General features: G+C 45.6%; 4 protein-coding genes and 1 pseudogene across 6 annotated transcripts; 2 read left to right on the top strand and 3 right to left on the bottom strand.

Annotated features, from left to right (window-relative positions):
• Positions 1–25683: 25683 nt before the first annotated feature.
• LOC136467770 (DIS3-like exonuclease 2) lies at positions 25684–31606 on the top strand. 3 transcript variants are annotated; one of them, XR_010761628.1, is made up of 7 exons: positions 25685–26363; positions 26452–26505; positions 26595–26660; positions 28154–30355; positions 30447–30518; positions 30604–31079; positions 31217–31606. XR_010761628.1 is itself a non-coding variant. In XM_066466552.1 (6 exons), exons 1-6 carry the CDS (start codon positions 25956–25958, stop codon positions 31000–31002), a joined length of 3201 nt encoding a protein of 1066 aa, XP_066322649.1. In that variant the 5' UTR covers positions 25685–25955; the 3' UTR covers positions 31003–31603. The 3 variants fall into 3 exon arrangements, 2 of the variants coding, with proteins under 2 accessions (XP_066322650.1, XP_066322649.1); XM_066466552.1 differs by having other exon boundaries at positions 30604–31603; XM_066466553.1 differs by lacking the exon at positions 26452–26505 and having other exon boundaries at positions 25684–26363; positions 30604–31604.
• Positions 31607–33667: 2061 nt separating this feature from the next.
• Positions 33668–37334, bottom strand: LOC136464527 (oxidation resistance protein 1-like). The gene is made up of 8 exons (XM_066463476.1): positions 36967–37334; positions 35639–36150; positions 35480–35552; positions 35132–35212; positions 34991–35054; positions 34508–34595; positions 34335–34419; positions 33668–34095 (listed from the first exon to the last, which is right to left on the bottom strand). The coding sequence occupies exons 1-8, from the start codon at positions 37069–37071 to the stop codon at positions 34012–34014; spliced, it is 1092 nt and encodes a 363-aa protein (XP_066319573.1). The 5' UTR covers positions 37072–37334; the 3' UTR covers positions 33668–34011.
• A 1304-nt stretch (positions 37335–38638) lies between these two features.
• On the bottom strand, positions 38639–41272 carry LOC136464526 (protein LNK1-like; annotated as a pseudogene).
• Positions 41273–56757: 15485 nt separating this feature from the next.
• On the top strand, positions 56758–59610 carry LOC136467768 (annexin Gh1-like). The gene is made up of 5 exons (XM_066466551.1): positions 56758–57025; positions 57127–57272; positions 57359–57577; positions 58582–58794; positions 59156–59610. Exons 1-5 carry the CDS (start codon positions 56950–56952, stop codon positions 59444–59446), a joined length of 945 nt encoding a protein of 314 aa, XP_066322648.1. The 5' UTR covers positions 56758–56949; the 3' UTR covers positions 59447–59610.
• Positions 59611–60413: 803 nt separating this feature from the next.
• On the bottom strand, positions 60414–61338 carry LOC136467767 (uncharacterized). The gene has a single exon (XM_066466550.1). The coding sequence runs from the start codon at positions 61255–61257 to the stop codon at positions 60628–60630; it is 630 nt and encodes a 209-aa protein (XP_066322647.1). The 5' UTR covers positions 61258–61338; the 3' UTR covers positions 60414–60627.
• Between the last annotated feature and the right edge of the window lie 9631 nt (positions 61339–70969).

The raw sequence follows: 70969 nt of genomic DNA, 5'->3' as shown, positions 1-70969 counted from the left end.
TGTCGTTGCCAGCCCTCAACACGCTGCTCTCGGCCTCAGCCAGCCGGCAGGGGTGGTAGTGCACCGAACAGGGGGTGATGGTGCCCCTAGGGCACCACTCTGAGCCCGATTTTGTCTCCTTTTCTTCACCAACTTTTTCACCTTTGCAAATGTGCTAACACCACCAAGTGATCATCACCTTGTGCACGTGTGTTAGCTTTTCACAAACATTTTTCCAAAGGATTAGCACTCAATTCACCACGCCACTCGATCCTAACACGTATGCAAAGTTAGATCGCTCAAGTGACATTAGATGACCGATATGCAAACAAGTTTGTCCCTCTTAATAGTACGGCCATCTATCCTAAACCCGATCAACAACTTCTCTACATGACTATGACCGGTGAAATGAAATGCCCTAGGTTATGCCTTTGCCTCGTGCATCCATTCTATCTCCTCCAATGTCGATGCAACACATGCACCAACATGATCAACAATGATATGATCCACTTCATATCATTACGTGATCATATTGGTTCATCGATCTTGACTTCACTTGCTCTTCACCGCTGCTTTGGTCCATCAGCGCCAAGTCATCACTCAACTTGCCCTTCACACTTGCAATCGATCTGTCGAGCCAAGTCTTGTCTTTATCTTCTCCACCTTGATCACATGACTCCACATCATGTCTCACATGCAATGAGCTCCTTCATCACAAGTGTAAGCTTTTGCAACATCTCCGAGCCACTTCACCTCTATGGCATATGTTGCTCACACAAATATACCTGTGGACTAATCGTTTGTGTATCTCACTCAAACATATATTAGTCCACCTAACATTGTCACCCAATTACCAAAACCAAACAAGGACCTTTCAATCTCCTTTTTTTGGTAATTGATGATAACTCTACAAAGATATGGAAACTAATCTCATTTCAAGCTAGCACTTCACACAAGTGTAAATTGCTAACTTGATTTGGATTTTATGCTACTTATCCAACATTTCAGCTCTATGTCAAGATTTGCATACGCACCATAAAACCCGACTTGGTAGTAATAACTCCTCTTACATATGTGCTCAAATGGTTTGGTTTCAAGTTTGCACAAATGCATAAATATGAAATTTGTGGGAGTGTTACCACTACTAAGTGATGCTAAGGTGTATAGAATAACCTTTGAAGCATGATACCAATCGAAGATACACTTTTAACATCATCCTTAGCATCATGAGTAGCTAGACAACAAAAACACTAGAAACCCCGTGAGATCAACATTATAAGCAAGGTTCTAGTACCACGTATAGAAATACAAGTCTAGCTATCATCCTATGCATGCTAGTTATCATATCATCAATCAAATTCTACAACTAGCATACACCACACAAGCATGCATTTCAAATTTAAATACTTATGCAAGTGCAAGCAAGCACATGAATATGCACATCTCAAATGCAATCAAGCAAAGTTCATGAGCTTGCTTCTCCTACTTGTGTGCTTCTCTTGTCTAAGAATTTTGACCCTTTCACATTCTTCAATGTTGCTCCAGTCCATTGTCCATGTTGATCCTTTCACATTCTTCAATGTTGCTCCCTCTTTGTCCATTGTCCATGTCCAAAACCCCAATTGTAATATCTTTTGTCTCAATCTCTCCCAAAGCTTTCATATCTTTGTATAATCTCTCCCCCTTTGTTATCAATTTCCATAAAAGATGTGATTCTTATTGATGCAAAGGCTTGCATTGGGGTAGATGGTAGAGGCTTGAATCTTGTATTTTTTATGGACACCATTTGTATAGCTCTTTAGACACCATGTGTAGGATATTATGCCCTTGATACGAATTGTAGTGGGGCTCCTCCCCCTATGTCCAAGCATGGGTCATTCTCTTGATAATCTTGAGCTCTTCTAGATGAGGAAAGCATTCTTCATTTGATGATCACTTAAAGTTGAGGATCACCTGTGGAACCACCATCTTGTATGAATGATACCATGTGTAGAGATGTGATACCACGTGTATGATTGATTTGTCAATAAAAACCATTTCTTGAACATTTGCTATCTTTTATGAGTACCACTTGTAGGATATCACTTGTAAGTTGATCTAGACACCACTTGTGAATTCTTGATGAAATACTTGAGTCTAGATGCCACTTGAAATAATCCAAACTAGATATCCATTTGCATTGTTGTCTTATGCTTGTACTCTTGTTACTTATCATTAGCTTCTAAGATGACTTGAACTAAATTGATTTACCTAAGCTTCTAAGTCCGGTTTGAACCAATGACAAGCTTCTTCACACCTCTTACAATGGTTATCTTGCCAATGTTGTAATTGTCAATTGTTAGCAATCCAAAATAGATCAAGTACTTAGGTTCACTAGCTCATGAACAAACTCATACTCATACCACTAGATCAATTAAACATTCAAGCAATAGTGGTAGGCTATGAATTTTAAACTTTCATTTGTCATGCATGATCCTATAGAGCATGTACTATATGCACTAACCGTATACTAGTAAGAGATGAAATGATCATGCACATTACAATGATACCATTGCTATGTTGGTTCATCGATCTTAACTTCACTTGCTCTTCACCGTTGCTTCGGTCCACCGGCGCCAAGTCATCACTCAACTTGCCCTTCACACTTGCAACCGGTCTATCGAGCCAAATCTTGTCTTGATCTTCTCCACCTTGATCACATGACTCCATGTCATGTCTCATATGCAATGAGCTCCTTCATCACAAGTGTGAGCCATTGCAACATCTCCGAGCCACTTCACCTCTACGGCATATGTTGCTCACACATAAGTACCTGTGGACTAATCGTCTGTGTATCTCACTCAAACACATATTAGTCCACCTAAGGTTGTCACTCAATTACCAAAACCAAACAAGGACCTTTTAGCCAAGCATAGCAAGGGTCGCTCCAGACCCTGGCTCTCGGTGTGGCCAGACGCTGTGCGCCGAGTCTGGTCCTAGCGTGAGGGCAGGCAGGCAGCAGGCGCATGGCTTTGGACCCAGGGGTGATGCTACTCTAGACCATCTCGGTCGAGTTTGGATTGATGCGCGGTGCATAGCAGAGAGCAGCTTGGTGAGGCATTGGCTTCAGACTCAACCGCACGGCTGGTTCAGGCCCAGCACGCGGGATCCTGTTGTGGAGCGAGCAGGTAGACACGCGGCGCATCAGTGTTTGTGGGCGTTGGGACTAGACCCTAGGAGTCGGTTCGAAGGTAGGGTCCGGACCGCGTTGAAAGCTCTAGTTTGGTTTTGGTGAATTAATGAAACCCTAAGTGCTAACCTATTGCTCTAGTGATCATGAGATAGGTAGCACATTCCAAGTGATGAAGCAATTGGTGAAGATCATGTTGATGGTGGTGATGACCATGGTGATCAAGTGCTCGGCTTAGAAAAGAAGAAAGAGAAAAACAAAAAGTTCAAGGCAAAGGTAAAACTTGATAGGAGCTTTTTGGTTTAGTGATTGAGGCACTTAGCGAGTATGATCACATTTAGGATAGATAGTCATACTATTAAGAGGGGTGAAACTCATCATGAAATGTGATTATCAAAGTGCCACTCGATGTTCTAACTCATTGCATATGCATTTAGATTCTAGTGAGTGCTAACACCCTTGAAAATGTTTATGAAAATATGTTAACACAATTGCACAAGATGATACACTTGGTGGTTAGCACATTTGATCAAGGGTGGCGAAGTTGGAGAAGTAAAGGTGTTGTTTTGCACTAACCGAACGCTGGTCACATTATGACCGAACTCTGCACTGGGTGCGTCCGGTCATTTTTAGTGAAGCAGGCGCGCTTGTGTTCTATTGGATCATGACCGAATGATGAACAGTGGTTGTGATTGGATGCATAGGGCCTACGTTCGGTCACAAGTGACATATGCTAACGTCGGGCGCGAAACTTGGTGCGCAGAGGAGAAGGGATCGAACACTGGCCTGCATCCGGTTGAGGTGCATCTGATGCGCCCAATCATGGTTTGGGTGCTCTAGAACCTCTCTAGAAGCGACCTGACGTGCAGTGGCTGGAGTGGAGCGGCGCATTCAGTCTACGCCTGGTTGCTTAGGCGCGCGCGGGCTGACTGTTCACCGGTGCGTCCAGTCTTGTTGATTGATGCATCCGGTCGCTACTTAACCGTGCTGGGAAGGCTAGTGATCGTTGGGATCACACAGCTATGGTTGAATCACGAGGACTTGTGGATGGCATCACATGATTGGACGTTGGCTGGGCTATGTCCGATCAATCGAATCTACATGTTCGGTCAGTGTGAGTTGGGCTACCATCACCTAGATGGCTTGGTGCAGCGAGGATCATCGAGTGGAGGAAGATGCTTGTCTCCTACTCCAATCATGGTGATTGTGAGGGGTTCTTGACCTTCCCTGGTGAAGAGCCAAAAGGTACTCTAGTGAATTGCTTGTGGGTTGTGTAATCCTTATCTTGTGTTGGTTGTGCGGCACCCGATTGTGGGTTAGGCGTGCCATGCCTATAAGAGCATGAACCTCCAAGTGAGTGAATCGCCACAATGAAGACTAGCTTGCCGGCAAGCAAGTGAACCTCAGTGAAAAATCATTGTGTCATCTTGTCTCAAGGATTTCTTGGTATGCATTGTGATTGACTGATTTTATCTTGTGATTGGCTCATTCATCGATACGGCGGTATAACTAACTATCCATCTCGTGTATTTATATTCTTAGTGTAGCTAAGCTCTTTAGTGTAGTTAGTTTTAAGAGCTAGCTTGTGTCATGTCTAGTGGTTAGTGAGGCTCTTTAGTTAGTCTTTGAGAGCTCACTAGCTTTGTGTAGTGACTTATCCTTTGTGTGGCTTGTATTTTTAGTAGGCTAGCACAACATTCGTTTCGCCTCATATTTGTCTAACCGCTTTGTTTAGTGTTGTTGTAGAAAATTTTATAGGCTATTCACCCCTCTCTAGCCATTAGGACCTTTCAAGTGGTATCAGAGCCATGGTCACATTGATTTGAGGCTTAACAACCTTCGGTATCAAAATGGCTCAAATCAACAACACTAAGAAGCCACCCCAATTTGATGGCACAAATTATCCTTATTGAAAGGTAAAGATGATAACATACATCAAGTCAATCAATAGAAAGATTTGGAAAGTGGTGAAGACCAAGATTGAGGTTGCCAATACGGAAGCTCTCACCGTCGCCGAAGAAGTATTGCTCCAAAACAATGACATTGCTCTTAGTGTCATTCATGATGCATTGGATGAGAGAACATCTAAGCAAATTAAGAACATTACGATGGCTCATGTGGCATGGAAGAAGTTGAAGGAATCATTTGAGGGCACATAAGTGGTGAAGGGTGCTAAGGCATACATTCTCAAGGAGAAGTTTGCAAGCTTTAAGATGAAGGATGATGAGAGTGTGCCGAAGATGTTTCATAGACTTCAAGTGCTTGTCAATAATCTCAAAGCACTTGGAGAAGAGGTGAAGGACAAGGACTCCTCCCACAAGTTCTTGAGATGCTTGCCATCAAGATTTGGCATGTTGGTCACTTTGCTAGTAAGAAGTGGTTTGGACACAATGACACCAAATCAAGTATTAGGTGATGTGATGACCGATGATATATTTAGAAATAATGATGAGAAGGAAGAAAAGCAGAAGAAGAAGGATGAGAAGAAGAAGTATGTGGCATTCAAAGCCACATCATCCAATGACAAGGCAAAGCAAGAATCATTAAGTGAAGATGAAGACTTGAGCTTTGATGAGATGGATGATGAGAAGATGGCTCTCTTTGTGAAGAGATTTGGCAAGTTCATGGTGAATAAGGGCTACCGTGCTAGAAGGAAGAAGTCTTCATCCAAGAACAAGAAAGAGTCAAGAAGGTGCTTCAAGTGTGAAAGCAAGGATCATCTTGTTGCTCAATACCTATACAATAGCGGCAATGATGATGATGACAAGAAGAGCAAGAAGAAGGACAAGAAGGAAAAGAAGGACAAGATGACCTACAAGAAGAAGAAGGGTGGTTCATATGTGGTCACTTGGGATAGTGATGCTTTCTCAAGTGATGATGATGATAGTGATGATGACAAGACCACCAAAAAGAAGGCTCTTGCAAGCATTACTATCAATGAGAAGCCTTCTCTCTTCGACACTGCATCATGCTTCATGGCTAAGGCCACTAAGGTACAAACTTATGATGATGGATGTGATGAGGAACATGATAATGAAAGCAAAAGTGACAATGATGATGAACTAACTAAGGATGAACTACTTGACATATTAGATGATGCTAAGAAACATTTTGACATTAAGAGAAGGGAATGCAAAGACTTATGTAAGGAACTAAAAGCCCTTATGCAAGCCTTTGATGAGCTCAATGCATCTCATGAGAGGCTAGATGAAGCCCATGAGAAGCTTGGCAAGGCTCACAAGAAGCTTGAAAAAGCTCATTCCTCTCTACTTGTTGAGCAAAATGTGAAAGAGCATGTTGTAGCATGTGGTGTAGGCTTAACTTGTGATATAATTGATGAATCATTCTATAAGCCTATCATTGTTGCTCCCACTAACCCTTCTTGTAGCACTCCTACTTCTATCTCATCTAGTAGTGATGGTTTCACTTGTGATGCCTCACTAATGGTTGAGAATGAGACCCTCAAGTGGGAGGTCAATGAGCTCACTCACGCCTTAGGCAAAGCCTATGGTGGTGAGGACCGCTTGCTTATATGTTTGGGTAGCCAAAGAACTTCTCTCTACAAATATGGATTGGGCTATACCTCCAAGAAAGGCAAGCTAGCCTTTGCTCCTCACCAGACTAGTTTTGTGAAGAACACTGGTCAGTTTTGCACTAGTTGCAAGCAAGTTGGTCATAAAGAGCATGATTGCAAGAACAATAACAAGAATGCTAATGTATCCTCAATTAAGCTTGATTATTTCTATGTACTTACCAAGGGTACTAATGGTGTGAAGGCTAAGTTTATTGGTGCGTCATGGATGGGCTCAAATAAGAAAGCCATTTGGGTACAAAAGAGCTGAGTAACTAACCTTTAAGGACTCAAGTAAGTTTGGGTACCTAAAAAGAATTGATCTTCTTTTGTAGGTCAATTATAAAGCCAGAAGAAGGCATTGGGCTCTTGATAGTGGGTGCACTCAACACATGGCCGGTGATGCAAAATGTTCCACTCAATCAACACCAATGACAGTAATGACTATGATAGTATCACATTCGGTGACAATGGCAAAGGCAAGGTCAAAGAGTTTGGTAAGATTGTAATATCCAATGACATGAGCATTTTCAATGTGTTGCTAGTAGAGAGCTTGAACTTCAATTTGCTATATGTGACTCAATTGTGTGATCTTGGATTTTAGTGCATATTTAGAGTAGATGATGTAGAGATCATAAGTGTAGATAGCTCTAACTTAATCTTCAAAGGCTTTATAGGGGGACCGTGATGCCTAAGAGGAGGGGGTGAATTAGGCAACTTAAAAAAACTACTTCTCAATTATGGCCTCTTTTACTAACCTTAGCAAAACCTATGTAAAAGATAAACTATCTTAATGTGCGTCTATGGTTTTGCCAGTGTGTTGCTATCTCTACCGCAAAAGAAGTATTACAATCAATGTAAATGCGGAAGCTAAAGAGCAAGGTAGAGATATACAAACTCCCATCGATGACTCCGGTATTTTTACCGAGGTATCATAAAGCACACAAGCTTCCCCCCTAGTCCTTGTTGGAGCCCCTCACAAGGAATCCCTCGCAAGGGCTAAGCTCCCAGTTGGATAACTCTGTGAATAGCCTCGGGCCTTCCCCACGCACAAGTGGGTCTCCGACGTGCCTTCTGACAAGCCTCTCCTGGATGCTCCCCGTTGTCTTCACTATCAAGCTTCCGGCCGAAACACCATGGGCCTTGTTCCCTCCGGTACACGGTGGCGGTCACACCACAACCGCGGTTGGTGTGATCTCGCAAGACTACAAGTCCCTCCGATGTACAACAATGGTGCGTGCAAGCACCGAGTGGTAAGAGGTATGCAAACCTCACTAAACACTAGGTCTAAACCTAGAGCAAGTGCATAAGCGATGGTCTAATCAATCTAAGCACTCTGCAAAGCACCTACGCTAATCACCTAATGAATCACTAAGCACTATGCAAGTGGAGATCACTAAAATGGTGTATCAACACCCTTGATATGTTTCCTCAGCTCCACACCCATCAAATGGTCGGTTGGGGGTCTATTTATAAGCCCCACTGAGAAAGTAGCCGTTGGGGACGAAATCCCACTTTTCTGCTACTGACTGGACATTGATCACGTCCTGACCAGACGCGTCTGGTCGTCCCGACCGTTAGAGCCGCGATCAACTAATTGGACGCTGCCAGTGTCCGGTCACATGCCACCGGGCGCGTCCGGTCGCAATTTCGCCACTCTAGAACCTTTCTGTACTCGATTGGACGCTGTTGTTCTATGTTCGGTTGATTTGTCGTCAGCGTCCGATCAATGCCGAATGTGTTGCCGGGATGATAAACAGTGCCATCAGTGCGTCTGGTCATTTTACTTGGTCAGCGTCAGGTCGCTACTGCTGACGCCTGTTGTAGTTGAGTCACTGATTGGAGCGTCCGGTAGATCACCTTCCAACGTCCGGTCTAGCGTTCGATCACCTCTGTGAGCTCGTAACTTCACGATCTTGCGTATGGCTTGGTTCCTATCTTCATGCTTGGACTTTGCTTGATATCTTGAGTCTTCTCTTGTGCTTCTAGGGTCTTGCTTAAGGTGTTGATCATCGGATCATCACGTCGCCTTCGTTCAAGTCATGTCTTGCACCCTATTGAACTATAAAACAATCACTTGCAAACTCATTAGTCCAATTTGGTTGTGTTGGTCATCAAACACCAAAATCCAAAGTAAATGGGCCTAGAGTCTATTTTTCTTACAATCTCTCCCTTTTTGTGATTGATGACAACACGACCAAAGCAAACAAATAATAAAATTTTGAAATTTGAAAACTACCTACTTGCTAGGATACAATGCAAGGGGCAAGGTTATATGATGCTAAAAGATACTACTTGTAAGACTAAAAGATACTATATAAAACTTATCTTGCCCTTGCAAATGTCCCCATATGGTATTATGGATTTAAGCCTTGCTTCCTACAAATTCTCCCCATTGCATAGGCTAATCCATAATCCACTATCCTCCCTTTCTCGGACCATTACCACTTGTAGACCATTACTACTTGTAAATTATTATGATCTAGCTTTTGGTCCTACAAATTAATGCTAGCTTTTGGTCCTCTAAATTCTTTCCCTTTGGAATTAAACATCAAAAAGGAAGACATTAGTAGCACAAGGGAGGGTCAAACTTTGTGATCCTTTGTATGTAGAGTGGAATAGGTCACAAAATTTGACTCTCACATTATATAGACTAAGCTCCCCCTAAATATATGCATACATATGGTACAAGGCAAAGCATATGCATAATTGGCAAATTTTTGCTCAAGGGAATTTAATCTATATAATGCATGGAGAAAGCATATAAATATCAAAATGAAATCAACATGATGATATTGGTTTAGAAATACCACATGTGAAAACCAATTTGATTTCTACCACTTGCAATATGTGGTGGATATTTGAAGTATGATGCTTAACTTCGGGGACTCCATTTTCCTTGCAATGAGACTACTACACACATGATAAGCTTGAAAATGTGTTAGTCTCAGAGCATCCAACTTATAGAGTAACGTCCCCATAAATTTGTGCACACAAGTATGAAAAACTTATAGGAAACTTGCACATTGATTTTTAGAATAAAAAATACCACTTGAAAGATGACATCACATGAATATGAGAGTCATTTTAGAAGGCGATATTCAGAAGAAATTATCTATAATTTGAACTTTGGCATATATTAGATGAACAATCGAAAGACAAGCTATGTGCCATGCTCCTGAATACTTTTAAAACATGTAGGTTTGCTCCAAGGGTTAAGAATAAAATCGAGCAAGCCTACCATAAGATATACCTAGTGTATGCATGGCAAAAAAAAATATAAGCATGCAAATGCAAACCTAGGTATGAAAAGTAACTAGATGCTTAAGGATGCCACTAGTAGGAAATTAAATCTAGTAACACTCGAAGAAAATTGAATCTAGTTACCTAACATGGGAAGGGGAATTTGGGTCCATTGTATTCACTAACCCACTTAGCAATGATCTTGTCCATCATGATGCACCCCATGAAATGCACCCTACTTTGCCAAGTCTTCAAATTCCCCGAAGTCCATCGGACTTCTCACTTCCCTTTCGGGATCTAAACCTTCTTTGTGCTCTTCATGTTGGAAATGATTTCCTTTGGCACCCAAAAGCGTTTGACCCCATTGTTGGCTTGCTTGTTCACCTTGATGGCCACCATCTTGTCATTTTTCTTCTTCTTTAACAAGTATGGTGTGGAGGCCTTCTTGTCCACCTTGTTGGTATAGGTGTTGGAGAGCTTGCTTGTTTGCTTTTTCTCTTTCTTCTTTGCTCCTCCCCCATTCTTCACCTTGCACTCATAGGACTTGTGACATTCCTTGTGGCACACGTAGCAAACCACGGTTTGTCCTTCATCAAGCTTCTTCACTCTCTTGACGGTGTTATCTTGATGAAGTTGGGCTTGCTTCACCTTGCCTTTCACTTGAGTCAAGTCCTTGGTGAGGCGAGCTACTTCTTGCTTGAGTTGCTCATTCTCCTTTGCAACCTCTTGTGTGCATGTATCTACAACAACCTTCTCAACACAAACTTGGCTACACACAGATAAGTCTAAACATAAATTATTATAAGAAGTAGAGGCATCCTTTTTAGACATATTAAAGATAGAACTTTTCTTATTAGATGCCTTAGTGGGGGTTGTACTAATGGCTTCAAGATTAGCAACTTTATTATTTAGCTCATCACAATATTTGCAAATGGTTTCCATTTTAGCAAGCAAACTTTTATAAGCATCTTGTGAGCTAGCTAACTTTTCTTTTAATTTTTCATTTTTCTTTACAAGTTGCTCATCATTGATTGTGCATGCATTTGTTGTTGCACTAGCCTCAAGTTGCTCAATTTTAGTAGATAGTTCAATATTGAGATTAGCAAATGTCGCATATTGTTTAAGCAAAGTTTTATATACTTCTTGTGAACTATCTAGCTTTTCTTTTATTTTTTCGAGCTTCTTTTATTGACTAGTGCAAACTTTAGCATAATTATGATTTTGTTGCACAATTTTATCATAAGAGGGCATTTCATCATCACTATCACTCTCACTAGAGGATGGGATTTCGTTATCTCATGCCATAAGGCACACACGAGAAGAGCTTGATGATGAGTGCTTGCACCCTCGCCTCTTGTGATGGTCTTCTTCTTCACTTGAAGAATCATTCCATGTCCTTATTGATGTGAGGGCTTGGTTTTGCATGCCTTCTTCTTTGTCTTGGGTGTGGGCTTGTTTGGACAAACTTCCACAGCGTGCCCTAACTCGCCGCATCCATAGCATCCTCTCTTTCTTTGCTCATTTCTTTGATTGGTGAAGATGATATCTTGAATTTGGATGGGCACACCCTTGACATTGAGCCTTTGGATCATCTTCTCCACCTTGTTGATAAGTTTGATTGATTCTTTATCAAGGTCGGAGGTGGAGGAGGAAGATTGATCATCATCACTTGAATCTTCATCATCATCATCATCATCATCTTCTTCTTCTTCTTCATCTTCACTTGAGGAGCTTGAACTTGATCTTGTCTCAACTTGCTTGCCCTTCATCTTCTTTTTCTCGCTACATGCGAGAGCTTTGCCTTTGCTTGATGAAGAGGCTTCTTCTTGACCCATCTTGCATGACATTTCAAATGCCACTATCTTGCCAATGACTATGGCGGGGGTCATGGTGCTCAAGACCTCCATGTTGTGAAGGATGGTGATGATGCTTGCATATTTCTTTTGTGGTAGCATGGAGATGATCTTCCTCACGATGTCCGCATCATCTAGCTTTGTTAGTCCTATTGAATGGAGCTCATTGATAATTAGATTCAAACGAGAATACATATCACAAATAAGCTCATCACCATTCATTATAAAGGAATCATAATTTTGTTTAGCTAGACAATATTTTTGCTCACGGACATTAGATGTGCCGTCATGGAGCTCTTGGAGTTTTAACCAAATTTCATGTGCCATATTTAAAGTGAACACTTGGTTAAACACATTCATGCTAAAAGATTCAAACAAGCAATTCTTAGCTCTACCATTGAAATGTATTTCCTTTTCTTCACTCTTTGTGGGTTTATCGAGATTCTTAATGGGTTTCATCCCATCATGAGTGACTCTCCAAACTCCCAAATCAACCGTCTCAAGGTAGCAAGCCATTCTAGCTTTATAATAGGGGAAGTTAGTGCCATCAAACTACGAAGGCCTAGAGGCATCCATCCCAATCACTCTAAATAGCGTCAGCTCAACGACGGTTAAGCCAAAGGTCTAAATTGAGCCAACTGGCTCTGATACTTGTAGGGGACTGTGACGCCTAAGAGGTGGGGCTGAATTAGGCAACTTAAAAAACTACTTCTAAATTATGGCCTCTTTTACTAACCTTAGCAAAACCTATGCAAAGGATAAACTATCTTAATGTGCACCTATGGTTTTGCTAGTGTGTTGCTATCTCTACCGCAAAAGGAGTAATACAATCAATGTAATACGGAAGCTAAAGAGCAAGGTAGAGATATACAAACTCCTATCGATGACTTTGGTATTTTTACCGAGGTATCGTGAAGCACATAAGCTTCCCCCTAGTCCTCGTTGGAGCCCATCGCAAGGAATCCCTCGCAAGGGCCAAGCTCCCGGTCGGGTAACTCCGTGAATAGCCTCGGACCTTCCCCACGCGCAAGTGGGTCTCCGACAAGCCTCTCCTAGATGCTCCCTGCCGTCTTCACTATCAAGCTTCTGGCCAAAACGCTGTGGGCCTTGTTCCCTCCAGTACACGGTAGTGGCCACACCACAACCATGGTTGGTGTGATCTCGCAAGACTACAAGCCCCTCCGATGTACAACAACGGTGTGCGCAAGCACCGAGTGGTAAGAGGTATGCAAACCTCACTAAACACTAGGCCTAAACCTAGAGCAAACGCATAAGCGGTGGTCTAATCAACCTAAGCACTTCGCAAAGCACCTACGCTAATCACCTAATGAATCACTAAGCATTATGCAAGTGGAGATTACTAAAATGGTGTATCAACACCCTTGATATGTTTTCTCAGCTCCACACCCATCAAATGGTCGGTTGGGGGATCTATTTATAAGCCCCACTGAGAAAGTAGCCATTGGGGACGAAATCTCGCTTTTCTGCTACTGATCAGACGCTGATCATATCCTGATCGGACGTGTCCGGTCGTCCTGACTGTTAGATCCACGATCAACTGATCGGACGCTGCCAGCGTCCGGTCACATTCCACCAGACGCGTCCAGTCGCAATTTCGCCGCTCTAGAACCTTTCTATACTCGATTGGACATTGTTGTTCTATGTCTGGTCGATTTGCCGCCAGCGTCCGATCAATGCTGAATGTGTTGCCGGGATGATGAACAGTGCCATCGGTGCATCCAGTCATTTTACTTGTTCAGCGTCTGGTCGCTGCTGCTGACGCCTACTGTAGATGAGTCACTTATCCGAGCGTCCGGACGATCACCTTCCAGCATTCGGTCCAGCGTTTGGTCACCTCTGTGAGCTCGTAACTTCACGATCTTGCATCCGGCTTGGTTCCTATCTTCATGCTTGGACTTTGCTTGATATCTTGAGTCTTCTCTTGTGCTTCTAGGGTCTTTGCTTAAGGTGTTGATCATCGGATCATCACGTCGCCTTCGTCCAAGTCATGTCTTGCACCCTATTGAACTATAAAACAATCACTTGCAAATTTATTAGTCCAATTTAGTTGTGTTGGTCATCAAACACCAAAATCCAAAGTAAATGGACCTAGGGTCTATTTCCTTACATTCTTTAGATATGAGAATCTATACCTGGTTGATTTCAATGCTAGTGAAGCTCAATTGTCAACATGCTTGTTCACTAAGTCTAGTATGGGTTGGTTATGGCATAGAAGGCTTGGTCATGTGAAATGAAACAATTGAATATATTGGTCAAGCATGACTTGGTTAGAGGCGTGAAAGATGTTGTGTTTGAGAAGGATAAGCTTTGTAGCTCTTGTCAAGCTGGCAAACAAGTTGAAAACACCCATCCTAAGAAAAACATCATGAGCACTAGCAAAGCATTTGAGTTATTGCATATGGATTTGTTTAGGCCAACACAATACACTAGCATTGGTGGAAACAAATATGGCTTTGTGATATTGGATGACTATACTAGATACACTTGGGCATTCTTTCTAGTGAATAAGAGTGATGTGTTTGTAACATTCAAATCATTTGTCAATGGCATTGACAATGAGTTTGAAACAACCATCAAGAGAGTTAGAAGTGATAATAGTAGTGAGTTCAAGAACACAAGAATTGATAAGTTGTGTGATGAAATTAGAATTAGACATCAATTCTCGATCAAGTACACTCCACAATCAAATGGCCTTGTTGAGAGAAAGAATTGAACCTTGATTGACATGGCAAGATCAATGTTGAGTGAGTACAATGTGAGTCAATCCTTTTGGGCCAAAGCAATCAACATGGCTTGCTATTGTAGCAACCACTTATATTGTCACCCATTGAAAGAGAAGACACCTTATGAGCTCTTGAATAGTAGAAAGCCCAATATTGCATATTTTTTGGTCTTTGATTGCAAATGCTATATCTTGAACAAAGGCACTAGATTGGGAAATTTTGAGAAGTATGATGAAGGATTCTTACTTGGATACTCAACCACTAGCAAAGCATATAGAGTTTAGAATTTGGCAAGTGGTACTCTTGAAGAGGTTCATGATGTTGAATTTGATGAAACCAAGGGTTTCCAAGATGAGAATGAGAACTTAGAAGATGTTAGAGGCATTCAACTTTCAAATGCCATGAAGAACATGGATGTTGGTGAATTGATGCCTAGATAAGTGATTGATGAAGAAGATGATCAAGTGCAAGTGCTCTGTAACTCAAATGTGCAAGTTGACACTAATCAAGCAAGCACAAATGACTCTCATGACAATGTGCAAGATCAAGTGGCTAGTTCATCATCTCAACTAAATGATCAAGCAAGTGCAAGCAATCAAGTTCCTATACTTCAACGAACTCATATTACAAGAGATCATCCATTGAACACTATAATTGGAGATATTTCAAGAGGTGTGCAAACTAGATCAAGATTGGCTTTATTTTGTGAGCATTTCTCATTTGTGTCATCCATTGAACTAAAGAAGATAGATGAAGTGTTGTTGGATGTTGATTGGGTCAATGCTATGCATGAAGAATTGAACAACTTCACTAGAAATCAAGTTTAGGAATTAGTGGAGAGACCAAAGGGACACAATATGATTGGAACCAAATGAATCTTTAGAAACAAGTAAGATCAAGATGGAATAGTAGCGAGAAACAAAGTAAGATTGGTAGCACAAGGATACACTCAAGTGGAAGGTCTTGACTTTGGAGAAACATATGCCTCTGTTGCTAGATTGGAAGCAATTAGAATCTTGCTAGCCTATGTTTGTGCCCACAACATCAAGCTCTATCAAATAGATGTCAAGAGTGCATTTCTCAATGGCTACATCAATGAAGAAGTATATGTTGAGCAACCTCCTGGTTTTGAAGATGACAAGAAACCTGACCATGTGTACAAGTTTAAGAAGGCATTGTATTGCTTAAAGTAAGCACCTAGAGCATGGTATAAGAGGTTGAGGGACTTCCTATTCTCTAAAGGGTTCATGATGGGCAAGGTTGACACCACTCTTTTCATCAAGAAGATTGGCAAAGACTTGTTTGTGTTGCAAATTTATGTTGATGACATCATATTTGGATCAACCAATCAAGACTTTTGTGAAGAGTTTGGAAAGATAATGGCTAATGAGTTTAAGATGTCCATAATTGGAGAGTTGAGTTACTTTCTTGGTCTTTAAATCAAGCAATTGAAGAATGCTACGTTTGTGAGTCAAGACAAGTATATCAAAGACATGCTCAAGAAGTTTGGCATGAATGAGAGCAAAGCCATTAGTACACCAATAGGAACAAATGACAATTTAGATAGTGATGCAAGTGGCAACGTAGTGGATCAAAAGTTGTATCAGTCTATGATTGGAAGCATACTCTATATGACCGCATCAATGCCGGATGTCATGTTTAGTATGTGCATGTGTGCAAGATTTTAAGCCTCATCAAAAGAAAGTCACTTGAAGGCTACAAAGAGAATATTAAGGTACTTGAAGCATACATAAAATATTGGTTTGTGGTATCCCAAAGGAGTAAACTTTGAGCTTGTTGGATATTCGGACTCCGACTATGCGAGATGCAAGGTTAAAAGGAAGAGCACCTCAGGCACTTGTCAATTGTTGGGAAGATCACTTGTTTTATGGTCATCAAAGAAGTAAAATAGTGTTGCATTATCAACCGCCAAAGCCGAATACATATCCACCAGTAGTTGTTGTGCACAGATACTTTGGATGAAGGCCACCTTGAATGACTTTAGAATCAAGTTCAAGAAAGTGCCATTGCTATGTGATAATGAGAGTGCAATCAAGTTGACAAACAATCCAGTTCAACATGCAAGAACAAAGCACATTGATGTCCGCCATCATTTCATAAGAGATCATCAACAAAAAGGGGACATTTGCATTGAAAGTGTGGGCACCGAAGATCAACTTGCCGACATATTCACCAAGCCACTTGATGAGAAGAGGTTTTGCAAGCTATGAAATGAGTTGAACATATTGGATTTCTCAAATATGTGTTGATGCACCCCCCACTTATATGACATGCCTCTTCTTCGAGCAACAAAGGTAAAACCTAATTTGCATGCATACATACTTTGCTAAGGACATGTTTAGTGCATCCAGTCATTCCTCTTGTCTTATAGGCTCATTCATGAAAATCAAATGAATTTAATGCTTGTATGATACCACTATTGCTTCTATGCTTGACTTGATCTAGTGGTAGCATATGACATGTTTGTGGGCTTCTGAACCTAGTATTTGATCTAGAAAATGAGCTATAAGTGTTTAACTCAACATGGTATAAGATAACCCTTATTAGGAGGTGTGAAGAAGCTTGTCCTTGGATCAAACCGAGTTAATATCTTTGGCAAGTATTCTAGATTGAACCAAATTTGAGAAAATTGTCCTCACCCCATTGATTGATATTGATAATCTTAACCTATCTAAAATCAAACCTTTGTGGTCATTGATGACAAAGGGGGAGAAGTAATGCACAAAGATATGGAAAAGATGACATAGGGGAAAATATAAAAGTAAGGGGATCAATTAAAATTCGAGCATACAAGTAGGGGGAGCAAGCTCATAAACTTGTATGTTGCATTTGAATATGCATTACATATGTTTGTTTGCATGGCACAAGTTTTAAATTAAAATTCCATGCTTGTGTGGTGTATGCTAGTTATAGGCTTGAATGATGAAATGAAGATCTAGCATGCATAGGTGATAGTTAGATATGCCTTGGTTTTGTTTTTCAAGTGGTACTAGAACCTTGCATATAATGTTGATCTCACGAGGTATCTAGTGTTTGTGTTTTGCAACTAATTCTAAGTGGTATCTAACTAGCAATGGTGCTAAGGATAGTATATTTGGTGCACTGCGATTGGTATCACACTTCAAAGGTCCATCTTTATACCTTAGCATCATTTGGTAGACATTGCCCTCCCACTTTTCCTATCTATGCATATGTGCAAGTTCCAATCTAAACTCTTAGCACATATGTAGGGGGAGCTAATGCTACCAATTAGGGTTCATGAAACTTGTCCATATCCTTTGCACATGGTAAAAAGCTTGGGCAAGTCACATGAATTCAAATTGAATTTCAATTCACATCTTTGTGAAAAGGGTTGTCATCAATTTCTAGAAAGGAGGAGATTGAAAGCTCTAGTTTGGTTTTGATGAATTGATGAAACCCTAAGTGCTAACCTATTGCTCTAGTGATTATGAGATGGGTAGCACATTCCAAACAATGGAGCAATTGGTGAAGATCATGTTGATGGTGGTGATGGCCATGGTGATCAAGTGCTCGGCTTGGAAAAGAAGAAAGAGAAAAACAAAAAGCTCAAGGCAAAGGTGAAACTTGATAGGAGCTTTTTGGTTTGGTGATTGAGACACTTAGCGAGTGTGATCACATTTAGGATAGATAGCAGTACTATTAAGAGGGGTGCGTCTGATCATTTTTAGTGAAGCAGGCGCGCTCGGGTTCTGTTGGATCACGACCAGATGATGAACAGTGATTATGACCGGACGTGCAGGGACTACGTCTGGTCATAGGTGACGTACGCTGATGTTGGGAGCGAAACTTGGTGCGCAGAGGGGAAGAAGGGATCGGACGCTGGCCTGTGTCCGATCGAGGTGCATCTGATGTGTCTGATCATGGTTTGGACATTATGGAACCTCTCTAGAAGTGACCTAACGCGTGGTGGCTAGAGTCGAGTGGCGTGTTCGGTCTACGCCTGGTGGCTTAGGCGCACGCATGGGCTGACTGTGCACCAGCGCGTCCGGTCTTGTTGATTGTCGTGTCCGGTCGCTACTTAACTCACGCTGGGAAGGTTGGTGACCGTTGAGATCACACGGCCGAGGTTGAATCACGAGGACAAGTGGACGGCATCACGGGGTCGAACGCTGGCTAGGCTATGTCAGGTCGATTGGATCTGTGCGTCCGGTCAGCGCGAGTTGGGCTGCCTATTGAGCCCAACGACTCTATTTCGATGGAGCCCCTATATAAGTCGTATGGCCGGCTCTAGCTCACTCTCTTAGCCATTTGCATTGATATAACAACCTTGTGAGCTTAGCCAAAGCCCTCACACTCATCTCCATCATTGATTCATCATCTTTGTGAGATTAGGAGTGAATCCAAGTGCATTGCTTGAGTGATTGCATCTAGAGGAACTTGATGATTGTGTTTCGCTGTGGGTTTGGCTTGTTACTCTTGGTGGTTGCCACCATCTAGATAGCTTGGTGCAGCGAGGATCATTGAGCGGAGGAAGGTGCTTGCCTCCTGCTTCGATTGTGGTGATTGTGAGGGGTTCTTGACCTTTCCTCAGTGGAGAGCCAAAAGGTACTCTAGTGGATTGCTCATGGCTTATGTGATCCTTATCTTATATTGGTTGTGCGACACCCAATTACGGGTTAGGCATGTGATGCCTATAAGCACGTGAACCTCTAAGTGAGTGAATCGCCACAACGGGGACTAGCTTGCCGGCAAGCAAGTGAACCTCGATGAAAAATCATCGTGTCATCCTGTCCTAAGGATTTCTTAGTATTCATTGTGATTGTTTGACTTTATCTTATGATTGGCTCATTCCTCGACACGGCGGTATAACTAACTATCTATCTCGTGTATTTGCATTCTTAGTGTAGCTAAGCTCTTTAGTGTAGTTAGTTTTGAGAGCTAGCTTGTGTCGTGTCGAGTGCTTAGTGAGGCTCTTTAGTTAGTCTTTGAGAGCTCACTGACTTAGTATAGTGACTTAGCCCTTGTGTGCCTAGAGACTATAGAGACTAGAATTGTGGTACGTGACTTGCATTTTTAGTAGGATAGTGCAACATTCGCTTCACCTCATATTTATCTAACTATTTTGTTTAGTGTTGTTGTAGAAATTTTTATAGGCTATTTACCCCCCTCTAGCTATTAGGACCTTTTCACGCATCCGGAGGCTTTTCGCCCTATCTATTTCTTTTTGGACTGAGGGAGCATGTTGTGGTCCAGATGGGGCTCGCTGAGTCTGGTCCGAAGCTTCTTGACTGCGTGTGATTTTAACGACCGTTAGAGATGAGCGGGCAACGTTGAACGAGGCAACATGTGGTGACATCCAGGGGTCTAGACCCCCCCCCCCCCGAGGGCATAACGGCTACAACTTTGTTGGGGCTCTATAAATAGAGCTTGGTCAGTTTTGGCTCACTCACTCTCTTGATCATTCTTACATGTGATAGCATCCTTTGAGCTGAGCTAAACCTCTCCTACTCATTCTCTTGCTTGGTTGTGCATCCTAAGTGAGTTGGGAGTGATCTAAAGTGCATTTACTTGAGTGATTGCATCTAGTGGCACTTGGGGATTGATTTGCTACGGTTTTCTTGTTACTCTTGACGTTTGTTGATGCCTAGATGGTTTGGAGCAGCGAGGACCATTGAGCGAAGGGTGGTGTTTGTCTTCAGCTCCGATTGTGAGGGGTTCTTGTGCCTTCCTCGTGGGAGATCACGAAAGGCTACTCTAGTGGGTTGCTCGTGGCTTGTGAATCCCCATCTTGTATTGGTTGTGTGGCACCCGATTGCAGGTTAGGCGTGTGATGCCTATTAGCGCGTGAACCTCCAAGTGGATGAATCATCACAACAGGGACTAGCTTGTCGGCAAGCAAGTGAACCTCGATGAAAAATCATTGTGTCATCTTGTCTCTGAGGAATTCATTGGTATTCATTGTGATTGATCTCTTGCTGACTCAATATATCCATCCCTAGCACTTGTGTAGTGCTAGTTGTAGCTAGTGAGTAGTGTAGTTTAATTAGTTGTAATTACTTTTGCTAGGTTGCTCACTAGTGGTAGAATTAGTGACATAGCCATTGAGTGTAACTAGAGATCATAGCATACTAGACTTGTGGATAGGTGGCTTTCAACACTTGTAGTGCTAGCGCAAAACTCGTATTACGCCATTTAGTGACTAACCATTTGTCTTAGTGCAGTTGTAGAAATTTTTTATAGACTATTCACCTCCCTCTAGCCATTTAGGACCTTTTAGAGAGCCCATGAGGTATATGGGCCAAGTTTCTCCCTAAAAGAGGCCCAACTAGCAGCTAGTGTAGTGTCATTTAAAATCTTACCCCACCAAGGTATCACTTGTGAATAACCATTTGCCTATATAAGTGCCCAAGAGCATGAGGCAAGCACTCATTTCCACTTGTTCAAAACCCTAGCATGTCCCCTCTCCTCCCTCTCTCTTGTTTAGAACCGTCGGTTCCAATATAATAGACTTAAAAACATATTCCCCCAAATATTCTACATGTATTTGAGTATTTATTCATAATTTTTTTGTCTAGCTAAATGTTTTTGTGCATAATTTATTAATAATTTTCATGTTTTCTAAAAAACGAAAAATGAATAGCTTCTGCTACAGGCCGTTATAGCTTTCTATAGCTTTTGAAGGTCACCGCTAAATATCATAGCCCGCTTTTTAAAACATTGCAACTAAGGGACAACCAAAAATGTTGCAGCTATTGAGACATGTGCAATAGGGGTGCTCGCACAGTATCTGACTCTGTTCGCAGCATGTAGGCACATATGCTCTTGAAGCCATTGAGATGGCTCTTAGAGACAAATTGTTAGAGGAAGAGCTGAAGACGAAGGTGTAAAACTAGCCGTCAACAATGTATCAGAAGTTGTGGGTATGTTTGTTGTGTCTATGAGGTCTTGTATGCAGGTCATCGCATCACAAGGGATTCCACCCACTGTTCAATTTGCATTCGATTATTATCGCGAGAAGATGTTCATCATCAAAACTGCCGTAGACTGAGTTTTTGATCAACTGATGTGTGCTCATGAGGCCTCTGATGCTTCTGTGTTCTTTGGTGCTCATGTGGCCTATGGGTTGTCGTTGCTAGTTGGATGGTAGTGTTCTTGACCTGGTTGGAGATCGGTTGCTTTCAACTATTAACTATTAGTAGACTTGTAGTCGATACCTTTTAGGAATCATTCAGCTTATTAGTTGTTCTAATGCACTCTCAATGAACATTTGGTCTAGTTTAAGTTGTAACGCACTCTCAGTTAATCATTTGATTTAGTTTAAGTTGTAACGCACTCTCAGTTGATCTCTTGCGGTGTATTTGACTAGTTGTTTCCTTGTTGATACTGCATCTTTAAGTTATCATCATGTCATGGTCGTGGTTTGAGGCAAGGTGACCCACTATCTGATCCGGAATGTCGTTCCTCCTTGATATGAAGTACATCATTGGCATGATCTAGCTGCCTGACCAGTTGGGACTGTTTGCTCAATTGGGTGGCGTTTGGATCAAGCAGTGGATTTAAAACTATATGCAACTATATGCGAACGACCTTGTAACAAACATTTTTATCCCCGTTAAACAAGACAATGTCCCTATTTAGATCATTCTGTAGTATTATGAAGATGCAACATACCTCGCTACAAATCTGATAAAGTGCCACATGACGCCAATGAGATGCGAAGAGGAGCATATATTCATATCGCTTCAAATTGTCGAATTCCCATGCAAACACTTGAATTCCCTAGACAGTGCACATGCCCTGTAAGACCCACCATTAGTCAGTTCAGTCACATAGATTGACGACAATACTACGATGGTCATCTCCTCCTCATAACTAAGCTTATGCTAGGATCTCAATTTACTTATCCATTACTACTACCTAGCCCCCATCTTGGGTGATTTGTAACACCCTCGGTGTTAAGCCCTAATTAAAATGCCTAATCATGTCATGAGCATCATAATCATCCTTCATTGCTTTTGGTGGTGTGGTTTAAGTTGTAATTGCACCAAAAATGTCACCTAAAAATTTCTAGCAAATGATAGAGTAATGCTCTCTTAATATTGATTAACCTTGGAAAACAATTTTTATAGAGCAAAAATAATATATAACTTGTGTTGAGTGTTTATATAAATTAGAGTACAAGTTGGGTAGATGATAATGCAACTTTTGTTAATGAAGTTATATGCTGCTTGCTAGTGTATTTAGTTGCCCAAAAATTGAATTTAAAACCTCAACTCAGCCTTTTTCTTATAAAAATTCTAAGTCTTGCAAACTGCAGACACTACCATTTTGGCAATCTTGTTCTGCAGATTTTTGCTAAATAAAAGTGGTATGTTCTTGCTCTGTGGTTTGGTCCAAGCTCAGTTCTTTAGCTTAGACTGGTAGTTGGTCCTGTTAGAACTCGTTTTGGGCATTAAAAAATTCGCTAAAGAATGCTAAAAACATCCTTTTTTTCAGCTCTGTTGTTGCTCTGGAACGCAGGCTGACATGGCCAGCTTGGCACCTCCCTATCTCCTTCCCTGGTCAATCTCTAGATGTGATTTTTGTTTCTCTAAGTATCCCTAGACGTCGACTAGAAAATTTTTGTCTTTCGCTTGCTTTAAAAATCATGCGCTAATTCTGTGTCGGCCTGCTGGCCCTGGTGCGTGGTCACCGCATCCCTGCCATCGGGTTGACGCTGGCTGCTCACACGCTGCCTCGGCCGAGCGCCAACCTCACGCCTGCTACTGCGCTTGGCCTCGCTGCCGCCCTGCTGCCCGCCTCACTACCCGCCGCTGCCCGCTCGTCTGCCGCGCGCAGCTCCTGTGCCGCTGGCGCTGCTACCACATGTGCGTGTGGCGCTGCTGCTGGCCGCTTCGCCGACCTTGCTGCCCTGCCGAGCCACTCCTGCGCGCGCCCGCGTCGTCGTCCCTCTCTTCTCTTTGTTGACCTGCCGTGCGCCGCTCGATTTTGCATGGCGCGAATGTAGGATCTCTTAAGCCCCGTTTGGAATTGAGGATCCTCAAAGGAATTTCAAAGGAACTAGAATCCTATGGTTTGATGACGTCACTTACCGTTTGGATCACAGGAAGAGAGTTGGCCGTTCTTATGGAAAGGGTAGCATTCCTCCACAAAATACAGGAAGCAAAACATTCACTTCGACTTGAAGTTTTCACGGAAGCCCAAGACACATGTACGTGTCAGCGTGTGGTAGAGAGAAAATGGAGGTGGGCAAGGGGAACAGCGGGCGATGGGGTTGTTTTAATGTTGTTTTATTAGACAATGATTGTTTTTAAACCTGAATTTTTCTAATTCATTATTTTTCCATTCCTACGTTCCAAATGCTACTTCCTACAACTTTCCTGTGTTTTTGCATTCCTCTGTTTTCTCACTTTATCCTAACTTCATTCCTGTATTTCCTTCTGTTTCTTTGTTTTCTATTCCTTCGTTCCAAACAGGCTCTTAGGCTGGATTGTTTCCTTTGCATGCCGCAATTTTTTTCCCCTTTGGCGCTCGTGTGGGTGTCCTCATTTTTTTGGCCGTTTGCGCTCAATTGTTTCCTTTTGCATGGCGCGTTGGCGCGATTTTTGCGGGATCGCTAGGCATGGCGCGTTGACGCATTTCGTTGCCGTGCGATTTTAGCGCAGATCGCGCGCGATTTTGCATGAGTGGAGGCGAGCGAGCCAGCGGAGGCAAGGATGGAAGCGGCGCGATTTATTGCTCCTCATGAAGCGTCGTGACCGGAACCAAAGCGACAGGGGCATTCACGTCCAAAACCTGGTTAAAATACCTTAAACGACTTGATTTGTGCAAACGATACCACTACTCCCTTCATCTACCGAAGATGTATGTTTAGGCCCCGTTCGTTTCTTCTGGAATGGGGCATTCCATGCCCGGAATAGTTCCCACGCTATACAATTTTGTGAAGCACTAGTTCGGTAGGGAACGGTTCCAAAGAAACCGAACGGGGCCTTAAGTTTTTCTGACTTTTTCCGGTGTTGATCTACGTATTCACAGACGATTCCTCGTTACTCATGACGTCCGTTCGGTTCTCCTGCACCGTCTTGAACCGTGTAGATATCCTTGCGACTACACCTTGCACTCTCTTCGCAAGCCACACCAATATACCAAACCACCCTCGATTATACTAGCGCCACCACCCCAATCTGCTTCGCGAAGCAACATATCCCCTCCCCGACCCAGGCCTCAGCTCCCTCGCCTCCATTCCTCCTCTATTTACTTTCATTTTTTATAACATGGGTGACTGTATTCGAAAAGACAATTGAATGAAGGAGTGCATTCTATAAACTCAATAGCGACAATATGTGATACAAAATACTAGAAAACAATGATAATTAGAGGGAAAAAAACTTGGTTCTCATGAGGGAGGAAAACAATGTGATGCCCCTCCTCCTCTCAGACACACATCTACACGGTATTTTTCTGACAATCAGATCTTAAACTGCTCGCAAAAAGGCTTCAAGTATTCACTTCATTCCTACTATAGAGCTACACAATTACGTGACAACACAATTATCCCTTTTAAGACCGCATCGTTACACTAGTCCACTAAGGTTTGCCGGTGAGTTCCTTTTTTTGTGTGTGTGTCACCAGGCTTGCCAACGACGTCTATGCACTCATAAGACAAGTGTGCCATCCTCTAATTTACTCAAACTTCATTACCGCGTATTAGTTAGCTAATGACTATGGACACTCCAGTGGATCAAGCATGAAGCCTGCCAACTTGTCAAGGCAATGGCAAGCTCAGGTGCAGAGCATACCGGCATACCCCGATGCACCGTACGAAAAGGCAGGATCAACGATCAACGATCAACCGAGAGTCCGGGACAACGGGCACGCAGCCACGCACGCACGCGCGAAGCTCATGGAGGTGAGACGACGTGAAAACGACGGCACCTTGGAAAAGGCGGAAAGCGAGGCAATAGTCGGCGCGCGGGCAGCCCCACCCGCCGCCGACCATCCGTGTCTATTCTCCGTCCCGATGCCGTCCTCGCCCCGCAACGCAACTACGCGAGCGCGAGCGCGAGCGCCGGCCCGGGCGCCAACACGTACTCCCTTCGCAAGCCACACCAATGTACCAAAGCCGCCGCCCTCGATTATACTAGCGCCACCACCCCAATCCGTTCGCAAGCAACACATCCCTCCACGGCCTCGGCTCCTTCGCCTCCCCCCGCCCCCCTCGGCTCCTCCTCCACTCCTCTTTCCCTCCCTCTCTTTCATCCCTTCCTTGCAGTCCCCTTCTCCTCTCCCCGCGCCCCGACACCTCGTTTTTTTTATCCATCGGTGTCGACGAGGGGAGCGACGAAGCGGAGGACGCCCCAGATCTAGGGTTCCCCCGCCGCGTGCCCTTCGAGGAGATAGAGAGGGTCTGCATCATGAGGGCCACCGGGGAGCACACAGCTGCGGTGCCCATCCCCACCCCGCCGCTGCCGCCTGCTGCTGCGGCCTCTGCGACGGAGGAAGCCGAGAAAGAGAGGAGGAAGAACCGCCGCCGCCCCTCGCGGCGCTCCAAGCAGGCGGCCGTCGCCGCGCCGCAGGGCCCGCACGCGGACGCCGCGGGGCCGAGGTCAGTCAGATCGATGCCGCCCATGAACGTGGGCAGCGGCGGCGCCGGTGTCGACGCCGAGGCAGAGGCGTCCGCGGCGGGAACGAGCCAGTCCTGCCCCCTGCTGCCCACGCCGAGACCCGCGGAGGCGCCTGTGTCGAGGGTGGGCGGGGGAGCTACGGCGATGCGGTACTTCCAGCCGCACTGGCCTGAGCGGGCCGTGGAGGACGCCGTCAAGGTATTCGCTGGAGCCATGGGAGGCTTGCGGCTTCGTGGTTGTGATTTCGCGTGAACTGACACACTGATTTGATGCGTTTGCTACACAGAGAGGGTATGCATTCGTGGCGAAGTTCAGGGTGAACGCTCACAACCGAAATGAGGCAAGCACGGCTCGGTGATCTTCTGATTACTAACGTTGTACTGTTTCCTTACAACTGTGTGCTAACGTTTGAATTGTGTGATTTTGCAGGCGTACTGCACGATTGATGGCATCCCGGTGGATGTTCTCATTACAGGATTGGCACAAAACCGAGCGGTATGTACATCTCTGCATGCATGATGTGCTAATTATTGGGTGTTTACGAAGCTGCCCCATAAGGAAGTTTTAGTGGGTACTGGATAGTGCAAAGGCAGGCTATCGCGCTAAAGCTCGTGTGTCTGTTAACTGGTTGGGCATGCCCTGGAATGTGTTTTTTGTTGGACATGCCCTGGAATGTGTTTTTTGTTCGCTAGTTACCCAATCAGGAGGAATGAAAACAGTGTCAGATTTGGCACGAAATGTGACTCAGGACAAAATTCAGCACTATCCTGTTGTGTCTTTCCTTCCAGGGGCGGAGGGCCCGGTAGGGCGCTTGCCGTACCTTGCTCCGCCGCGGATCCCCACCTACGCTTGCACCGATTCGCTGAATGGACGCTGACATGCAATGCAATGCAACGCCCTTGACTCAGGAGTAAAAAACGATTAGATGAGCCATTGTTTAATTGTTAGGCCTTTGGACCTTGTGGAATGTGGGCTGGCTTACCGTGTATGTTTCTGGCCTTCCAGTGCCAGTATAGAATACAATATTGTGACACCATCGATCGGCCCACAGTTCGACGGTTCGTTTAAGTGTCCAAACTCTGGCAGTTGAACCTTTTTTCCATTGTTGTTTGTTCAGTTTTTTGGTTATCAGCTAACTGGGTCGGTTGATTTTGAAGCACAGTAAACTAATAAAAAAATATGGAACAAAAAGCAAAAAGCGATGTCAAAATCAGAGAGATATTACAGCGTCTTGTGTATAAACCATTTTGATAAAAGATATTATTTTATTATCTATATATTATCCATTTCACCATACCTTAACTTTTTTCCGTCCTCCGCCACTGTTTCCTTCCTGTGATATAGCATCACCAACTATCAAGTTTTGTCATGGTAGAAGCGGGCATCTCAATTTGTGCTGAAAACAACTCGTACCTTCTGCACACTAGGCACATAAAGTATGACTAGCTTGTCCCCTGCAGAGCTGGTTGAAGCATGCTATACCTTATATCGGTAATGTGCTTTCATGTTGAACTTAGTCAGTACTGCAACCAGCACCAATTGGCATTTCTCTGGGAATAACATGTGACCATCGGAATTATTACCACAATAGCTTTTACTTTTGGAAATAATTCAAACAAAACTGCATTGCTAGTTTTACCTTATTGACCATTTTATTGGGTTTTAGTGTTCTGCTGCAGGTGCGGTGCTCTCCCTTCATCCTTTCATTCAATAAATTTTATCTTCTTGCATGCAAGAGGCTTTTCTATTTCTGTACCAGTACTCCTAACAAAGATTATGCTTCCTAAACAAACAAGTAGTGCTATTGGTGATATGCATATGTCTATATGCACTTCTTTTTGTCTTGATGTCTTACCATATGGTCTGTTATAAGGGGTCGAGTTCCAATGCTTGCAGTGCCTATACCATTCTGCTCTCTAGCTTTGCCTATTTATGCTACACGGATTTTGAACTCACAGCATCATGTTATGTCATGAATTACATTGCAGGTTGAAGGTGATCTTGTTGCTATCACACTGGACCCTGTTGCTCAATGGACCAGAATGAAAGGTCCGAATGTTGCATGCAACCCTGCGATAGGAGGAGATTCTGTGGTCCGTGAGTTTAGTGAAACAAATGGGAATCATAGTTGGAAGAAAGGACATGCAGATGTCGGCTGCAGGTTTGAAAATTGCAGTAACGACTTACCTGTTTTGGATAGGATGCAACCCCCACACAAGAACAGTGGTTTTAGTCAAGCTGTTAAGTGTGGAAATGGGAATGCTACTGTCCCTGAAAGGAATGAGATAGACTTGAATGATGGAAAGAGTGAGGCTGCAAGAGCATTACAAAGGATCTGTGCCATGATATACTCTCATCCAAGCAGACGTCCTACTGGGAAAGTATTATCAGTCATTAAGAAATCTCCGCGCCGTGATGCCATTGTAGGTTTCCTTGCTCCTTTCTCAGAGTTCCCTGATGGAGAGCAGCAGAGAAATCAGATGGGTCTAAAGAGGATGAACAACAGAGCATCATCAGTTACAGGCTTGTTTCATCTCTTGCCTACTGACCCCAAATTCCCCCCGATGGTTGTGAGTTTTAGCACTTTGCCAGATAGTGTCAGACAGAGCCTAAGGGGTGATGCAGCTATTGAGAAGGAATTAGTTGCTGCACGAATTGATGAATGGAATGACGAAAATCTCTATCCCTATGCCCATGTTATACGGTTCTTGGGGAAGGGTGGTCATGTTAAAACACACATGGATGCTATATTATTTGAGAATGCGATATCTGATGCTGAGTTTTCCCCGGAGTCCTTGGCATGTCTTCCTGACAATTGTTGGAAGATTCCTCAAAAAGAACTTGAAGCAAGAAAAGATTTGAGGGAGGTCTTGTCTTTTACAATAGACCCTCCTACTGCATCAGATCTTGATGATGCTATATCAATTGAAATACTTTCAGGCAGAACTGTCCGTATTGGGGTTCACATCGCAGATGTTTCCTACTTTGTACATCCAGAGACTGCGTTAGATGCTGAAGCTCAAAGCCGATCTACTAGTGTCTACACCCTGAAACGCAAAATCTCAATGTTGCCTTCAAGACTTTCAGAAGTGGTTTCGCTTAATCCAGGTGTAGACAGGCTTGCCTTTTCAATTATTTGGGATATTGATCCTCATGGTAACATAATTAGTCGCTGGATTGGTCGAAGCGTCATCTTTTCGTGCTGCAAGCTGTCGTATGAGCTTGTGCAGGATTTGATTTGTAATGAAGCCAGTCAGACTAGATCTGCTGTTTCTTCTCTTGAAGTACATGGTAAATTTGAGAGAGATGATGTTATCAAGTCACTTAGAGGCCTTTATGAGGCCTCAAAAAATCTGAAGGAAGTTAGGTTCAAGGGTGGAGCTCTTTCTCTTGACACTGCAAAGCTTATGATCTTGTTTGATGAAGATGGGGCTCCATGTGATAGCTATCGCTATGTGAGGAACAATGCATGCTTCATTGTTGAGGAACTAATGTTGTTGGCGAATATGTCAGCTGCAGAAGTCATATCTAATGCATTCCCTGATTGTGCCTTACTTCGTAGGCACCCTGAACCTAATTTGCGGAAGTTCAGAGAGTTCGAGGCATTTTGTGCTAAGAATGGTTTTGAATTGGATGCTTCATCATCTGGTCAACTCCACCTTTCACTCTCTAGAATAAAGGAAAAGTTGCAAGAGGATCCTGTTATGTTTGATATTCTCATGTTTTATGCTTCAAAGCAAATGCAGTCAGCAGAATACTTTTGCACAGGGGACCTGATAAGCAAGAAAGATGATTGGGCACATTATGCGCTCTCTGTCCCTTTGTATACACACTTCACTTCTCCACTTCGAAGATATCCTGATATAATTGTTCACAGGACTCTGAATGCAGTGATTGAGGCTGAACAAGTGTATATGAAGCAAAAGAAATCTTCCACAGGCTGGAATGGAGTCAAAGCCTCTTGTGAATTGATGGATAGATGTTTTACAGGCCTCCAGTTGTGCAAGGATGCTGCTGAATCTGAAGAAGGAAAAAAAGCACTTTCTGCTGCAGCTAAGAAATTTAAGGTTCCTTACTCTGAAAATCTCAGGGAGATTGCTGAACACTGTAATGAAAGAAAGTGGGCTGGTCGCCGTACAGAAGATGCTGGACAGAAGCTCTACATGTGGGCTCTGATAAAGAACAAAGAGGTAATTGGGGCATCACCATTTCCAGCTTTCAAGCAAGTTTTCCCGTGAGCTTTATTTTGAATTCTGCTGTTTTTAACTCTTATCTTTGCAGGTTGTGGTCTGCAATGCTAGAGTTCTGGGGCTTGGACCCAGATTCATGTCAGTTTATGTGCCCAAGCTTGCGGTATGTTTTTTTGCCAACCCTCATATAAAAGGAGCACTTGTTTCATTTTTCTTCTTCCTCACCTCAGTGTGATTTTATGATGCAGATGGAACGAAGGATATATTATGATGAAGTTGAGGGCTTATCAGTTGAATGGTTAGAAGCCACTGCAACGTTAGTGCTTGATGCATGCAGGAACAAGCCTGCTCAAAGGAGGGGAACTCAGATGAAGTGCAGGCCAATTGAGGAAGTCGCAATGGTGGTGAACCCTTCAGAGTTGTCTGAAGAAGATGAGGAATCAGGAGCAACAGAAGCTGGCGGCTGCACTGCCAAGTCTGTTTTGTTGAGTGGCGACGCAGTGAAACCTCAGACCGCTCCAGCTGTTCTGCCCTTGGTGATACATTACCTGAGTGACATCCCTGTGGTTCTCCATGCAATTGGTGGTGAGGATTGTGCGGTGGACATTGGAGTAAGACTGTACATGGCGTCATACTTCGAGTTATAGGAAACCTCCTATCATGATAGGAAATAGTTGGTCAATTTTCAACAGTTTTTCAATCGAACGAAAGTAATAAAATGATGGTAGGCAAATTCCAACTTAGTGCTGTAGATATTTCATTCATGTATAGCTAATTAGCTACCCTTCCAGCGCAGAAAAAGAAACCCCCAACCCCTATCCGTTCTTTACCATCCTGTGACATTTGAGGGTTTGCTCGCAGAGTCAAGTGGCTTCCGTTTTTATTCCCAGGCTGCTTGATGAGGACTGAGGTACCAGAATGGTGGAAGAGGGAGTCTACAATAGTGCCGCACTATTTTAATAGTCTCTTTAATGATTTTCTGCTAGCTTGTGAAACCACATGAAGTATTTTTTTTTTACTGGTGGGTTCACTCAGATGTTGAAGCTGGTGTTTTGTTACTTCGGACAATAAGTCTCTTTGGTGACTGTTGCTGTCGTTTGTGTAATTGTGTTTTCACTTGTTTCGTGAGGACGAGATGTATGGTGCGGTGCTGCAGTGCTCTTTTTGAAGTTGTGGTCGTGTGATTATTCTTTGCAATTGCAGTTTTACCCATGCAGATCATGCGACCAACTCAGAAATGCTGTAGGACTTCCATTCGTTTGTACTAAGTTACTGAGTGATAATCTGAATATCTGATGCTACGTCCCAGCACATTTGGAATGGCTACTAACTGCAGGATTTTGGCGTTGTAGTTTTGCACTTCAATTCTACTAAAATGATGATTATGCAGTGTTCTGACTTCTGAGTGAGGACCATTCATCGGTGGACGTTTTAATGATTGCTTCCGGATCAGATGGCTGGCTTTGAACAGGTTGACGCCTGTTCCGTGAGTCCTGGCAAAAGCCTGATCCACCGGTGACAGTTTACCTCAAAATGCCTAGAGCTTTTCTACGTGCCATTACGAAAGATACTCTTAATCTACATGCCAATAAAAAGTTTAAATACATCTTGATATCATGACATTTTACTTTTTTTTTCTTCCTAGCCATTTCATCCCCTTTTTCATGTAACGGGCTGCTTTGGAAAAGTTTTAAGGCTATCCGTCGTCCACCTCTATTTTCATCTCTAAAAAGGAATATTTTATCTTAGTCATCGAAATTCTCTACTCTATACCTATTTTTCTTGCAACCGTGTTATTTTTATCCCATATTCTATACCTACTATTCCATATTTTATTTCCCTTCCCCTCTCTCTCTCTCTCCCTTTCTCTCTCTCACCAACTCTCTCTCTTTCGCTGCAGTGTTTAGCGCAGATCAACCGGAACGCCGCAGGTAGCGATGCGCTGTGCGGCCGGTACGCTGCAGGTGCGTTTACAGGCGCGCGGTGCGGGCTATCCAGGCGCGCGCGCGTGCTGCCGGTCCGCTTGCAGGCGTGCGGTGCGCCTAAATACCCTCACCTCTCTTCTTCACCATGCACTTCTTCGTTTTCTCCGCCGGTCGTCTTCCTCCCGTCCTTGTGCTCGAAGTCCATGGAGACAGCAGACAAGGGGAGAGGCATGGGATGGGGGCGCCGTCGCCTGGGGCTGGGGCCGCGGCAAGGGGGCTGGAGGCGCCGCCGCCACGGGGCAGGCGCGGCCTGGCCGCTGGCGTCCCTAACGAGGCCGAGGCGAGCGAGTTGGCGGTGTACACATTGGCGCTGAGGACGAGCTTGATCACGGCCGCGTGTGCGGCGCGGCCGTCGCCTAGCGCGCCGGCGCGCGTGCAGCACTTGACGCGGTACGCCGTGAGCGCGTGGAGCGGGAGGCGGACTCGAGGTGGCGTGGCCGCGGGCCCGAACGTCGGCTTGACGAGGTCGCGGACGACGGGGTCGGCTCCCGGCTTGGCATGGCGGCGAGGCTCAGCTGTGCAGGCCGTCGCGGCCAGCAGCAGCGGCGTCCGCTGCAGGCCAGGCTGCTCCCGACCGCGCAGCCCTAGGTGCGGCGAGCGCGCGCAGGGGCGCACGCGGTCGTGCGGCCATGGCGGGCAGGGGGCGCACGCGGCCGTGGCGGCCGGAGCTCGCGGGGCGGGGCGCGCAGGGCCAGGCGGCGCTGGAGGTGTCGCGGCCGACGGCGCGGGACGCGTCCGGCGGCGGGCGCGGACGGGTGCTCGTCGGAGCTCGGCCATCGTAAGTCGCGCCCACCGACTCCATCGACGGCGCGCCCACCGCACAGGCAGCAGCCGGGATGGCCCCGGTCCGCACCATCGACGCGCGCGCGGGGCGCCCGCGGACCTGCACCGCGGCGTCCCTGAGGATCCGCACGAGGTCCCGGAATAGCTCCGGCCTGTCGGCGATGGCGGTCTTGGCGTCCGCGTCGGCCACGGCATCCACGCGCGCGTCGGCGCCCGCCCCGCCCTTGGCAAAGGAGAGGAGCGTCCCGGCCCCGTGCCCCCAGCGACGGTGTCTCCGGCCCCGCGCTCCGGCTCTGCGACCCAAGCGGCGATGTCCCGGCCTCGCGCTTCGGCTTCCCAGTCCGCCAGTTCCCAGCCCAGAGGAACAGAGAGAGAAAGAAGTAGAGAATGGGGTTACGAGAGAAGGGCGTTTTATCGCTGGCCGGACTCACGTGTCAGTGCTAACAAACAGCAAAAACCATACGGTTGTTGGACAGAATGGCATAGGAGAAAAAAAAATAAAATGTCATGTGACATCAGGATGTGTTTAAACTTTTTAGTGGCAAGTCAGAAGCATCTTTCAATTTGACACAGAAAAAAGGCTCAAATGCGCAACACTGGAACAACCAGTAACGTCCATGGGCCTGTTTGCTTAGCTACAGTATTTTTCTCTCGTAGAGAAACAGCTTCAGCTGGCTTACAGGCCTCATGTTTCCCCGTGTGGCAGTAACAAAAGTACATACAGTATTTACAAATCTGAGCAAACTCGCTTGACGCTTGAGAAAAAGCAAGTCTCCAGACTCCAGTACTACCTGGTCCTGCGCACAAAAATGCTGGCAACTCTCAAAGCCTACTAAACTGTACAGACGTGACATGTCTATTTGGATGTTCAACTGGCTATGGGATTGGTCACCATCGACAGATTCCTGGTTTCTCTGTCCGACAGAGTGTTAGCATCTCCTCGTATTTGGAAGGGTAGACGAAGCCCCAAAGCTGCATTAAACGAGAAAAGAACAGTTGAAGTACTTAAATAGATTAAAAGGGCTCATAAAGGCCTTTCTCCCAAACTTGCAGAACATGTGGACGGCCATAAAAGGGCTCTTTATGTCCTTGCAGAATTATTTCCGTTGATAGATTAAAATTGAAAGCTTCTTGATCATATGGATGTAGTTATGTTCACCAGGAAGAAAATCGCAGAACATAAATACACAATGCTCGAATGTTTTAAATACCTCAACATCTTTCACTGAGAAGTCTGGAGAATGCGATAAACACCCGTTGTTAAAAGTCTCTGAATTAGAACTTGAACCAGTCAAACTGCAAAGAGAAATGCAGAAAATACAGGTGAGTTGTGTGGAAATTAACAATGACTTGTATACCAGTCGTAGATGGTGCGAGATATTACAGGTCTGCATCAAGATAAAGTGCAAAATGACCTCCTCCCCCTAGAGCCATATAGTCAGTGGAGCACACCGTAAAATAGTTATTTGCGCCTGCAGCAAGTTTTTTACTTTTAGATAAAGGAAGCTTATTGAAAACAAGACTATTACATCAAGATGATACACCCGGTCTTCACATCACTTCCAACCTCTGCATAATTAAAATTACACGGCCTAAAATATTTTAAATGTTACTCAATCCTCAAACTAGATTGACACCTAAGTGCATGGGTAAAAAAATCCCTAACACCGTAAAATAGTTATTTGTGCCTGCAGTAAGTAGATTTTCAATAGCTTACACAAAGAAAAACAGTTCTCAGAATGCACAACAAAGTCACAGCGGCATTGGTAAATTGTTAAATTAAATGCGCTGAAATAACATGAAATAGAGATTTTGCCATATTTTGATGTTATCACGCAAACCATGAAATGGATAAACTGAAAATTACCTGTCGGTCGATATATGACAGGGTGATTGTGTAAATTAGTGAAAACGAAGGAATTATTGGTCCCCTGCAAGATTAATTTGCAGAATATTCAGCACAAGATTTTTTTTTAACAAACAATTTATCAAAATGTTGAGGCGAAACCTGATACTTCTTTGAACTGGATGGCTGCAATGGGGCCTCAACTAAACCACCAAAAATTGTACCTTCTTTATCCCCAACAACCTGTAATGTAACATAACATCAGAAGATGAAGAATGGAAAAGTAGCAATAAGCAATCTATGGCACTTTTTTTGAAATTATATCAGATGATGCTATGAGTGCCCATAAAATCCACATCATCAACAATATAGTAACTTATGGAGTTAAATAAGATCTATAGCTTAAAAATATGAAACAGTTAGCAACTGTGGAGGTGAAATAGGCTGCCGTTTCTTAAGTAATAGTGAAAAACCATAACATTCGAGCTACTTAGGAAACAGTAACGTTACCAAGAGTGAGAAACCAGGGCAAAGCATGCTCCTTCTATATAAAGTAGATAACGATATACCATGCCTCCATGTACTGCACAGTATGAACATAAACATTAGATAACAGTAGACACACATGATCAAAAGTTAGAACATATCAGAATAGGAGACATCTTAAACCTGTATAGCAAGACCCAGTTCCTTCCCTGGGCAAGAACCGGGAGAGAGGCATAAAGAATTGATTGCATCAGTTCTGACAAAAGAACAGATGGTTCTGACATAGTTGGCAAACTACTGAAGGAAGCAACTTCCTTTGGTTCCTGGCGCTCCAATACAGGTGCATCTGGTTCAGTATGACTTACTACCTCCCTGTCAATTTTAGGCTCTGCAGTTGTTTGTTTGAAACCACCAATCCTTGCCGCCTTGTTAATGATTTTTCCGATGGAATGCTTCCCCCTACTTATCAGACCTGTTCTTCCCTTGCTTCCCTTCCCCATGGGTGTTAAAGTAGGGTAACCCATGTCTCCATTCTGCTCAGGAATTATTTCCATTGAATCGTTATTAGAGCTCGACGATGACAAAAATGAGATCAAGAATGCTCTAAAGGAAGATGTGTCAGGGCCATCAAGGCTATCAGAATTGTGCTCAGAATCTTTATCATCCTCCAAATTTTCTTGCACTTCGTCAACCTCCTGCAAAATTCCAAAGAAATTGAAATATAAACTTTCAGTAACACGAGATGATGAATGAAAATCTGATATGGTTAAGAGTAAGTGCTAGTACAGAAATCATCATCTAGCGACATGCAACAGACTCCAGCATGAAAGAGTAAAAGAGAGAAAAAAGAAATGGAAAGCTACCAAAATACCATCTGATCAACTTTAGCCTTTTTTTTCGAAAGCGTGCATTGGCTGATCAACTTTGGCCTTGCAGCTACATCTATCAGCCACTCAATGACATCATAAAAAGACTTAATTGAAAATTTAACCAAGGGCGGATAGAACTCTGGTTTCCATCAGAACTTTCCCGCATGATAAGTGAAAACGCACAGGAAATGCAAGATACATTGATGGAGTAAACCTATATCAGTGTGCCCTTTGCATACCATAGGCATCTTCTAAACATCTTTAAACCAAAATTATTTCAGGACTGGCCCAGTGAACAGCCCTAACTGCATTGGAGCGCCAATTTCTGAATAAGCTCATACCAGAAGAAAATCCTCCGCGTGAACTAAACAAGAGCGCTTGCCAAGCTAGCAATAGTTCCACCAACCAAAGCATGTTCTAATTAGCATCAATCAACACTAAAACCCCCAGGCATCGCACACCAAACCCTAACGATAGGACGCCCCAGCTGCGAAATCACTCTTTACCCGAGCGGATGTCACAGCCCAAGTCGCCCAACCGCCCGAATCGGGAGCGCGAGCGAGACCCTCAATCCAAAACCGGACTGAATCGCCTACACGAGAGGGGAGGGGAAGGGAAGGGAGCGGGGATCCGGTGTCTCACGGGGAGGTGGGAGGTCTCGCGCTCGGAGACGGGGTTGAGGATGACGGTGGTGAGGTCGGACACGAAGTGCGCCGCCTTGCTGCTCAGGGACGGCAGGTACCCCATCGATCCTCCTTACGGGCACACGCCCACGCGCTCCGCGGCTGCTAAATTTGGGAGGCGCTCGCCCGCCCCTGGCGCTTCCGGAGCTGCGCTTGGACGGGTGGGAGAACCGGAGAACACGGAGCCGGCGAGCGCCGGAGTTACTTCGAGGGGAGACGAGCGGATTTGGACTCGTTCGGTGGTTGGTCTCGATTGGATATTTGGAACCCTTTTCTTTTTCAGTAACGTCGTGGCGTTGTCCGCGGCGGTTAGCGGGTAGCGACGCCGGCAGCAGCACACCGTGCGCGGCGGGGGAGGCGGGTAAGCGACATGTACTGTGCATTTCCAGCATTCAAGAGCATCCACGTTAATCCTTATGAGATGTGGTACTCTATAAATCCTCACAATAATTAGAAATAACTAACCTTTAATCTGGTAAACTATAATCATCATTGCCTATAATAATCATTGCATTCATTATGTCTTATTTTATATATAAAAAAAGTATACACATCTACAATTAAGAATAACATTTAAAATAACATCATAAACTTGTATCTAAATTATCCACATCTATTATTATAAAATATAATATAAAATACATCCCTAATTTTTATCTAAATTATTCACCTTTGCTACTATGAAAGATAATCTAAATACCCCTAAATTTGTATATAAATTACTCGCCTACGCCTTTATAAAAGATAATTTAAAATAATCTTTTAAATTTGCATCTAAATTACCCACATCTACCGTTATGGAAAACAATGCAAAATAACCCCTAAAATTTACATCTAAACTATGCACATATGTCAGCATGAAATACTATTTAAACAAACGTCTTTATCTGTGTCTAAATAATTCACCTATGCCGTTATGAAATAAACTAAAATAGCATTCAAATCTACTTATATATATACTAATATAAGGTATTATACATAAGAATTCAATAGCTATAAAATACGCTATATATACACGACATATATATTTGTAATTTGCGCACTTCACTCGCTGTTAAATTAAAATAAGCATAATGCTACGTGCCATTACATAGACCAAGTAAACACGTACTCCCTCCATCACTTATTATCTGTCGCTATGGGAAGCATGCTGATCAAACTTTTTAACCTTGACTAAGTTTATAGAAATAGTAGCAACATTTGTATCTCCAAATAAGTTTATTATAAAAATAGATTCTGATGATCTATCTAATGATACTAATTATGTACTGTAAATGTTAATATTTTTATATAATTTTGTCAAAAGTTGGCTAAGTTTGACTTCTCAAGAAGTGAGAACGACAGATAAAAAGGAACGAATGTAGTATATATTGGGAGAGTTAATTAATAAATCTAAAAATGATCACAAAAATCAGAAAGATACATGACGATTTATGTTATTGTAGTACTTGAAAATGCAATCTACGACCTAAAATGTTTATTTTCCATAAAATACAAAAAAGTAGAGTTAGATAATGATACAATAAGATAAGAGTTTCAACTTAAAGGATAAAAAATCCATATCAACCAACAAGGTCAAATTTAGGAAAATCAAAATCTAGATTTGTGCCGTCCTAAGATTGACGGACCAGTAGCCAACTAATACACATCGCAAGTATATTACAGAGTTCCCTTCGGTATAACAAACAGGGCACTCAAAAATTGTCAGGACCATACTGCATCATCATCATCATATATTACATGCTTCAGGCTTTCAGAGTAGAAGTACTACAATCCTTGCACTGATGCAAGAGGCGACTAGGGTCTCTAGTGGAGAAAAGGAAAGTATGTTTATGAGCTATGATACAGTGTTTTTTCTCTCACAACAAAACAGCATTAGCCGGCTTATAAGCCACAGAAACGATCAAGCGAACAGGGATGAAGAGGGTTTCTGCAGAAGGAGCTGGGCTACTGTCTGATCCATGGGGTTCGTCCTGCGTCTCGGCCCATCTGCCTGATTCGAACCTGCCATATAACATTATAAACATATTCAAGACCTGAAATCGTGGACAAAGTACAGTGATTCGACGAATTAATGGATCTATATCAGGACATGCATGGTACGGAGTATTCAAGAAAAATCGCAATATGAGTAGTACCTATTTGAACCCGATGATCCCAATCCTCCACTTGCACTAGCAAGACGATGCCTTTGTTCAAGCCTGTTGGCCAACCGGTACAGGGAATCCCTTATGCGTCCTTTGGTCGCCAGATCAAGCTGCATGTGTGGCACATAAAAAGGATATAAAAAGTAAGTATTAACTTCACATGACGAAAAGGGAGACAGCAACAGCATCACGAGAACGGTTAGTTACGAAATGCTGTGGCAGTAACTGTAAATCGCCTACCTTGATTCATGCCATACTGAAGCTTCTGAAAGGAAAGATCCTTCACTGGCACGGCATCCAGAACCACTGCCGAGACAGGCTGCCCATGTAATCCTACAGAACCCATGTCCTCCGAACAGAACTGTAACTGTAACTGTAACTCTGCACAGCTCAGAGCGCAACTGCCTGCAAACTCTTCTGGAAACCGATGTTTCGGCGCTGAAGCGGTGTCGCTCATCAACATCGTCTCAGGCTGCTGCTCATATGTTGCCAGTGGAGGAAAGTACATGTCCAGTGGGTTTTCAGCCATCTCCTCGAGGATTATGTCTGGAGCCCCGTTAAACGGGTCTTTAGTCTTGGCCGCAGAACGAGGAGCACGAGCAGTAACGGTGTCTGGCCCTGAGCAACAAGTAGACGAACCATCGGTGCACATGGTGCTTGATGCCGCTGGGACTGGGACTACTCGCATTGCCGGGCTTGGGCAAAGAATAGCCTCTAGCCCCTCCCAGCCACCCGTTTGGCTGGCGAGCGCTGTATCATCAAACGGGAGGAAGAGTTCGGCATCCGAAAGACCGGAAGAGGAGCTGGCATGTGCATCATAATTCGAGGCTATACCACTACTGCTAGCTCCATTTCTGCTGGACTGTTGCTTGGTTTTTGTCGTATTTACCTGCATATAGGTCAATCAAGAGAGAGAGAAAATCAATTTTTTTCTCAACTGAGTGTATAAGCTTTTCAGGAAAAATATGATCTGGACTCGTGATATTGACGAGGGCAAAGTTCTGGACTCTTGACGTGATAAGAGAAGCTACCCTTAATTGGTAGGAAATCCTTTGCATCATACCAAGGGTAGAGAAAGTAATCAGGAATTAATTAAGTACCTTCAGAGTGTTGCTGTCGTTTCGAACGATTGAGAAATCAATATCGTCAGAGTAGCTGTTCCGTACTAGCTGAGCTTCTGGTGAGCAATTTGAGGACCATAGTATGTCCTCGAAATAATTGCTCCCTATCTCAAACGTAGGGTCGAAATTTCTTCAGAAAAAAATTCAAAAAAAATCTTCAGAAAATGAAAGGAGAAAAAAAATGTCGAGGCATCACAAAACTGTGGCGTTCGCACGTGCTAAACATGGCAAGCGGATTACCTCAGGCTTGCCTCGAGATCGTCGAAGCCAACCAGCTCAGGCCAGTCGGAGAAGAACATATCATCCCCCTTGTTGCGTTCATCTTGGAGTGCTGGGATGGTCTTGCCTCCAGTCGAAAGAACGCCTGAAGAACTTCGGGCACCAAGGCATCCTTCAGCACTGAACATGCCGTGGCCTTGAAATAGCATACTATGGTCACTGATCGTAGAAAAGTCATCCATCGCGTTGATCTTGATGCTTGCAAAAAACTGCGAAGATAAACGAAACTAACATCACAGACATATAAGTAAGAAGAAGAAGAAACGGTGACAGAGAACTTGACAGATGAACTTGTTTATACAGAACACCTTTCTATGTAGTACTACTACTCTACTACTAGTTCGCATGTCTTTCTATGATGCAGAAAACCAAGAAAAAGCAATGATCGGCCATCGCAACATGCAACTACATATGCAGCTGTACTACTCAGTACACAGCACATAACAAAATGGTGGAGTACCAGAGAACCAAAGAACAACCGGAGCGAGCCATACCTCGTCTCGAACTCGTGATGCTCGCAGCAGTCGCAGGCGCGGAATCGAAACAGCCGGGGAACGTGCGTGAAGTTCGGAGACGCAGAGCTTGGAACTTGAAAGAGTACTTGCGAGCCCGACGGCACGCACAGTGAGGCCTAAATAGGAGCAGCGCGGGCGCCGAACGCCGATCGCCCGAGCCATTCATTCGGTGGACGAGAATTAGGCGCGTGCCGAAGTGCCGGAACGCTTGTCTAGATGCATGCTATCGGTGACGACGACGACGACGTACGAGTGGACTCTTGTGTCTTCTCCCCCGGCCCGGACCCCGGTCGTCCGAGAATGACCATTCGGCACAGCTCTGTCGCGCCCCGACGCCGACGGGACGCCAGAAACGGCAAGGGGGTGGGCGCCCCGCGCGCCCGGTTCTGGCATGCGGACAGCGACGCGCGCGACCGTGGTAACATGCACGACGAATCGGCGCCCTCGCGATCACATCAGGATCAGGGTGGTTCCACGTACGGCGGGGGCTATGCCATCCACACATCCACACTCGCCTACGCCGAACGCGGCCGCGTCTTTCGTGAGAAGGGCAACGGCAAGCAAGGTGGCGACAGGCGAGGCGAGGCCGGCAACGATTCCAGTGACCACCTCGCGCCGCGCGCGCGCGATTGTGTTTGTGTTTGTGTGAGGTCCTGGGGGCGGCGTGGTGGCCTTGACGATTGGGGTGTCGCTCGCTGCCGCCTCGTCACCGAGCTTTCGAGGGCGGACTTGTCGTCCTGCTCCGTTCGGGCGCGCGGTTCGGCCACGCCGTGCTTTTGACGTGCGATGACATGACGTTTCACGTGGGGATTGAGCTGTTCGATCGGGTGGCTGTGCGCTACAGCAGAGTTCAGTCGATCGGAGGCTTTGTTTTGCACGCACGCGCATGTCAGCATGTGCGTGTAAATCTGCTCGCCACTAGCTTGCTATTGCTAGAGGGATGTGATCATGTAACTGGCAAGGACCAAGGAAACAAGCACTAGGTCTGTGCAATCTTGTCTCTGAGCCATTGGGACTTGGTGGCAACTAGAAATGACTGCACGCGCTCGTCTTCCCTCGGCCACTCCGTGTGGCCGTGAGAAACGCTGAAACAGCCATGTGCATGCCATGGCAACCAGCTTTGTGTTTTTGTTAATTTTCTGAATTTACTGATCTCCATATTAGCTCAGCGTACGCATAGAAGTTGTACGCGGCAACGTCTGCGTCGATCCAAAGGGAGCGTCTTTATGGTTTTTGTGCCCAACTCTACGTACGTACGCAACATGAACACGAACCAATAAATCTTATATGGTGGCCCTTTTTAAAAAAAAAAGTCATATGGTTGCCATGCATGACGTTGGCACCGTCACGTACATGCTCAAGGGAATGTTGTGCGATGCCATTGGCGTGTCGGGGAGAGTTTTGGGCCGCGTTCGTCCGGTTGGTTTGGGCTTGTTTGGCCGATAAGCCATGGCTGAAAGTATTGTTGTCTGATTTGGTGTGAGAGAAAAATATTATTCGTTGACTGAAAAAATACGACTTATAAGCCAAACAAGCCCAAACGAAAAGGACGCTTGTCTGCACGGGCGCAGTTCGACCCGAAGCAGGAGGCCTCCAAAGAGCCTTAGAGCCAACACCACAGCGGCACACACCATATGTGAGCGTTTGAATTTTCTCTTTGGGTCGCCACACCACAGACCACACGGCATCGGTCACCTGTCTGCCGTGTGCACGCCCGAATTTTTTATTTTTAGTCCATTTTTTGAAAGCTTTTCACAAATACGTCCCTGAAAGAAAGATTTCAGAATCTGAACCCTTAGCTCGGCGTCATTGATGCTGGTGCCAAGCTAACACGTCTCGGCGCTAGCGTCCGTGGCGCCGAGCTCTTGGGCTCGAGACCCGCGTGGGCGCCGAGCCTTAATTACGTATGGGCCTCAATCCTTTCTCTCTTCCTCCCCCTCTCTCTCGCATCTCCCTCGCCCGAGCCGAGCAGAGCACCGCCGCTGCCGTGCCCGGAGCCCGCCACCGGCCGCCCGAGCCCGCGCGGCCTCGCCCTCACTGGCGCACGCCGGAGCCCGCCACCGGCCGCCCCACGCCAGGCCTGCGCCCCGCGCCGCGCCAGACCACGCGCTCGAGCCGCGCGCGCGCCGGCCCCGTGCCACAGCCGGCGGCGCCCGCCTTGCGCGTGCCACGCCGGCGCCATGCCTGCCGTGCAGTGACCGTGCCGTGGCCATGTCGCGCCCGCGTCGTGCCATGCCGCGCCGCCTGCGCCCGGCCTCGCCTAATTGGCTGCTCGTGCCGACGTCCGCGGATTAGTCGTTGCAAAGGTAAAAAATTATGAATATGCAATGTACCTACTTAGTTGGCATTTATTATTTACTAGTTAATGTGATGACTTAGGTAGTTGATTTAGTTAGTGATCTAGTGAGATATATATATATAGATAGGTAGAAACATAGATACATAGGTACATAGATATAGTTAGATGGCTACTTAGATAGGTAGTTACATATTTAGTTAACTAAATAGGACATAGCTATTTAGTTAGTACATTGTATTTATGTATGTAGTTGTTATCTTATTTACTTAGTTTGTAGTTAGAAAGTACTTGTTAGGTACTATCTATCGTCTAATTTGGACTAAAGGACATGTGTTTCGTTATGTGTTTGAACTAGATGGACAACTGTCGGTGTTTTGAATAAACACCAACTAATAAATTTATATTTGATGCGTGTTAGACCCGGATGGTGTGCTAAAGGACACAAGGTTTATACTGGTTCGACCAGAATGTTCCTACGTCCAGTCTGCTGCTGCTCGTGTTATTAGCACCGAAAAGGGTTCATAGTAGGGGGTACAAACAGTCGAGAGAGGGACATGTCCCAAGTCTCTGATAAAAGGGTCAAAAGGATGCCAAGAGCTTGGTTGCTGCTTGGCTGTGTATGCGACGTGTTGTGTGTAATTGATCTGTCCCCTTAGCGGAGTGTCCTACCCTCCTTTTATAGACCAAGGGGGAGCAGGGGTTATAGATGGGAGAAAGAGAAAAAAAACCAGAGGTAGAGAAGGTCCTTTGAAGGTGTCAGGTCCTACTGATATGGTAGACGATGCCAGGGATAGCATGTTTGTTAATCCTGATAGGGTCGTGCTCTGGCTTCGATCAGCTAGTGGTCGCGTCCCATCCTACTCCGGCGAACAATACGGCACGTCGGGGTACCGAGCTATGACCCTACGGGGAGCGGACGGGGAAGTGACCATACGCTCGTTATTGTTGATGATGTGAGTTCCCTCCTGGAGTGTAGTGGTCATCATATGCTTGTGTAATCCACGCCCGAGGGCTGATGGCAGCGCCCACAACACTGTAGGACAAAAGTCGGCGCCTACAACACTATTCGGGCTCTGCCATGCCTGGAAGGGCTTAAAGCGTCTGTCCCGTCGTATCATGATGGTACTTTCCTGTAGGCATGCAGGGCATGGTCCTCGGTACTATGGTTGACCTGAATATCCTGTCTTACCCTGTGCCCATCATTATGAAGGAGCAGGGCACAGTCATCGGGTGAGACGGAGCCTGTCCTGGGACGTCGGGTGGGGCAGAGCCAGCCCTCAGCCATCGAGCAAGGTGGAGCCAGCCCTCAGATGTTGGGCGAGGCAGAGCTAGCCCTTAGCCATCGAGCGAGACCGAGCTAGCCCTCGGGGGTCAGGCGAGTCGAGACCCATCCCCGGTCGTCGGGCGAGGTGGAGCCCATCCTTAGCCATCGGGCGAGGCGAAGCCAGCCTCCAGTCATCGAGCGAGGCAGAGTCTGCCCCTAGACATCGGGCGAGGTGGAGTCCAGCCCTCGGGGGTCGGGTAAGGCGGAACCAACCCTTAGGGGCCGGCGAGGCGTGGCCAACTTTCGGTCGTATGGACGAGAAGTGTAGTTAAGTTCTTGTCTGTTTGAAAGCATCAACATTTGATGTTTTTTAGCTCCACCTCATTGGGTACCCTAGTATTAGGTCCCCAACAACAACCTAGTGACCATATATCATGGAGCACCGTTGAATACGATCACTATAGATATGTTGAGTTTGTTGACATGCAAAGCGTGCCCATGCTATTCAATGATAGGTCTTCATTTAGTGAGATGGTTGTAAGGGCTCGGAAGGAGCTGCATTGCCTTGGAAATAATGGCATTTGCAGTTGAGGGTGTACTGCACCTAGGTTCTCCTCCCAATATCCTCAGGCGAATTATCCTAATTGGTTGTGCGGATCAGTGGGAGAACTATGTGAGATTGGCTATGAAGAGTTAGCTGTAATGTTTAGACATGGTTGTGCATCGGGTGTTAGTCGATCCCATCCCTCATGGGGTTTTCCCACCAATGGGTCAGCAGGCACACATCGACCCTCCCGTCCTAGAACCTAATATGGATATGGAGGTTGCATCTACGGTTCCCGATGCTCAATCTGCCCCCAATGCGGTAGTTGGAGATGCTTGTCAGACTCATGTTGTTGTGGCGGATCCTTCTCATGAGATCCCTTTGACACAGAATCATCTGAGTAAATGTCTTAACCACGTGGTTATTGGGAGCTTACCCCCTTCCTTATATCCATTTCTTTTATTCTTTTCTCATTTCTCTACTTATGTTGTAGGAGACATTCCTGATAATGTGGATGTGCCCCCTGTTGCTGCGCAAGTGCACTTTGGAGATGGATTCCATGGCTCCAATAGTATTGAAATTATGCATGATTCAGAGCCATATGAGATGGCAAGGTCTCTTGATTTTGATGATGATTGCCCTGTTAGAGAGCTGACAGAGGGTGATGTTGAGATGTTGAGGCGTATCTTTCCCGGTCGCTGTGATCCAAGATTTCACGAGTTTAGCGATCTTGCTCATTCTGATCAGGCATGTGCAGAAGGACATGATGAAGAGCTCCTAGAACTTCTAAGGCCAGCCCTAACATGGTAATTGAGAATGGGAGGGTGTTCAATGACCTCCCTGCATTGAAGAGGTGGTTGCAGGCATTTGCAGAGATACGAAAGAGACCTTACAAGGTCTTGCATTCATATGTGGAGCGCCGTTACATAGTTATGTGTGACAAGGAACACTATCCTTGGAGGGTTTGTGCAAGGAAGCAAACGGTCACCGAAAAGTGGAAGATCACAAAAGTTGTTGGGCCACATAATTATGCTGACCATAAGCTGACATTAAGGCATCGGCAGTTGACATCTACCCTTACTGCCAAGCGGTTGATGGGAATATTACAGGGAGAACCCAACATGAAGGTGAGGACAATTATCAGGACCGTTGAGGCGTTGTATGGAGGTTATGTGATAACTTATGGTAAAGCTTGGAGGGCTAGGCAGCGAGCGTGGAAGATGATATATGGGGACTAGGAGGATGGGTACGAGCAGCTGCCAGTACTTTTCAATGCAATCAAAGTGGTGAATCCAGACATACATTATAAGTACATCCTAAAACCAAATGCATGGAAGGATGAGAGGCAGATATTCTTCCGTGCTTTCTAGTGCTTCCCTCAGTGTGTCGAGGCCTTTAGGCATTGTCGTCCTATCTTCTCCATTGATGGTACGTTCCTGATTGGCAAATATTAGGGCACACTTTTTATAGTCATATCCTATGACATGAACAACAAGTTGGTTCCTTTAGCATTTGCTTTGGTTGAGAAGGAGAACAATGACAGTTGGGGGTGGTTCTTGAGGCTTGTCTGGATACACATGGTTGGGTCTAGCAGGGAGGTTGGCGTCATATCTGATAGGCTCCAGGGCATACTTAATGCCATGCAAGAGCAGATAGAGGGGTATGCACCTTTGCACCATCGTTGGTGTACTCGGCACCTTGCCGAGAATCTACTTCGGAAGGACGGTGTGAAGGGTAACTTTGATCTGTTCCAAGAGGCTGCTCGACAGCTTGAGGACAAGTACTTTTAGAAAAAGTTGGAGCAGGTCAGAACCGCATCAAATGCAGAAGGTAGACAATGGCTCACTAGTTTAATGAGGGATTTGGAGAAATGGACGAGAGCTCATGACACTAGTGGATGGAGGTATGAGTTTCAGTGCAGCAACATAGCATAGTCATTAAATAAGTTGCTATTGGGGATATGTGGTATGCCCATGAATGCAATCGTTCAATTCACCTTCTATAAGCTTATGGCCCGGTTCAACGATAGACACGCCCATGCATTGAAGTTACTGAGTGATGGAGAGATATGGGCTCCGAAACCAAAGGCACAACTAGAGATGGCAAATGAAAGGGTTGGCACATATGAGGTTACATGCTTTGATCATGCCATAGGGACTTATCAGGTCGAACATAGGGGCGGTACAATGTTCGACGGTGAGGTACGAGAGTCGAGGATGTATGTGGTTGTCCTCCAAGATTTCAAATGATCTTGTGGTAAACCAAGGCAGTACCACTTTTTTTGTTCCCATTTGGTGGCGGCTAGGCATCGCAACTATAATATTGAGATTAGGATACCTCACGAGTTCAGTGTTGACACACTTGTGCACACATGGACCCCCGCTTCGTGCCTTTCTAGGACCCTAGAGAGTGGCCTCCATATGATAGGCCGAAGTACATTGTGGATCTAGCGTACCGCTGGAACAAGCGTGGATTAAGGAAGAGGACGAGGCACAAGATGGTTATGGATCGGATACCCAGAAGAACGAGGCATGGGAGAAGAACCCCATTTGTTACTGACCCCGAGCAGTATGAGTGCGGCAAGTATGGTAGACTTGGACACAATTCACGAAGTTGCCATTGGCAGATTAGTGAGGTGCGATTATTAGTTGATTATATTACTTAATATTTGTCATATTCATTTAATTAATTATGCATGTAATTGTGTCAATTACTTGTACATTTGTAAGTTCATGTTTCATTTCATATTGAATTTCTAATTCATTGACTTTTTTGTAGGATGGAGCAATTTCACCTGGTCGACCCAACGTACGAGGAGACCCATCGAGGACGTCACATAGCGCAGGGCCAGGTAATAATCTATACATTTTGTTGAAATTTTGGTGAGCATACATATGTTCGTGAAGTAACAAGAGACTATATTTTATTCTATGCAGGATCTTCCGCTCCTTCGTCCTAGAACCCACAGTGGGTTCTTGGACATGCGGTACAACAACAGGTACACTCCTTTCCTACAAGGAGCTGGCCTGGATGTCATCTCTTTTTAGGTTCATCGTGGGCTGTCCAAGTTCAACTCAGCGGCCATAACTGCATTGGTTGATAGGTATTATATTCAATCATTGCCTCTATTCATGACCATTTGTTCATGCACTTGCCTTTTTGACATGTAATCTTGATTTATCTAAAATATAGGTGGCGGCTAGAGACTCACAGCTTCCACCTACCTTTCAGGGAGATAACAGTCACACTCCAGGACTGTCAGAAGATGCTAGGCCTGAGGATTCACGGCAACCCAGTCACCGGGTAGTGCAGGTCATAAGGCTAGAGAGCACGAGTATAGGCCTTCCTTGGGCGTGAGCTTGGCGAGCAAGGGGCTCGCACTTCTCGAGTTCTCATCTCTTGGCTCCCGCAAGAGTTCGCACAGTGCCCTAAGGAGGCAGATGAGGAGACAGTTGGGTACTACAGCAGGGCATGGATCCTACACCTGTTTGCCTGCATTCTCTTCCCCGATGCCATTGGTGACACTGTGTCCTAGATGTGGGTCCACTGCCTCAGTGACTGGGACCAGGCGGGTCACTACAGCTAGGGCTCTACAGTCTTGAGTTTTCTATACCAGCAGTTGTGTGAGGGGTGTCGTCGGACTTTGTCCAACGCGTCACTTGGTGGATGCGTGTACCTATTATAGCTGTGGATGTGGGCTCGTCTTCTAGTTGGCCGTCTAGAGGTTCTGGCTCGTTGTGAGTGGTTCCAAGGTCAGCCTCCAAGTCGGCAGTCGACGTGGGCGTACCTTTGGGACCAGGTCAAGGTTCCATATGTAAGGTTAGAGCGGGCGTACATTGAGTTCACAAACGAGCTAGACATGCTGACGGCGTCTAGTGTAAGTAAATTTTATTTCCCATGCTGGTTTCATGGTTTGGAATGGATTAGTATACTGTCTAACATCTTGTTTGGACATGTTGTAGGTGGAGTGGGAGCCATATGATGGAGAGGGGGCACTTCCTTTTTAGTTGAGCAACGTTTGTGGGTTTGACGATGACTTCTATAGGATGAGGTGCCCTCTAATATGCTTCTATGCTGTTGAATTTCACCTGCTAGATAGAGTTACACACCAATTTGGAGTGAGACAGCTTTGGCCTACGGCTCCGTTCTCGACTGGCGTTAACTTACACAAGTAAGCGTTTTGCTATTTCAAATGTCTTGTGATGGTCCATTTCTATTAATACGGTGACATGTATATGGATTCAAGTAACGATGACATACATGCAGGTTGGATCTTTAGAAGAACAGAAAGATTTTTGACTGGGAGAAGCACCACCAGTCCTACATTGAGCAATGGAGGATATGCACGACAACGTGGACGAGAACAATGAGCCACACACGAATCATGAGTTTAGGCGGTACCAAGCTTGGTACTAGCGTGCGACACGTTGTAGGCTAAGGGTATAGTGGACAGAAGATGACTACGCCGACATCGAGTCCTCCGACGATGAAGACATGATGTACGACCAATCTACTCGTGTAGGAAGGCAGGTGGAGGCAGGACTGATCTTGGACAGAGTGGTAAGTCAATTGCCTTATTTTTCTATGTTAAATTACATACCAATACATTAGGCGTTCTTGGACCGACATTAGGAGTTATCTATTTTAGTTAGTGCCATCTTCGAGCCGTATCACCCTTATAATACGTTAGATTCTTGTACAAAAGAAAATAAAACCTATTGCTATCTGTTCAGAAGTATTATTATTGAGAACTTTGTTGCAGGGCAAATACACTCAAATGCTCCGTTGAAGAGATTGAGCACATTTGGCCGAGAGTCAGGGACGACTACATGCTTAGCTTCCTGGATGTAAGATTCAAAATATTCTTTCAAACATATTATTAATACGTTAGATTCTTTCAGTTAACATAATTTTGTACAACAGAGGCTATTACATCGGCTACACCGTGCGACTGTTCGTTGTGGTTGCAGGACAGACACGACGCAAGATGTATACGTTCCTTCCACAGGTAGAGGAGGCTTGGGTTCCTCTAGCCAAGCAGCTACAGGGGACGAGGACAAGGACGACGACGTGAACTAGAGGCACGAGGAGCTTGGCCCCTCTCAGCTCCTTGACGCTCCCTCGACTCAGCCTACACCACCTCCAGGCACTAGGCGATGCCATCTGCGTGACCCTTACACTCTAGGTATGAGCGCTCTCGGTCACAAGGGTAAGGGCAAGAGTAAGGGCAGTGAGGGTTATGGTAGATGTTAGTATGCACTATTATGGATTTTGTATTTACTTCCCTATAACTATTTTGGACTGTATGGACATTGTGGACTATTTAAACTGTACATGACATGTTATGTTCGTTGTGGTTGCATTTTGCTCCTTGGATGATTAAATGTTTGGAATATATAATGATGTCTCTGTTTGTAACTGTGGATGCTCCTAAAATAAGGGAAACTCTTATGAATTTTTTTGTGAATCATTAATCTTGCTACACTGCTAAAAAGGTACAAATATAGTACACGGATTAAATGTAAATTTATTAGAATATGTATAGTCCAATCATATCGTACAGACGCTTTGTAGATGAATCTAGGGTTACCAAGCAACAGTGAACGAATCTAGGCTTTTCAGACAATAAAAATAGACTTTCCAGATACAAGGACAGCAGCGATTTATCACTTCACTGACATAGTACTGGCATGCAAGGAAGCACAACTCCACTCCATGTCCACCATCCATCTTATGACTGTTTGATCCAAGGGCTGAGGTGAAGAGGCACACGGATCGCTGACATGGTACATTGAGAGACCTCTATTCCTCCTCTTAACCTATAAATGACCCCTCACTCCCTTTCATTCACACACAAAACATGGAAGAAGGTGCAACATAATTTGCTATGTGGCCACACTACTAGGACCACTTTATCTCATTCACATGACACATCTATGTGTTTGTTGTTTAGTTTAATTACCTAAGGCATGTTAGGTTTAGTCGAAGGAATTCTGTACCCTAGTTTGGTACATGATCTCATATGCCATTTCATGTGTTTTGTGTGTTGAAAAGGCTCAAATCTAGTACATAGATTAAATGTAAATTTATTAGAATGTTTATAGTACAATTGAATCGTACAGACTTGGGTCGGGACTCACGACTTGGGTTAGGACTTCCGATGGCCATAATCACTGCGTAGGCTAAGTGACTAGGCGTCAGGACTTCCGGCATGAGTCATGAGTTCTGACTGTCAGGAGTTTTGGCTTACGTCGGGACTTCCGACACCAACAGTCACTGAAAAATATTCTATGTGCTCGTGGAGTGCTAGAGTATCTCTCTTTTGATTTTATTTGGCAGATTTTGCTACAGGACACTATTCTTTCGTGAAATTGCTATGGGACACTGTACTTTTTTTCTTTGCTCTAGGTACACTAGGCGGTGTCCTACAACAAATAAATTAGTGTCCCACAGCAAAGAAAAAATATTCCAGTGTCCCACAACAAATTTCACATAAGTGGAGTGTCCCACAGCAAAATTTTCTATTTTATTTTTATGCTTGAGCACTATATGTTTCTCGGACCAACTAAGTTTGCATCCCTCTTTACAGTGCAGTGGATCCTAAACTCAAAAACAAAAATAAAACTATTGGAGAGCGCATAATGAGTAATAGCTGCGACATATCTCATTAAGATCATATTAGTCCCTAATTTTGATATCATCAATACACCAAAAACCACATAGGGGGTAAATGCACTTTCAAATCCTTAGTCTAAAACATACTAAGTAAGCAACTCATCATCCGAGTACCAGTCCTCTATCACAACCCTATTGCTGTGGCTAGGCTCATCTGTGTTGCTCTGACCTGTCTGTCGCCTATAGTAAACGGCCTCCGCTTCATCTGCGGCCTCTGCTAGAGCGATTAGCTCGCTCAGTTTGCCAGTGTCGTCCGTAGCCTCCTCCGCCTGCAAGCTCGTCTCTGCTATAGCGATGAGCTCGCTCAGTCTGTCAGTATCATCCTCAGCCTCCTACGTCTACAAGCCCGCCTCTGCTAGAGCAATGAGCTCACTCAGTCTGCCAGTGTCGTCCTCATCCTCGTCCCCCTTATCAGACAACACAATCGGTGATTGAATGGTGCGACTAGCTCGCGATCTATGCTCATCTAACCCCTTCTCCTCATACCTTGCACGAGCCACCTCTGCGACATGTTCCTCACTGCAACCAATCCATTCATATATAAAATGCAATCAGTTAGCAACGCGATTATATTACATTTAAAATTAGGCAATGAAAAAAGGCTTTCAAGCACTCACTGGCACATAATGCAACAACATGCTCGTTCAAAACCTGCATCTATACTCTTGTCTTCTCCTCTAATGTCATTCACCTCTTCAATCCCCATTTGTTAAGTCCAATATCAATCGGGTTACAAATACCGCGCTGTCTAGTAAACTCACGCATCTTTTTTTTGTGATGTTTAACGAATAGGTTGACGTAGTCAGGTCCATATCCCCTCTTCCGTGCAATTAGTTATCTCCCCTTCAGTTCATCCAAGAACTTAGCTTGACCATCATAACATTCCCATCTGCATTTCCTAGTGCTCTGTTCAAAAGAAATATTATATTATATATATATCCTAATAAAAGAAATAAAATACGATTTCATGTTTACCACAAAAATAACCAACCTCATCATACTCAACCATATGACCGCAATAATGGTCTATTCCAAGCTCCGAAGGGACTAGATCATAGTTGGATTTAACACCACATTCGTACATGACAGGAGGTGCTTTGTAAATTACCCTTTCTTTCTTCTTTTCCTTAACCTTCTGCGGTTCTTCCAGCCATTGGTTCTTCGGACCATACAACCACTCCTTGAAATGACACTTCGCCATTGAAAACACCTAAATAAGGTGACATTAGTACATGAACACATATAGCTCAACATTTTAACACATACACTTTTGCACTTCATGCTTGTTTGGACACACAAACTCCAACGTATTCTCAGAGTTTATCACAGCTCGATCTCCGCAATCGCACAGAGGAGGTTCCTCGAGTCCTCTAACTGCGGCCAGGTGCTTCTCCTTAGCCATCATTGGCGGAGGGTTAGGGGGGTGGAACCAGCCGATTGAAGTGCTCACGTGGATGTCTTTCTCTAAACCAATCATCGAAAAGGAGGTACCTAGGATCAAACTTGTCTACGCCGTCGATCTACTGAAGGAAAAAGCACCTCTCATGGTCCTACACAACGAGATTCCAACAAAATATTAGTAGCATACTTACACAAATAAAGAAAAAAGACAGTGAAAATAATTTCTTACATTAAAATGACTGCATGTATAGAAGCATCGCGTCACTGTGTCCGGATGTTTCGATTAAAAAACATGGGCCGGGAAACCACAGTCACAGTTAGGGACAGGGAGGTCAGAAGGGACGGGGGCAACGCGTCGGGGTATAATTCTCGAGGACGACCCGGTTTTCGCTAAAACTCCTCCCAAAATATTTCTTGCATCTAACAAAACAGATGTAATTTAACAAACATAAATCAAAACATCACAAATAAATGTCAATGAGAACCATAACCATAATACAATCAATTTCGTTCTAAGAACCAAAAGCAATTAACATTAAACCCTAAACCTAGGGTTTCCCATTTGATGCACAATAATGAACCCATAACATAACTACATGCGCCTAGGTTTGCTTGATTTTTTACACATTAGCATCATCATACGGTTGTATAATACAAATATTGAGGGATAGAATAAAACCCTAAGTAATAACGATTCTTAGATTGAAAAATCCGACTAATATATACTGAATCGATGTGAAAAAACTAGGAGGGGAGCGAGGATACCTTGCTCTCAAAGATCTACGGATCAAATCAAAGTTTTCAAGGTCCAATATACCGATTCGTGAGGTAGGGCGAAGTGGAGAGAGAAAAACCCGAGAGGGAGGAGAAAGAAGAGGAAGAAGGCTCGGGCAGGAAGGTTGGCGCCGGGGTTAAAACACAAGCTCGACGCCATTCACCCTGGCGCCGAGCTCGGCGCCGAGATCTACGGTGTCGAGCTCGGCACCAGAGTGGCTGGCGCCGAGACGTTTTAGCTCGGTGCCAACATCGATGGTGCCGAGCTAAGGGTTCAGATTCTAAAATTTTTCCTCTAGGGGCATATCGAGCTAAGGGTCAAGATTCTAAAATCTTTTCTCCAGGAACGTATTTGTGAAAAAACTTTAAAAAAAGGGTTAAAAAAATAAAAAATTCGGTATGCACGCACGCTCGCAACGACACAGCACGCTATATCGAGGCCGAGAGCGGTGATGTTTGGGTTTGGGCCGGGCTCAGTTTTTCTGGAACCGCGGGCTGGCGCATTTGAGTTGGCAGCAGTTACTGTTGTAGGTCCGTTTATATCCCTGCCAAACTCTTTGCCAAATTGGTACAAAGTAGCTCCTAGGTCGCACAGACGTGCGCGTGCCACTTGTTGAAGAAGCTAATCTGTACACTAGTGGCTGTAGTTGGAGAACTATTGGTACCCTGTCTGAAGCTGCTCTTAAGACCTGCGATGGGTTCAAGCCTTCCAGGTTCCCACAGCAGGTAGTGCGAATAGTCATATTTGGCGATTGAAACGTTTCCACTTTCCAAGCAGAAGTTGTTTGCCGTCCGGGGTCCGGCCGTCCGGCCGAGCAACAGCAGAACAACACTATGAAGACGGAGACCATAGCGTCCTCCACGCGTAATAATAACCTATCTGAAAGCTGGTGCAAGCTGCCGGGCCACAGAAGGTGCGCAGCGTTGCTTGTGTGTTCTTCTTATCGGTACTCGGGGTCCCCTGCATTTTCTGACTTCGTTCAAACAACAAAGTATCAACGACCGACATCTCATCCGGGGCTCACGCCAGCTGTGCCTGCCCGCACGTCTACACCTGCTTCACGTGGAGCCCACGTCGCTCCGTTACCCGCGTATGCGCGCCTTCGCAGCGCCACGTCTCGATTTGCGCCTGATCTGGTTTCCCACGCTTACCGCTCACGTCCCTCCGCTCCCACACGCATACACGTAGGCCCAACAGCTGTATGTATATGGTTGTGACAACTGGGTTCCACCACAACGTTTAAACACCAGATCTACCTTTGCAACATTTAGATGAAACCTTTGCAACATACGTCTAAAAATGATGAAACACTTGGGACATACAGTTGAAACACCATTGCAACATGACACTTGAAACATATGCTTGCAACATGTCTAAAAAACGTCGAGAAACACTTCAAACATAGCATCGCCGCATGGCCATGACATACCTGGTGGGGAACTACGGTGGCGCAGGCATCCCCTTCCTTCGACACAAGGTCGATTGGCGCGGTGCTAGATGGTGGCGCTCTTGATCTCATGCTGGCGCGAGCTGGCGCCGCTCCGGTGGAGGAGGCCGTGGCGGGTCCAGCGCGAGCTATCGCTGCTCTAGTGGAGAAGGCGGCCAACGAGCTAAAGAAGGCCGGTGTGGGCCGGAGGCACGGTGGAGAGGAGGAAGGCGGGCAACCAGGAGGCACGATGGAGAGGTATAAGGCGGGCGAGCACGCTCGGGCACAATGAAGATGCTGGCCATTAGGCCCCCGACCGCCGTGGAGAATGTCGGGGCAGCGCGACGGAGCGTGTTCGCTCGAGCTGCGACGATTTTTTTTTGAGAATGGAGACATGGTTCGAGACTTATGGATAAGAGACTATGACTATTGAGTCATTGGACTAGTGTGGCGGCCTGGGAACGAGAGCGTACAGAGGATCGGACGTCTTTCTCGTAGCATTTTCGTTTTTTAACAACAGTCAGTCTGTTCGGTTGGCTGGTTCGTATCGTTGCTGGTTCGTGAAGAAATACTGTTGGCTGATTTATATGAGAGAAAAAATACTGTTCCGACTAGAAATTTACGATCGTTTACGACAAGCCACACCCAAATGAACACGCTGAGTATGGCACATCCTGACCGGTGACCGCGCCTGTCACGGAACGTTCTACTAGTATTCTACGCAGGCTCATTACTGGCACACATGGTGCTGACTTTTTAGCAACACCTAATCCACGATGTCTATTACGTGCATGTTCCTAAAATTTTACAAAATTTTTTAAGATTCTTCGCCACATCAAATCTTTAGACGCATGCATAAAGCATTAAATATAAATAAAAAATAAAACTAATTACATAGTTTAGATAAAATTCACGAGACGAATCTTTTAAGCCTAATTAGATTATGATTGGACACTAATTACCAAATAACAACAAAAGTGCAGTACTATTTTCCAAAAATTTTAAGTCTAATTAGACTATGATTGAACATCAATTACCAAATAACAACGAAAGTGCGGTACATTTTTTAAAAAGTTTCGCCTAACTAAACAAGGCTCTCCTCATGCTGAGTGCTGAGTACTGAATTCCACACCATCAACATCACTGCGCGTCTGTACCCAGATGTCGTGGCCGGGCCGGCGGTCGTGGCCCCAAATAATAATGGAGAGCCATGGACACGTACGCGAGGCGGGTCCCAAATGCCAACCACTTCGGCATCGAAGACATGTCCCTCGCTGGCTGGCCGGCTGGCCCGCCACCCCGATCGTCAAGGCGAGGCATTCTCCGCAAACCCCTCCACACCCCAGACAGAACCCCTCGCCTCCCGGCGTCTGTTCCCCGCGCGCACCGCGGCCTCCGCTGCTGCCTGCTACACATACCCTCCCCCGGTCCCCCCATCCCATTCCCAGATCCCACCGACGCAGCACAGCGATCGAAACGCGACCCGAACCGACGCAATGGCGACGCTCACCGTTCCCTCCTCCGTCCCAGCCGTCGCCGAGGACTGCGAGCAGCTGCACAAGGCCTTCGAAGGTCCCACTCCGACCCCCGACCGCATTCCTCACTCGCACCGGCGCGCGCTCTCGCTGCACGCGCCGACGACTGACGCGCTCCGCGTTTCCGATCGATCGCAGGTTGGGGCACCAACGAGAAGCTGATCATCTCCATCCTGGCCCACCGCAACGCCGCGCAGCGCCGCGCGATCCGCCGCGCCTACGCCGATGTGTACGGGAAGGAGCTGCTCCGCGCCCTCGGCGACGAGATCCACGGCAAGTTCGAGGTAGGTAGCAGCAGATCGAGGGATCGAAAGCACGCGCGCGATTTGATTGACTCATCGGTTGAATTGTTCGTCCCTGAATGACCCAGAGGGCGGTGATCCTGTGGACGCTGGACCCCGCGGAGAGGGACGCGGTGCTGGCGAACGAGGAGGCGAAGAAGTGGCACCCCGGCGGCCGCGCGCTGGTGGAGATCGCGTGCGCGCGCACGCCCGCGCAGCTCTTCGCGGCCAAGCAGGCGTACCACGACCGCTTCAAGCGCTCGCTCGAGGAGGACGTTGCCGCGCACGTCACCGGCGACTTCCGCAAGGTGAAGGCCTCGGATTTTATGGCGATCTGACGTTTGCTTGCATATATAGATAGATCGCTTTTGTCGATAGGTGATCTTGATCTGTTTTTTCCGACCTGCAGTCCAATCAGTTCGTTGCTTGCTACTATGTCTTGTATCAGTTATCACCTAACTGAGTCTTCATGCTCTCGTCTGTGGCATTACTGTGCATTCTGATTCTCTAGGTGAAAGTCATTTCTCACACTGAGATGTCATGGATCTGATAGTCCTGCTAGAGTGCTGGTGGTAACCCGTCTTGGACTAGACAGGTCCATTACTAGCCATACGGTTCATTTTTCGGTATCAAGGGGCAAGGTTCTGCTATAGTGCTATGTGCGGCCGAAATCAGATACTGATTTCCTCCATTGTGCGAGCTTACTGATACATGATTGCAAATTTAATTAGGTTCAACGGACTAGACAATGATTGGCAACATGTTAATCTTGAATTAAGCTGGATGTGCTTTTTATTGCATTTGGATATGTCTACTGATGCAGAACCCAAATTTTGTAACTGCATCATGACATGCTTGTAGATATTCTACAGTGATACCTCTGTCCAACAATATTAGAATGTGATACTATTTTAGTTTTTGTTGAAACTCTTTATGTTTTTTGGTTCCGTACGCTAGTGTTTACTGTGCAGCATAAAGATAAGATGTTACAGATCTGATGGTACTGCTGATACATATAACTAGTCTTCTCAACCTTGATACGGCTGATTTGGTTAGCATAGCCGCTGTAATAGATGATCCATCTGAGAAATTTTGTGGCCGCTATCTGTCAAGATAAGATACTGATTTCCTTTCTCTTTCTTTCACTAAAATTAGGCCATCTGGTGGCTGTCGGCATGCTACTCTTCATTAAGTTGGATGCTGTTTTTGTTTTTTTGGATTGATAGAGGCTGCTGAATAACACCTTTTTTATTAGTAGAGTAGAACTGAAAGTTGGTAAAGTAAATTCTGAATGATCATTTCTTCGTTTCAGCTGTTAGTGCCTCTTGTAAGTGCATATCGCTATGATGGCCCAGAGGTGAACACATCTTTGGCCCATTCTGAAGCCAAAATTCTTCATGAGAAGATCAATAAGAAGGCTTACAGTGACGAGGAGATCATCAGGATTCTCACCACACGGAGCAAAGCTCAGCTACTTGCAACATTCAATAGCTACAAGGATCAGTTCGGTCATGCAATCAACAAGGTAAATAGCGATAAGCAAGCTCTTGTTGGTAACCTCTGTGACTCGCATTATTCTTATGAACCCACCTCCCTTCAAAAACGTCTGTATATTTTACCTATGCTCCTATTTTCGGGGTTGATTTCTTTACTACCCCTCCTTTGGGCTACATATATGGCATTAAAATGATCAGTCAACCAGGTGAAAATGAATTGTCGCTTGTAAAGCTCTGGTTTACTCATCAACATTGTCTCTGTTATTGTTTGCCATGCACGTTTTCTGCAATATTCAAATGCTTGTAGACTGCTAGACGAGGAATTATTTATAATTTCTTTTAGAGACTTTTCGGTTGCTGATAATGTTTTTTGCTGCTCACTTCTAACAGGATCTGAAAGCTGACCCCAAGGATGAGTTCCTTGCAACACTGCGGGCGATCATACGGTGCTTCACCTGCCCTGACAGATACTTCGAGAAAGTCATTCGACTGGCTCTTGGAGGCGTGGGCACAGATGAGGATGCTCTTACCAGGGTCATAACTACTCGCGCCGAGGTCGACCTGAAGCTGATAAAGGAGGCTTACCAGAAGAGGAACAGTGTGCCGCTGGAGCGTGCTGTTGCCAAAGATACAACTAGAGATTATGAGGATATTCTGCTTGCCCTCCTAGGGGCGGAGTGAGGAGGGGTGCCTCAACTCCATCTCATTTGCTCCTCCTCGTTTGATGGGAACAAAAAAACTGCATCGATGTGGTATACACGTGGTTGTGTTTTTGAATAATAATATGTGTGTAACCTAGCCTGCATTAGCAGCGCCCGTTAAATAAAAAAAAACCTTCTCGATAAGCTTGTTATCGTTTGACTGCCATTAACACAAGCTGTGTTTATTATGGCTATCCTTTCCTGATGACTGATGAGAAGATTCAGGCTGGATGCTGATTGTTCTAAATTCTGACCTTATGATAGCTTTCTCTTTTTTTGAGTTTTTCCTTGCCTTTTCTGGTTATTTAAAACAGTCGTGAGTAGAGCAGCCAGATGTTCATGCAGTCATGCAGTGCTGTATTCAACTCGTGACGCAATCCGGTGACGAGTGCAATATTCGGACGTGCTTGACAAGTTCAAGTGTTCAACCGAGCTTGTCAAGTGTCATGACCAAGACTTGCTACAGAAGACGCATATGCTGCGTGCGTGACACGTAGAGGTTCACATCAAGAGATCACAGGAAGGTGGCAACCTCAGTGCCAGGCAGTTGTTGCGCAAATTGTCAATTCAGGCTCTTGTACCAGCTCCTCTTATATGGATGGATGACTTCAAGCAACACATCTGAATATTCAAAAGAAAACAAAAGAAAAAAAAAACAAAAGAGCAACACATCTAGATAGCTTCGTCAGTTTGTATGTACACAATGAAATTAATTGTCAGCCGTCATATGAATGTCCAGTCGTCCACGCATCATTGGCTGTCTGTCTGATTTGTCCTTTTTCCTTTTTATGCTACTCTGCATCTCTTAATAACAAGAAAAAAAACATGGAAAAATCTAAAAAAACATTGACACGTCCGTTATTTCAAGCAGCAGTAACATTTAATAGTTGTTACCTAGCCGCCCTCTGTGACAGTAAGCACTCTTCTGTAATTAATAAAAAACCAAATAGGTCAATCGAGAGGTGATTTGCATCACATGAGCATGATTAATGCATATCTTGTGAAAACAACAAACACTACTGCCACTGGGTGGCTAACTGCTACACATGCACATAGTAAAAAACATAACACGTACGCTTGAACACGAGGAAATTAGCAAATACCCCACCGATTACCATCCTTGAATAATCGTTCCTTCAAATCTAGCCCGCCACCGCGTACTTAATCGATGGACAAATCACCCCACGAGTCGAACTCCGGCGAGCCGAGGTCGGACAGGCCGTCGAAGACGCCCAGCGGCGCGAACTGCGGCTGCTGCGCCGCCAGCGCCACAGGCGGCACGGCCGGAGCGTCGTCGGGGCTGCTGCTGCCGCCGCCGCCGGCAGTAGTACTACTGTTTGTCGCCTCCCAACTTGCGTGCCCGTGCTGTTCCCGGCCGCCACATCCTTGCCCCGCGGCCGCGGAGACGGCGACGAAGGGGCTGGCCGCGTGCACCCTGCGCGGCAGCGGCCGGAAGATGGCGGCGGGCGGGAAGCCGGTGAGCTCCTGCACCATGGCCCGGAAGTTGTTCACGTCGGTCGCGACCACGGTGGTCGAGGACCGACGCGACGACGACGAGTGCCGCGACGCCGCCGCGTGCTTCTTGCTACTACTCTTGGCGCGCCGTGGCTGCACGGCGGCGGGCGCGGACCCGGACCCGGACCCGGCGGCGGTCCGGAGGACTTGCTGGCCGCCGGGATGATGGGCGGACTGGAGCGAGCGGCCAGCGGCACCGGCGCAGGGCTGGTAGCTCGTGTCGAACGTGGTGGTGGTACGCTCTGCCGCCGTGTGGTCTTGCTCGAAGGAGTACATCGGTGGAGGCGTGGAGCTTTCCTTTGCTTTCAGGTCGTGTCAGGATGGCACGAAATGGCGCGTAGGGCCGGGGTCGCCACGGGAGTTTGATGTGTGTATATATAAACAAACTTGGCCGTGGCCTGCGGTAACTGAGAATCGTGTGTTAGATTCTTAGGATGACCTGGTGTAGATTGGTTGAATCGGGAGAGGGAGATAGAGAAAGAGAGAGACCCATGTCTTTGGGGTTGGCAGAGATGGAGGACGGGACGCGGTACTGCGGTAGAGTCAAGAGGATGGGGCGCGGTCGGCGGGGTTTTACGTCACTTGCAACGCTGTCCATGATCGGAGGGGCTTTCTATGGTTATTTTGATGGGTCAGTGGCGACGTCGAACCTCGTGTCTAGCGCTCTGGCTCCCACCTCTCTCTTATAATGCTGTGTGACAGGGGTCCGCTGACCAGTGGTCGGTTATGTGTTCCCGATCAGAACACGGTCAAGGGGTCCGATTGTTCGTTGGACCAATTAGTGGAGATCAAACTAACATTTTCCCCGTGATCTTACCTTATAACTTAAACTTAACTTACTTTATCTTGTTCTTATTCCATCACAGATCAGTGCATAGAGCGTGCCTCATCGTCATGGTCAGTTGCCATTATATTTAACAGCTATAATGCACATCTCTGTTTCAAAACAGATACTCAACTATGCCCTTAGTATCCAGAAATCATAGGCTTTCCCATAAACCCATGTCGATTGTGTGTTCTCTGAACGCACTGGGTGGTTAGTCTTTGGTAAGCGGATCCGCAAGTACTTACTCGGTACTTATGTGCTCAATGGTTTCAAAATAATTTTGGATTTTCTCCTTTACAACATATAACTTAGTGTCAATGTGTCTGGCAACACATTTGACCTGTTGTCTTAGGAGTTAACTTACTTTAAATGATTATTGCTGTTGTCTACCATTGCTAAATCTGGGTACAAATTCTCTTAACCTCCTTTTGCCTGTTTCTTAAGCCTCATGTCAAGCTATACTATGGTATGCATTACTGATGACACTATAACTGTTTCTTTAGAGCTTTTTCACGATAATACTCCAACTGCGAGTGTTAGCAACTGCTGTGAATTTCACTATACATCTCGCCAAGACTTAACATTTGTACCCTCAATTATTTGAGAGTACTTGCCCTTTCTTACTCAGCATGAGGTCTATGATACTTTGTAAAATTACAAGACATTTTCAACTCTATTCCAGTGATTTATATCTAGACTGAACATCTGCCAAAATATCCTGGATACATAAACTACGTCAGGGTAAGTTCTTACTTCTACTTGTACACTAATCAAGCTTCCAACAGCTGAAGCATATAAAACCATGTTTATTTGATCGATCTCATATCGGTTCCTGGAACACTTAAAGTTCCCAAAACTACTATCCTTGACTATAGGAGCAGGCGTAGGTTTACTCACATGCATACTTTATTTCTTTTAGAATTTTTCTAAGTATGTCTTTGCGATAGTCCTAATACCTCATTTTCTTCTATCTTGGTGAATTTCGATTCCTAGAACCAATGCCGCTTCATCAAGATCATTCATATTGAAATGTGAGGACAAAACTTCTTCTTCTCCAATGACATATTAACATCACTACTAGGGAGTAGAATGTCATCTATTCACAGGATGTGAAAAATAAAATTTCCATTCTTGAACTTCGTATAAACGCTATTGTTCTTCTTATTTTCTTTAAACCCAAACTTTCTTATTGTTTCTTCAAATATTACTGTCCAGAGACTTACTTTTAACCAATAAATAGATTTCTAAAGGCGGCATCCCATGTGTTCTTTTCTTTCATGACAAAACCTTTTGGGTTGTGCCATATAAACGTTTTTATACAAATCTCCGTTGAGAAATGTCGTCTTTACATCCATCTGATGTAACTCTAAATCTTGATGTGCAAATAACACCATTTCAATTCTAAAGAATCGTTGCATGAGGCTGGAGAGAAAACTCTCATCGTAATCTATTTATTCTCTTTGTGTAAAGCCTTTTGCTACAAGTCGTGCTTTATATCTCTCTACATTCCCTTTGAAGTCACATTTCGTCTTGTAGACCCATTAACAACCTACTTTTTTGCTTTATTCGAAATTGCTTCTAAGTCCCAAACATCGTTGGTATTCATCGAATTCATTTCAGCTTTATATCTTTTTATATTTCTTTTGGAGTCACATTTTGTCTTATAGACCCATTAACAACCTACTATTTTGGCTCCATTATGAATTACTTCTAAGTCCCAAACATTGTTGGTATTCATCGAATTCATTTCAACTTTCATAGCTTCTTGCCATTTAAATGAGTAAACGCTTCTCATGGCTTCTTCAAATGAGGTGGGATCACCCTTTATTTGAATTTCTTTACTAACACAGACTTCATAGTCATCAGAAAACTGGTTTACTAATTCTTTGAGGCCATCTAGGGCCTCAGCTACTGGCACTTTGATATGAGGCTGTTGTTGCTCTTTATTGCTAAGTGGAAATTGATTCTACAGGCTCCTGTATCACAAGATCCTTGTTTACATTATTCATCTTCTTTGAAAAGCCAACAATAGGTGTTGTATAAGTCATACAACATCAATAGGTATTAAGAAATTCGTTATTTTGAATCACTGAAGTGGACGTGTAGTCTCGATTCTCTTCAAGTCTTAGGTCTCTACATGCCTCTACATACCATGCTCCCCCAGATCTTCTCATCTTTTCTAAAGATAGTGTATCTTCAAATTTCTTATTTTGGGTTTAATCTGTTAAAACCTCATATGGCGCTTTAAGCATCATCTTAACATCTTGGAGGCTAACTACGCTATCTTTCTGTCGGAACTTTAAAGGGTCCAGGAATTTAGCTATTTCTCTGCTTAGGGTATCATCGTTGTGACAATTGTACTCCTCCAACGGTCGCATTCATCTTAATTAATCTTTATCTCACTCTTAATGAAGAGTATTTTTCTTAATTGATCTTAATATTTCCCCCATCAAAATATGGTATAAACTTTACTGCCATAATTTCGATAACTATTCAGAAAGCCTATAATCGAGGAGACACTTTTAACTTACTTCATTCACATGATTGTGTCATGTAAACGAAGTTATTTCTTGATCCGTTTAGGAGTACACTTTCCTTAATTCACTTTAAGAACTCAACGAGGTCTTTCATTAGCAATACTTTTGCAAGTCACGCTTGTATCTTTTTCTTATCCTTTGGTTAGTAGTATTGACCATGACGATGCATTTCTATTGTGTCATGGTCAATACTAGGATAGCATAAGAGCTACCCAAACTTCTCTCACTATGCGGGATACAAAAACATATGAGTCATCATAAAACTTCTCCTGCCATGCAGGATGGACTAGCATAATTACTATGCCAAAACTTCTCCCCATGCGGGATACATCTATACCAAAACTTAGTCATGACGACTAAAACATTCACTTATACTTCATTTTCCAATTCAATCTTCCCGTTGGTTCCAATTTAATCAGAAAATTAGTAAACTAACATAAATTGTCCTAAACTGGCATGACTCAAGCCTTTTCATTCACATACCCCAACATTGCAGCCCGTTGACATGCAATCGAGTGATCTCGTTGGTTAAAATAAAACATACAATATGCTTCTACATCCATTCTACATCACCGTTGGACAGAAAATAGAATTAATACATAAAACTCATAAATTAACTTGAAATTCGTATAACTGCTCTTCAAAATTAAATTCTCCCGTTGGTTCGAATTTAATTGGAAGATAATTAACATCATTACAGCGGAAACTTGATAATGAAATACATTCTTTTAGTTCAGGAATATTTCTTGGTCCTTATCTACTCTCTGAAAAAAATTAACCACGTTGGTGTAGAATTTATCATAGATTTAAACTTTAAACTTAAATTTATTATAATATTGTCATCATCAACGTTGGTCAGAAAATAACAATATCATAATCTTACTTCAACAAAAAACGGACTACTCCTCTAATTAAATTTTTCCGTTGGTTTTAATTTAATTAGAGGATAAACATAATCATAATTTACTAAATATAACTCCTCTTCAAATTAAATTCTCCCGTTGGTTCAAATTTTATTAGAAGATAATCAACATTAATCTTTGCAGCGGAAACATGAAAAAATAATCTTCTTGAAAGATAATACTTATTCAGAAGCATCACTGTATACTTATCTACTCTCTAAATAAATTATCCCGTCGGTTCAAATTTGAGCAGAGATTGAAAACTAGACTAAAAACATCAAAATTGCTTATGAAAAAGAATAAAACTAATTCAAAAATGTTACTGTGCAATCCGGCCTGATACTGAAAACGGCCTACGGCCCGTAGCGCAGCAGCAGTGTGCGGCTCAGCCCGGCCGGTCACAAGCCCCAAAACCCTACCTCACTCGCCCTTCCCTTTTCTCTCTCTACGCCCGCGACGGTCCGCTCTCTCCCTTCTCTCTTTAGGACCTCGGCGGTCGAAGATGGTGGCGCCACCACGGGGCCCTTCGTCGGTGAGCGCGCTCGCCCGAGGCTGAGCGCACCGCCGTCGAGCGGCCTTGCGCCATTGCCCTTGACCACCCGGCTCGAGACTTCCCTGTGGCAGCCTGCCGCTGATAGACACCAGTGCGAGTCCACGGTGGAAGGATGGTGGCGCCGCTGTGGCACCCCTCACCGGCGCATGCATGCGTCTAGAGCCATGCGCGGCACCGTCAAGCGACACCACAGTGGTGCCCTTTGGCCTGAGCCAGAGGCGGAGACCGTGCGACGGCGCTTCTCTAGCCCTAGCGGCTGGGGTTGACTTCCCGTGCGGCGTCCATGCGACGGCTGGCGGTCGAGACGGAGCGGGCGGACCCTAGGTAGGAGCTCTTCCCCTTGTCCGTTCACTCTCTTTCCTTCCTCGTCGTGAGTTAGGGTTAGGGTTTCGTTAGATAAGCCGCCTTTCTAGCTCTTCTCCCTTCCCCTTCTTGGTTTTGGATCTTCTTTCTTTTCTTCTCGGAGCTGGTCCGATTTGGGGTTAGGGTTAGGGTTACTGTTCATCTTCACCGACGGGTTAGGGTATGGTTGAACCCTCTACATCTCTGTTTCTTCCCCCGATTAGGGTTAGGGTTTCAATCCGAACCGGATCGAACCCTCTGTTTCTCTATCTCTTCGATTTCTTTTCAATTTTCTACCACACACTCGATCTACACACTAGATAGCCTGGCTCCGATACCATTGTTAGATTCTTAGGATGATCTAGGTGTAGATTAGAGGGTGAATCCGGCACTAGTTGATTCAAAAAACAATCTTGAACATGAATCGGGAGAGGGAGACAGAGAAAGAGAGAGACCCATACCTTCGGGGTTGACAGAGGAGATAGAGGAGGAGGCACGGTAGAGTCCAGACGACGGGGCGCTGCCGGTGAGGCTTCCCGTCACTTGTAGCGCTGCCCATAATCGGAGGGGCCTTCTAGGGTTACTTCGGTGGGTCAGTGATGGCGTCAAACATCGTGTCTAGCGCCCCGGCCCCCACCTCTCTCTTATAGTGCTGTGTGACAGGGGCTCGCCGACCAGTGGTCGGTTATGTGTCCCCGATCAGAACACGATTAAATGGTTCAATTGACCATTGAGCCAATTGGTGAAGATCAAACTAACATCGTGTCGTGCATGGTACGATGCCAATGACAGTGATGGCATCTCAGGCTCCAGGGGCACCTAGCCTATCTCGATCGCTCACGCTCAGCAGCTGGGTCATCTATCGCCTCATGGGCTCAGTCTCACGTCTCACTGCAACAATTAAAGATATTTTACTAGTTAGTAGTACTTGTTTAGACTGAGCATGGAGATTTGCATCTAGCCAATGTCGTGGTGGTTTTGACTGGCGCAGTGATCGACGGCACCTTTAATCCTATCTACTAGTAGATGTGTGATTTTGTGGCATAATATTGTTACCCTTTTTTTTACTGATAAGGGCATGCATGATGTTATTTGTTATGTTCGTTTGGCTGATATGTCATGACTGAAAGTACTGTTGACTAATTTATTATGAGAGAAAAATACTGTTCGTTGACTGAAAAAGTACGGCTTATAAGCCAAACGAACATAGTGATTATCTTTATGTACACTAGTGAATGAAGCAGCAGTGGTACTCCTATAAACTACTCTCTGCTGGTGAGCCACAGTACACAGTAGTGTCCGAGAAGCTGCTAATCCAAGAGAAGCTTCGTTCGGCCCTGATGGACCAAGTCGCAAGAGCCAATAGGGCGGATCAAACGGTTGTGGGGCGTTGCGAAATGGTGCGACGAGTGCGTGCTACGGCGGTTCATCTTGGTTGGACACGTCAACGCAAGCTCTGACATCGGCTTTTCGGTCGAGTAGGACGGACTCGGCCTCCGCAGCCACACACACCAACAACGCTCGTTGATCTTTCCCAGTTCTTTCCTTGCCACCTGGAACCTCTCTGAACTGTGACATCAACTGACAAGGCAAGACGAAGAGGGTTCGATGCTTCATTCGCTCTCCTCTTCTCCACCACCAAGTCCTGTTGATGCCAAGAATTCGCGTCTGAGCTCAGCTCCTGGCCTCCTGCACATCCTCCCGGTCGCGGTCACACGAAACTTGGGGACAACTGCAGCCACGTTAAAACTGGGTCAACTAACCATTGCGCCTCTATCTCGACGTGGACGCACGGCAGAATCGTAAGGGATCTACCATCTATCCATCGACCGATCGATCCATATAGTAGCATTCAGACTAGACTAGCATTTAGCTTGAGCTTTTTTTTTCCCTATATGTCATTACGAAAGATGTTCCAAACCTACAGGTCACTGGAAAGTTCAAACACATCCTGGTTCTACGAGATATATATATATATATATATATATATATATATATATATATATATATATATATATATATATATCCGTCTACTTTTCGTCTGGTTTTTGCCGTTGGTAGCCCTCACACGTGGACCCAGCCAGTGAAAACGTCTAAAATGCTCTTCTCTCGTAACATCATCCTCTACATCTTTCTCTCTCCGTCGGGTGGGGCCAAGCTGTCAGCGACTCCAACACCTTCTTCCTCCTCAAGACGAGCAGCGCGAGCTGAGGCCTGACGCCCGCTGCTTCGGCCGACGCGAAAGGAGCATGGGACCACAACGGGGACGGGGATGGCGCCGAGGATGGGTTGGTCTCCATGTCCGTCTCCTCGCCCTCACTCGCGCTGCCGAACTAGAGGCGCTCGCCGTCTGAGCGCACCCCTGCCCGCGCGCTAGTCGCTAGCACGAGCCCTGTCCTCGGACGCCCACCTTGCTTGCATCTCACGTCGGGTGCTCCGGTGCCAGCACGAGCGCGTGCTCACCGTTCTCAGGGCCGGCCGAGAACCGCGCCGCGTCCTGCGGGACGACGGCCGCACGGCGCCATCGAGCTGGACGCGAGCCGCGCCTGGGGGCTGGCCACGCCGCGTCCTGGAGGAGGGCCGCGCTGCGCCTAGAGGTCGGCTATGCGCCGCCTCGAGGCCCACCGCGCCTCGCTGAACGCCTTGCGCGCGGGCGGCGTGGCCGGAGGGGTACGGCGCGGCTACGCGCAGGACGACGGGGCAGGGCGTAGCCATGCGCGCAGGTGTCGTGGCTGGCGCAGCCATGCGCCGCCTTCGTCGGTGGAGCCGCCTTCTGCGTCAAGGATACTGAGACGATGACCAAGAGAGAAATGGTAAAATCCGGCCACGCATGTTCTTAGCTTTGCGGCCATGGCGGACAGCGGCGACGGGATCGGCCAATACAACCCCTACCCTTGATCGTTCTTGACAGGATTGCTTTTGGACCTAGCTTTCAACCTTAATCACTCATTGCTACAAGGAATCGAAACGAGAAGGCTCGCTCGTGGCGAATTTTGAAAGATGCAGAGGGTGGCCATGTCAGGCACGTTTTGGCTTTTATAGCCAAGCATCGCGAGGCAGGGTAGACATGGGCTCGCCCGGTGCTCGTGGTGGCTTCTAGAGCAGGGCAGGGCATCCACTTGCGTAGGTGGCGGCGCCGCGGACGCGGTTGGCGTTTGCCACACTTGCCGCATAGGGGGAGCTCGCCGCTGCCATGGATAAGGCCCAGGCTGCCGATGACGCCCAGGCCTAGACGACGACGTCGTGTGCGGCCGCGGTGTACGCCAAGGAACGTCAACCTCATCTGCGTCTAGCTCGCCCACCTTCCAGAACGACGCTCAAAGGCCTCGTCAAGCTGCAGGAGTGGTCGCGCGACGGCAGCAGCTCTATCGCCGTGAGCCGAGGCGGAGTTCACTCATGGCGGCCGGGGCAGAGCTCACCCACGGCGGCTGGGACAGAGCTAAGCTCGCCCGCACGTTGGTCACGGTGGCCGAGGATGCCCCAGCACTCCTTCGGGTTCTCGGGCGCCATCGATTTGGCCGGGGCGACGCTGCTACACGGAAGAGAAGAAAAAAGAGAAAGGTTTGGGTGGCTGACAAATGGGCCCCACTGTAGGATAACATGGTCATTTCATCTGTCTGTTTGACACCGTTAGAGGTAAAAGTGGACCGAATGGCATGGAATGCAAGAAAATTTAATGTCCTGGCATCATAGTATATTTGAACTTTTTAGACGTCTATAGGCCAGAACCATCTTTCATAATGGCACACAAGTAAAAGACTTATTTACCTTGACGTCTAGCTGTGGGGCGTTGGACTCTTTTGACACATGAGAGTCGAGAGCTGAGGCCGTGACCATGGGATAAATATGCACCTGGAAAATATGGCGTGTGTAGTGACGACTTCGGCATTGGCGCAGCGCGCGTGCTGGTGCTAGTGCTGCTTGCAGCTCCACTTCCATATAGGACGCATAGGACGGAAGTCGTGCACGTGCAGCAGCTCGCTTTCTAAGGAAGGGAGTATCCATGTCCATGTACGATGTACCTGGCGGCAGTGCCGGGTGCCTCAGCTCATCGCTCCACTCCATAACAGATGGAGAGCCCGAACCCGAAGATAAGAACCAACGAGGCCACACCCACACGAGCTCCCTCCGTCCCTGAATGTCCGTCGTTCTATGAGAGCGGTGTCCCTTAATGTGTGTCATTGGGTTAGTAACGCGAGTTCCACACATAGGTGCAGACTCTCACCACGTGAAGCCTCGTCGCCCGCAGCAGCCTTATCCCGTCACCGCTTCCCCCTCACACCACCGCATAGGCCGCGTACTTTGTAAAAAAATCCACCGATCCCCAATCTTCGTCGTCTTCGACCGCATCCTCATCGGTCTTCTGTCGCCCCATCCGCATCCGCATCGTCTCTGATCGCCGCATCCTCGTCGCCGCTCGCCCCATCCTCGTCGCTGGTTGCCCCATCCGCATTGTCGCCGATCACTGGGCCGCGGGAGGTGGGAGCGTAGGCTCACTCATGCGGCGGCGCACGGCGTCCACCTCCTCCTCTGGCCTGACCCCTCCCTTGCATCCTGCGCCGGGCCAGGGGAACCGGGAACGCAGGCCCTTCCTCCACGTGACGTCGCCAAGACTCATCCGACAGCGCAAGGGTGGAGCATGGCTTCCGCGCCGACCTACAGAGGCTCGTTGCTCCTCGTAGACGCTGCCCTCTGCTGTCATCCCGCCGCCTCCCACAACCTTGCCTCCTACTAGGTCAAGGCGGAGCGGGGCTGGATCTGAGGGCCTGTGCTGAGGACCCTCAAGTTCCGTCAAGGTATTCCTCCTCCTCCAAAAATCACATCTCTA

The sequence above is a fragment of the Miscanthus floridulus genome, chromosome 7, assembly GCF_019320115.1.
Source record: "Miscanthus floridulus cultivar M001 chromosome 7, ASM1932011v1, whole genome shotgun sequence".
Classification (NCBI taxonomy): domain Eukaryota; kingdom Viridiplantae; phylum Streptophyta; class Magnoliopsida; order Poales; family Poaceae; genus Miscanthus; species Miscanthus floridulus.
This window is presented reverse-complemented; position numbering and strand designations above follow the sequence as displayed.

What these genes read in the sequence shown, in the direction of transcription:
- LOC136467767 (XM_066466550.1), bottom strand. Translation starts at nt 61,257, where the DNA reads ATGTACTCCTTCGAGCAAGACCACACGGCGGCAGAGCGTACCACCACC.
- LOC136467768 (XM_066466551.1), top strand. Translation starts at nt 56,950, where the DNA reads ATGGCGACGCTCACCGTTCCCTCCTCCGTCCCAGCCGTCGCCGAGGAC. An exon ending in GCTGCACAAGGCCTTCGAAG is followed by an intron (nt 57,026 to 57,126) that starts GTCCCACTCCGA and finishes GATCGATCGCAG; the next exon opens with GTTGGGGCACCAACGAGAAG. An exon ending in TCACCGGCGACTTCCGCAAG is followed by an intron (nt 57,578 to 58,581) that starts GTGAAGGCCTCG and finishes TCTTCGTTTCAG; the next exon opens with CTGTTAGTGCCTCTTGTAAG.
- LOC136467770 (XM_066466552.1), top strand. Translation starts at nt 25,956, where the DNA reads ATGAGGGCCACCGGGGAGCACACAGCTGCGGTGCCCATCCCCACCCCG. An exon ending in GATTGGCACAAAACCGAGCG is followed by an intron (nt 26,661 to 28,153) that starts GTATGTACATCT and finishes ATTACATTGCAG; the next exon opens with GTTGAAGGTGATCTTGTTGC. An exon ending in TTTATGTGCCCAAGCTTGCG is followed by an intron (nt 30,519 to 30,603) that starts GTATGTTTTTTT and finishes TTTATGATGCAG; the next exon opens with ATGGAACGAAGGATATATTA.
- LOC136464527 (XM_066463476.1), bottom strand. Translation starts at nt 37,071, where the DNA reads ATGGGGTACCTGCCGTCCCTGAGCAGCAAGGCGGCGCACTTCGTGTCC. An exon ending in CCAGTTCAAAGAAGTATCAG is followed by an intron (nt 35,055 to 35,131) that starts GTTTCGCCTCAA and finishes TTAATCTTGCAG; the next exon opens with GGGACCAATAATTCCTTCGT. An exon ending in TGTCATATATCGACCGACAG is followed by an intron (nt 34,596 to 34,990) that starts GTAATTTTCAGT and finishes AACTTGCTGCAG; the next exon opens with GCGCAAATAACTATTTTACG.